We start from the raw sequence: 72,089 nt of genomic DNA, 5'->3' as shown, positions 1-72,089 counted from the left end.
TAGTGGTTGTCAACCTGGGGGTCGGGACCCCTTTGGTGGTTGAATGACTGTTTCACAGAAGTCGCCTAAGACCATGGGAAAAGACCAATTTCCCATGGTGTTAGGAACTAAAGTTTCTATTCTGGCGCCTTGCAATGTATTCTTATAATCTGACTAATCAGGCATTTACAGTGGGGGTGTGCCTCTGACCTCCTTGCCAATCAGTTTAAACCTCTGTTGTGAGAATTGGCGCTAGACTTATGGTTGGGGGTCACCACAACATGAGGAACTGTATTAAGAGGTCACGGCATTAGAAAGGTTGAGAACTACTGATTCTATGGCATCTATCCTTCCGAGGTGGGTAAAATGAGGACCTGGATTGTGGGGTCAATATGCTGGCTCTCTTTTTAAAAAGTCTCTTTTTGCTAACATGTTGTAAGACATCCTGAGTCTAAGGAGAAGGGCGGCATTAAAAAAAAAATCTAATAAATAAATAGTTCTCAAACATTTTTCTTTCAAGTCCTTTTTACAGTCTTAAAAAAATGATCAAGGAGCCCCAAAGGTGTTTGTTTTACATAGGTTATGTGCCAATAGGTCGCTGTCTGTGTAGGTCATTATCAATATCAGAAATTTTAACTCAGCAATTAAAAAAAAATTTTTTTTACCTTCATGGATCCCCTGAAGCGTTCTCAAGGATCCCTAGACCAGTGATTTTCAACCTTTTTTGAGCCTTGGCACATTTTTACATTTACAAAACCATGGGGTACATTGAGGGGGGGGGGGGGGCGCTAAAAAAAGTTTGGACAAAAAAATTCTCTCTCTTCCTCCCTTTCGCTCTATTTCTCTCTCCCTCTTTTTTTCTCTCTCTCTCCATCCCTCTTTCTTTCTCTCTTCCTTCTTTCCTCTTTTTTGCTCTTTCTCTCTCCTTCCCTACTTCCCTCTATGTCTTTCTCTCTCTCTCTTGCTTTCTTTTTCTCTCTTGCTCTCTTTCTTTCTTTCTCTCTTGTTCTCTTTCTCTCTCTCTTGCTTTCTTTCTCTCTCGCTTGCTTTCTCTCATTTTCTTTCTCTCTCTCTTGCTCTTTCTTTCTCTTTCTTTCTCTTGTTTTCTTTCTCTCTCTGAGCTTCGCGGCACACCTGACCATGTCTCGCGGCACACTAGTGTGCCATGGCACACTGGTTGAAAAACACTGCCCTAGACCATATTTTGAAATTAGCTGATCTAGGAAAACATTGTCTATGGGAGTTAATCTTGCAAACAAACAAAAACACACAGCCATTACTTATGCATGCCTGACCTCCTTTTTGCAAAGCCATCCTGTCCCTCCCTTTCTCCCTCTGGGGAAGGTCAATGGAAGGTTTGAGTGGGCAAGGCAGATGTTCTGGCAGCAATTCCTCATCTAATTTGTTTTTTGTTATAGACAGGCAGCAGATAGTGGCAATTAGCTCAAGCTTTGTTTATTGGCGATTTTCAGTCACTACAGTTTTGCTTCTTGATGAGAGAGGGGCAGAATTTTTTGTTTTGTTTCCATAGCCTGAACAAGTTTAAAACTCCTGTTCTATTCACTTCAGTTTGCTAACATGCAACACCAAACCAAAATGTGATTTACCTAGAAAACACTAAATTGAGCAAATAGCTTTTAGTAACAAACTCTTTGAGCTTTTGGTAAATGGCAGTTGTGAATAGCCTTCAAAAGGGCTAGTTAGTGTTAATTGTCTGTTGCCCTGAAAAAGTGCAGTGCTCAACATTCAGGCTTTTGTCTGTAATCTTCTGGCAGCAAACTGGTTTTTAAATAAATGTGTTTGCCAAAAAGACTGATAACAAATGTCGGAAGACTTTGAAGGAAAAGGAGGCAACTCTTGGAAAGGAGTATGGTGCAAAAACTGAAAGGAGCAGTTCAATCACCAAACAGAAATACGGCAGCTAATATTAATCTGTTAAATTTTGAAATTTGAGAGAATATTAATCCCAGTGAGATGGAATAGGCTGCTTTGAAGAAAATACACGGACTCTGCAGTAATGATTATTATGGGCTTATATTTAGCAAGCAAGTAATGTAGCTTCTGCCATCCATTTCTTTTTAAAAATGCATGTTTATATTGCAAGTGTTGGCTTGAATGGTTTAACAATTCTACAGAAGGGTACATTTTCCCTTTGGTCATGTGTATTGGTGATTTCCCAAGCACATATGTGGTTTTGCGGGAGTGGCTTGAGCATCTTAGCCATCCCCAGTAGCCATTAGGATTCTTTGGTTATTGATTGATTGATTGGATTTATATGCCACCTCGGGGTGACTTATAACATATAAAAAGCAGTAACAATATCCTAAAGCCAATATTAATATAAATTAACTAGTCTAAAACTGAAATTCATTAAAAAAAAAATCAATTTCTCTCATTCATACGAGCAAGTATGCATTTCATTCATTGGCTAGGGGCTAATTGTCTAGTGGCCCCAAGCCTGTCGGCACAAATGGGTCTTCAAGTTCTTGCAGAAGGTGAGGAGGGTGGAGACAGTATGAATCTTTGGGGGGAGCTGGTTCCAGAGGCCCCCCCCCCCCAGAGAAGGCTCTTCCCCTAGGCTCCACCAAGCAACATTGTTTAGTTGACAGGACCTAGAGAAGGCCGACTCTGTGGGACCTGACCGGTCGCTGAGGGTCATATGGCAGAAGGCGATCCCATAAGTAATCTGGTCTGATGCCATGTAGGGATTTATAGCTCATAGCCAACACTTTGAATTGCATTTGGAAACCAATTGGCAAGCCAATGCAGCCCGCAGAGTGCTGGAGAAACATGGTCGTAACTAGGGAGGCCCATGACTGCTCATGCAGCTGCATTTTACATGATCTATAGTTTCCGAAAGCTCTTCAAAGCTTGCCCCATTTAGAGAGCTTTGCAGTAGTCGAACCTCTGAAGTGATGAGGACATGAGTGACTGTGAGTAGAGACTTTCTGTCTAAGTAGGGTGCTCTACTGGCACACCAGGGGAACCTAGATGAACGCCCCCCCCTTGCCACAGCCGACAGATGGTGTTCTAAGGTCAGCTGTGGATCAAGGAGGACGGCAAAGTTGCGGACCCTATCTGAGGGGCTCAAAGGCTTCCCTCCCCTCTCCCCGAGTAATGGACAGACAGATGGAATTGTCCTTGAGAGGCAAAACCCACAGCCACTCTGTCTTGTCGGGGTTGAGTCTGAGCCTGTTAATACCCATCCAAACCCTAACATCCTCCAGAAACCGGCACATTACTTCCACTGCTTCACTGAATGGTCATGGGGTGGAGATGTAAAGCTGAGTATCATCAGCATACTGATGGTAACTCAGCCATGTCCTCGGATGCTCTTACCCAGCGGCTCCATGTAGATATTAAAGAGCAGAGAGGAGAGGACCAACCCCTGAGGAACCCCACAAGGAAGGGACCTAGGAGTTGATCTCTGACCCCCTGCTAACACCGACTGCAACCGACTGGAGAGGTAGGAGGTGAACCACCGAAGGACAGTGTCTCCCACTTCCAACCCCTCCAGCTGGTGCAGAAGGATACCATGGTCGATGGTATCAAAAGCCGCTGAGAGGTCAAGAAGCACCAGGGTAGAGGAATGACCCCTATCCCGGGCCTGCCAGAGATTTTATATTACCTCCACACAGGCCCTTTCAAACTTAATATAATTACATTTATGACTTTGGAAACAAGGTAAAAGATATAGGTTCCTTCCAGTTGAGTTTAAATTCTGATGCCCACATGCAGGGCCGCCGATAGACGGGTATTACTGGGAGTGGTGTCATGGGCCCGGGCCAAGGGGGGGGGCCAGCGCCCGCCAAAAACTCCCCAACCCCGATTGAGACAAACTCTGCCACTGCGGAGCTTCTCCGACCGCAGCCCGCACCAAGACAACAAAAGAGCCAGGGCTTGCACGACCGGTGAGGGGGGGGACTCCCTTCTGAAGCTCCCAGGGGATCCCCTTCCCTCCCACGGCCGGGAGGGGAATGAAGAAGGGGGAAGCGAAGAGAGAAGGCTGGCAGGCGCCAGTTTTTGTATGGCCCGAACGAGTCGCCTCTCTCTCTCTCTCTCCATCTCTCCCCGCCCGGCTGCAGACAAAGGAGCTGCTCAGCGCCATCCTGCAAGGTGCAGGGAAGGTGGAAAGGGTGGGAGGTGGTCAGATCTCTCCCCCCGGGGCAGGGGAGGGAAAGTGGGGGTGAGGCAAGAGAGAGGGGGGAGGCCGGAAGGAGGGGAGAAAGCGGGGAGGCTTGGCCGCCGGGTAGCTGAAAAGGAAGAAGCCGGTTTTGGAGCTGCCCCCTTAAAACGCGAAGCGCGGAGCCAGTGCGGGCACCATGGCTCCGTCTTGCAGGAGGTGGCTCGCCAACGAGGGAAGAAAGCATCTGCTCGCGACGGCCAGCAATGCTGCTGAATCGCTGATAGCAACCACCCGATTGCTGGGAAGGCGTCTGAAAAGCCTCCTCAGGGGGTTTAAAGCAGGGGCTGGAAGATTGCCCCCCCCCCCGCGCATTTTGAAAGGGAGAATCCAGCAGTCAAAAGAGATGAGAGCTGATCATTGTGAGTGCTGAGACAGAGTTGTAAAACTTCGGAGAGATGGGTGGGGGTTTGGTAGAGGGAGGACGAAGCTTCGGAGAGGGAGGATGAAAAGGCAGGAGGGGCTGGAGTCGACCGGGTCCCCCCCCCGGTTTTGGAGCCATTGGGATCTGTTCCGGGACGATCCTTCCTTTATTGCTGTTCTGTTCGGGTCGTATGTGACCCGAAGCCAAGTTTGAGTCCCTGTAAAAAATTTTCCCTGCATATCTGAAACTTGAAATTTCATGACTGCTCATCATTTCAGGGGTTCTCTCTATGAGAATTTTTTTTTGGGGGGTGGGGGGCTTAGTTTTTGCTGGGCAAAAAAAGTTACAAATCTTCTATTCCCGGGTCACCCTGACCCGGACCGAAAACTCTTCATTTGCAGTGCTTATGTTTGGTCTTTTTGAAAGCTTTTTTCACTTGGAAAGTAGTCTGAACATTTCTGCACACAATGATATCAAAATTGAAATGAAAAAAGTAATTCTTATTGGTTTATTTTGCTGATATAATGCACGCCCCCCCGTTTTTGTGAAAGTTTTTTCAATTTATGGATAGTTTTGCTTGCAAAATGCATTCTATTTTACTGGAGTTGGTGTGGGATTGGTAGCTTGAACATTTCTGAATATAAGAAAAATATAAAGGAACTGAAAAAAATGATTCTTACTGGTTTTTTAACATCAGAAATAAGCCCCCCCCCTCAGCTGCTTGCAACCATTTTCACTTTTTATTTTTTTATGCTCCAAATCCGAAATATTCTTTAAAATCTTAGGCATTCATTTACTCAATTTAACAATGCTGATCATCAAAAAATATTTTTGGGGTGGTGGCTAATTGTTTTCTGGGCAAAAAAAAAATCATCACTTCGAGTCTGTTTCTGTTCGTATGTGACTGGACCAAAAATAATTTTTTTAGGTACTTGAATTTGATCTTTTTGAAAACTTTTTCAACTGGAAAACTAGTTTGAACATTTATGAACATAATGATATGAAAATTGAACTGGAAAAATTGAGACTTATATTTTTATTTTGATCAAGAAGCCCCTCCCCCCATCCTTTCTGAATTTCGTGTCAATTTCTATTTTTTAAGGCTACAAATCCCTAAGGAATTTCCCCCCAAAAGATTTGATATACTAAATTGAACATTTCTGAATATAAGAAAAATATAAATGAACTGGAAAAAATTGTTCTTATTGGTTTATTTTTGCCACAAAAGGGCCACCCCCCTCAGCCTTTCTGTGTGCCATTATTGTCACTTTTTATACATATTTGGCTAGAAATATTTGGAATATCCTTTTGAAAATCAACCACATTGTAGCCAGATAACTAATTTTATGAAAGAAATCAATTTTACTAAAAAAAAGTATGTAAGTTTGAAATTAACAGCATAATTTTTATATAAATTGAAATAATTGAGGCATACTTTATGTGCAAAATAAACCAATATGCATCAATTTTTCCAGTTCAATTTTCATATCATTATGTTCAGAAATGTTCAAGCTACCAATCCCACACCAACTTTAGTAAAATAGAATGTATTTTGCTAGCAAAACTATCCATAAAGTGAAGACTATTTTAAAAAAACGGGGGGGGGGCGTGCGTTTCATCAACAAAATAAACCAATATGCATAAATTTTTCCAGTTCAATTTTCATATCATTATGTTCAGAAATGTTCAAGCTACCAATCCCACACCAACTTTAGTAAAATAGAATGCATTTTGCAGGCATAATTATCAATAAACCTAAAACAATTTCACAAAAACGGGGGGGGGAGGCATATTTATGTGCAAAATAAACCAATAAGGATTAATTTCTTCAGTTCAATTTTCATATCATTGTGTGCAGAAATGTTCAGACTACTTTCCAAGTGAAAAAAGTATTCAAATTGACCAAACATAAGCACTGCAAATGAAGAGTTTTCGGTCCGGGTCAGGGTGACTCGCGAACAGAAGATTTTTAACTTTTTTTAAACAGAACAGCAGGGTTATTTCTTTATTGGCCAAGTATGATTGGATACACAAGGGAGGAGAGATAAACATATGAGAGAGTGAAGGGGAGACAGAGGGAGAGGATGCAGGAATGAAGAGACCTGGAAGGAGAGAATGAGAGAGAAAGAAAAGAGAGAAATGGAGGGAGGAAGAAGGAAGAATGAAATGAATGGAGGAAAAGAGGGTGGAAGGACCTTTGGGGGGTAATTTCTTTCTCTCTCAACATTCAAATAATACAATGCACCATCTAATTTTCCACGAATAAAATGCTGTATTTTCTTAGTAACTAATATCAATCATCCCAAAAGTTGCAAAAGGTTTTTTTCTAATTTTGTCATCCAGTTACATACATTTTCTTTTAGTTAAATTCCCTCCTTAATGTTCCTTCAAAAAATATTTCTAACTTATTAACCAGTATGCCAAAGTGCTAAATTCAATTCCATTTATGCATTAATCCAAATCAGTATCACCTACTGCATATCGTATTATAATCAATACTTCTAACTTTATTAAAACAGATCAGCAATTCCTAAATTCATATACAGTATCTAAATAGAAAAATAGAAGTTTAAAAAGAGCAAACAAAACAATACTCTAAGCTTAATCAACCCTTCTCAAACTCCAATTTCTTCAATCTGAGCAGAACTTTGAACCAAACCCTTTTTTTTATTTTTTGTATCCCCTTTTAATCCCCTTTTCCATTTTATTCTTTCTATTCTTCCTTCTAGGAAGAAAGGATTTTGTTAGAAAAATAAAGGGGTTATTGGATCAAACTTTGGACACTTGACAAGTTAGTTATGATGGTGGCCATGTCCCAGGGTTATGTGAACATCTTTTGGGATGTTCAAGCAGCTGCAAGGATTAACTTAATGACTGTGGCAAGAAAGGTGGTAAAGTGAGGCAGAACTCACTTAATAACCGTCTTACCCAGGAGATAGAAACATTGGCCTCATTGGTTCATTTACTGATGGTTCAAAGTCGCAACGGCCCTGAATAAAGTGACATGGCCCTTTTTAACACTTAGCACCTTCGCAGCAGCCCGATGATGGGAGGATCAAAACTTTGCTGCCATTTCATTTTTATGACCGTTGCTGTGTGTCCTGAGGTCACGTGACCCCCTTTTGTTTCTAACTGATCCACGCCCAGGCATGGAAATGTGCCGCTCAGACATTATACTTTTCTGCTCACACCGAAAAAAAATTAGAGGGAACACTGCTTGAAGATATCTGGCTGGGGAATTCTGGGAGTTGAAGTCCAGATATCTTCAGGTTGCCAAGGTTGGGAAACACTGGCCTATGGGACCACCTCGCTTGGTGTAAAGCGGGAAATGATCCCCGGGGGATGGAGTGGCTCGGTGACTTAAAGTAGTTTTAAAATGGCGGGGGGCCCAGACACTTAGGCTGTATGGGGCCCCAAAATTCCTGATGGCGGCCCTGCCCACATGGTATCAGTATCATTTTGTTTAGCAACAACGTGGAAGCATTTTGCTGTTGCCTATTTCCAGATGTGTTTGCTCCTTCACTGTCTAGGCTGAACTTTCCTAGGGTCCGCCATCTGCATAGTTACTAGTTTTGACATAGCTTAATTTTTAAAAGATCAGCCAAAGATATCTAGATACTAATGGCAGCATTTAATAATTGAAAACATTTGTACATTTTTTCATTTAAACAATATAAAATATATACAATATAAAGTGTATAAGATCCAGCTACGATAAGTGAAGAAAAAGAGAATAGATGTATAAATTGTTTATAGAAGGAGGTTCTGTACCAGAACTAACCATTTAGGATGCAACTTCTGCCAGTCTGGAACAGGAAATCCTCTGCCAAAGATAGTTTACATATGAGATTTGTGTAGCCAACTATGTGTCAGAGTTTTACTGCTAGCTATTTAAGTGTGGAAAATAAGGAAAAGAGGGGAGGGAAGAGATTTTAAAAAATTGCAATGCACATTTCTACAATCATTTCTCATTTCTTAGCCATTTACTATGGACTGTCAATTTGAGGGATGTAGTTTCCATTTTCTGCTTTCCTGTTACATTTAATTATTTGTCCCCTGTCTATGTCACATCCTAATGTCCCAATCTTTACCATGCTATTACCTGAGTCACCCCATTTGCTTACAAACATTTGAAATGGCTTACCCCGAGCTATCTGAGTCATGCATTTATTACAGTTTTGAAGAGCTATTTAAAAAAGCATGCCTCTTAGGAAAGATATTTTGGGGGTGAGTATACTCATGCTACATAGATTGTGATGTATAAGACTAATTGGTTATGGGTGTATTAATAGAAGCTTTTAATTTTTTTGTTTTTAAAAAATATTTTTATTGAGTTAATTTGAAACAAAACAACATAAAATATACAAAAATATACATATGTACAAAATCTAAAAACAAAAATTATACACTAACATGAATAACCTAACCTAACCTAACAACATAAAAAAGGAAGAAAAAAATTATATGTGTGTGTTACAGCTTTATGTATAGCTATCGTGAATCTATTATATTCTTTATTCTTATTAGCTTTCCATCACCCATAATATCCTGAGTGTTGTTATTTATTGTCCTCAGAGAGGGGTGGCATAGAAATCCAATAAATAAATAATAAATAAATAAATTGTTTTGATTCTTTTTGTGTTCCAACCATTCTCCCAAATTCTGTAAAATCCCATGCCCTCTTTATCCTGTAATTGCATTGCCATTTTACACATCTCTGTACATTCCTGATGTTTTTAATTTTTTTTATATTAATACTATTTTATTCTGAATCTGCAGAAATGGAGAAGCTATAACAATATACAGCCCTAAAGAAAATCCAACTGAAATATGTTCATAAAAAGGAAAATCATTGGATTATAATGAAGTATGAATTGGTTATATTAAATTCTGACATGGGCCAGTGCACCCCCCCACCGCTTAGGGTAACCTTCTTCTGGCCCTCAGCCTTTTTCTGGCTGGCAATTCTCCCCGGAGCATTGCAGCCTCGAACCCGTGAGCTCAAGCTATCCATGCCAGTCTCAGCCTCTGCACGTTGGATTACAGGCTGGCGCTACTCAAGACCGGCTATTGAGTTAGATGGGTAATATTTGCCCTGTCCTCAACATAAAGTCATGACCAACACTTTGAATTGTGACCGGAAACTGATCGACAGCTAATGCAAGCCACAGAGTGTTGAAGAAACGTGTGCGAATCTTGGAAGTCCCACGATGGCTCTCGCGGCTGCGTTCTGCACGATCTGAAGTTTCCGAACACTTTTCAGAGGTAGCCCCATGTAGAGAGCGTTGCAGTAATCAAACCTCGCGGTGATGAGGGCATGAGTGACTGAGAGCAATGACTCCCTGTCCAAATAGGGCCACAACTGGTGCACCAGGCAGTTGCTTGAGTGCAAAGCAGAATCCATCGTCCATGAAAACACCTGAAGTAGCACAGCCAGCATTCTTTTTAGCACTGCAGATAAGAAGAAAACATTAATTTGTTGATAACTTGTACAATCACTGGAATTCAAAAATGCTTTCCTATGATCCTATATCTACCTCATTTAAAACAGTCAGAAGTCTTCTATCATAAAATGATAAATCTGTAAAATTTAGCTGTTTTCTATCTATTGTAGATACAAAAAGAAGAGTTAAGCATTAAAAAAAGCTGTAAGTTCTGACAACACATTACCTGTGACTTCAAGATGGAATAATTGTAACTCATCCTTTAAAGTCAAACCAGATGTGTACTGGATATTTTCACAGCTTGAGTTGTACTGATGACAGCTTTGAATTTTGGCATCCAGAAGTCAAATGCCCTCTCTAACAGACATACACATACAGGGTAAAATCTTTATTTGGCTTTTGCTCTTTGGCCTGGACCTGGATGATCTAGATAAATTTTGTATTTTTTAATTCAATCACCTTTTCCTTTGCCTATCCTATTATCATTTTACTTGGATTATTTTGTTGTATGAAATACAGGGTAGTAATATTTTTAAAAATGAAGTTTGGGGAAAAAAGATTTCTATTTGGTAACTAATTACGCATTGCTAATCTCAATTAACAATGAAGATTTTGTTCTTGAAGCTGAATAACTTTGGAAGAAGTCAAAGTTGTAACCAATACAAGTTTCTGAACGTTTGCATTTGCTCCAGATAATTGGGTCTTTCAAGATAAGTCTAAACTGTAGTGCATATAGATGAGGTTTGCATATCAGACTACATCACATTTTGGTTTAACTAAAGTTTGTTAAATAAATCACAGTGACTGGGTTCTGGCAAAAACCCTAAAGTAAACAAATTGCATCAGGGATAAACATGCTGCACAAATCCAGTCAAGATGTTTTTCTAATTTCTCTTATTTTTGCCCCATTTGAACCCCTGTTCTAAAATACACCAAGCCATTTTCTGAAGTTAAATTATATTTCAGTGAAATACTTCTTGATTCATCCCACATTTTATCCGTAGGTTTTCCCCCCATGAATTCTATCACTTAGTGGGTGGTCAAAAAAAATACAAGCAGGACCTAAACAATTTCCTTTGTCAAACAGAAACACAACACCCACTTTATATGGTTTCCTTTTCTATTTACAGAATGATTACAATTGTTTTTCTCTTTAAAACTAAACTTTTGAGCATGGCCCTGCTGCCCATATTTACCAAAGAGAAATACACACACAACTACAAGCACATTTAAGCCCCTTATTTTAATACTTCCTAATTATTAAAACCGTTTATTTTCTTTTTTTAAATGCAAGCTAGGAAGTTACAACAGGTTGTGTTTATTGGGTTAGAGCCAACTACCAGACCTGGAATGTAGGAGATGCCTGGATTTATAGATGCTCTGAGACTCTTAAATGCTGTTATTTTTCTCGTTCATCTTTGACCTAATTCAAATATTATGTATGTTTAATCATTTCAGTGTGTCCAAACGTAGAAATACTTTTACATACAATCCAAGTGTGTATTTGCAGGTGCCAATTTCATTTAATAATGTTATGTATGTAGGATTTCCTGACCTTCCATTACAGACTACTTTTTGGTGTCAGAGTTATATTCCAGGACTTCTAGCTTGTGGGAGGGAAACATATGCTTCCATTTCTAAAAGAGAACAATCTTGTATTGTCAGCTAACCAGCATCCTTTTCCAGAAACTGCTGGTTTTCTACACTTTAATATTTAACATAGTAAATGTTTGCAAACAGTAGTTCAAAATTGCAGGATCCAATTTTGGGAAGCGCTGGGTTGGCGCAGTGCTTAGAATGCAGCATTGCTGGTTAATTCTGCTGACTGCTAGCAGTTCGGTTCTCACTAGATCAAAGTTACCGCATCCTTCCACCCTTCCAAGGTTTAATATGAGGGCCCAGATTGTTGGGGACAATATGCTGACACTGTAAAGCATTTAGAGAGGGATGCAAAGCACTGTGAAGTGGTATATAATTCTAAGTCCTTTTGGATTTGCCATCCTTTACCACACATTCTGGTAGAGACATTCCCTGAGGATGGGTTCCAGCATGAGTCCAAAAGCTCAGAAGATTAAACTTCTGATCCCGATGACCCACCAAGATTGGATCCTGCAACATTAGCCCTATTTGGACAGGGAGTCATTGCTCACGGTCACTCATGCCCTCGTCACCTCGAGGTTCGATTACTGCAACACTCTTTACATGGGGCTACCTTTGAAAAGTGTTTGGAAACTTCAGATCGTGCAGAACGCAGCCACGAGAGCCATCGTGGGGCTTCCAAGATTTGCCCACGTTTCTTCAACACTCTGTGGCTTGCATTGTGTGCTGATCTGTTTCTGGTCACAATTCAAAGTGTTGGTCATGACCTTTAAAGCCCTACATGGCACTGGACCAGATTACCTCCGCAACCGTCTGCTACCGCACGAATCCCAGTGACCGATAAGGTCCCACAGAGTTGGCCTTCTCCGAGTCCCGTCAACTAAACAATGTCGTTTGGCGGGCCCCAGGGGAAGAGCCTTCTCTGTGGCGGCCCCGGCCCTCTGGAACCAACTCCTCCCAGAGATTAGAACTGCCCCCACCCTCCCTGTCTTTCGTAAACTACTCAAGACTCACTTATAACGCCAGGCATGGGGGAGTTGAGATATTCCTTCCCCCTAGTCCATTACAAGTTATGCATGGTATGTTTGTGTGTATGTTTGGTTTTATAATAAGGGTTTTTAGTTGTTTTATTATTGGATTGTTACATGTTGTTTTTATCATTGTTGTTAGCTGCCCCGAGTCTACGGAGAGGGGCGGCATACAAATCCAATAAATTATTATTAATAATAATAATTATTATTATCCTGGGGCACATATATTTGCCTTCATTTGTGTGTTCAAAATTTCCTGCAAATCAGTATTGGTTCTCCCTTGGAAAAAGTGATGGACCAGCTGAACCAACTTTCTCTGTGTTTGTTTTCTGGATGACCCTGCCTGTTGCTAAACAGAAAACAGTAGGTGATAAGCAGATGTGATACATATTTAAGAGACCAGCAAAACCTTAACTGCAAGTGCTTTAGAGCAGTGATTTTCAACCTTTTTTGAGCCACGGCACATTTTTTACATTTACAAAATCCTGGGGCACACCACCAACCAAAATGACACAAAATGACACTCTAAGACACTCTCCTCTCTTTTTCCATCCCTGTCTCCCCCCCCTTGTGTGTGTGTGTGTGTGTATACACACTCTTGAACCATTTCCAAAATTAAGATTTCTCTCTTATTCTTTGGGTGCTTTTTTATCATATGCTTTAAATCAAGAGTCACTTCTCTATCTCTTTTGTTTCTCTCTCTTTCCTCTCACTTTCTGTCTCAATCATTTTCTCATTTCTCTTTTTTTCCTTCCTATTTTGCTCATTTCTCTCGCTCTTTCCCCCTTCCTCTCATTTTTTTCTCTCTCTCTCTCGCTCTTGCTTTCTTTCTCTCACTCATGCTTTCTTTCTTTCTCTCTCTCTCTCTCTCTTGCTCTCAGCAAAAAGTTGCGAGATTGGAACCTGAGCTTCCTTCTTCGCGGCACGCCTGACCATGTCTCGCGGCACACTAGTGTGCCTCGGCACACTGGTTGAAAAACACTGCTTTAGAGTGTAACAAAGGAGCATTTCAAAAGCTAATAAGACTGTCTTAGATGTACAAGCAGGGTTGTTATCTTACAAATCTCTGTACCTCCAGATGCTGAAATAACATAAAAGCATTATGGAAATATAATAGTTGGCTCGTGATTTCAGAATTTGTGGCTTTGTTTTACTGTTGAAGTATATCTAGTTAATTGCACAAGTGTTCCTACTTCCTGAATATTCCAGGGTAGCATGACATTTAGCTGGGCTGTGATTAAATATTTAGAAACTTGTGGTTTTGTTTGCCTAGTATAGTGGGGTATTAAAAAAAATAGCTCATCGAAGGATGGCGTGTGATACTTTGATTAGTCCCTGCACTCTTCTTTGCATGTAAATAAAGCTTTAAAAATATTTCCACCTCTGATAAGTTTTGATTGGGCCCTCCAGTGCTCCTGGCATAACAAAAGGGGAGAGATAATTTTCTTGGCACTAACCTGCATAGTACTTCATCAATTTCTTGGGGGGGGGCACAAAAATCGCATTTGATATCAACTTGATGTTGCACTCCTCATCTCCCTAAAATTCTGAACATGGTTGCTATGACCAAGGAAGCAAATTTAACTTCCTGGTTGCTCTTTTTTGTTTCTTTTCCAATTCTGCAGTGTATTCTTCAAGAAGCAGTAGTCACAGCTGTAAACAGTACTGCAAATTAGTTGTTTAGGAAATCTGTATAGTAGTAGTGTGTATTTATTTACTAATTATGTCTATATCTGTTGTCAAATATCTAGCTTGTTTACAATGATAAAACATTGTATGTCAAACCACAATTAAACTCTCAGGACTGCATTCCACCTAACTAGGGTTTTGTTTATCTAAAGCCCTGCAGAAGAAGGCTGTTTTACAACCTTTTAAAATGTTGCTATTATAAAGACATTCTGACTTAAGAAAGCTAGCTGGCTACTAGTCTATCTCCCTCCAGCCCTGTTACTAGGCTGATTGGTACCTATAGTGTTCTAACCCAGATGGCATGTACTGGCTAGGTACATTTCGCAACTAGTGATGACCCAAGCTGTAAGGGGCGTTATAGGTTATTGTAGAGAGTAAAGAAGGTGACATGGATGGAGATATGCAGGACCCTAAACCAAGTAGCTTAGGAGCTTTACATTTAAAAATGATTTATTTAAGCTACTGATGTTTAATAAGGATAGAATGAAAGAGCTTTGAATCCATGATGCCCATGTCGGCCTGATGGATTTCATTAGAACAGTTGATGTTTACAGTGGGACTGAAATTAACGCAAACAAATGAGGCAAAAGTATAGAGTACATTTCCTCAGAATCTCAGTTCAGCTTGCTCTTTGTTGTCAGAACTTGAGGTTTAAGACTTTTATAATCACACAAATTAACAAAATGAATGTTTAAAATAAGTATGTTCTCAATCTAAATCCAAATGTTACCTTTAAATTATGTTCATAAAACAGATGATTAGGACATGGTAAATTTTACAATTTATGCACATCTTGTTAAAAATCCTTACTGTGCACATTCTAAAGCTTAATTTTTTTAGTTCAATCATATTATTTACAAGGAATGTTCGATAAACACAACTGACTAATAGTGCAAATGAATTTTTTCTCAAAAAAAAGTCTGATCCCCTTTTGCTGAGTGCAGATGGTTGCTTAGTTCTAATTTACTCAATTCATTTTACTCTATTTTGCCTTAGGTCAGAAATAATGCCTTCTTTTCCAAACATAGGTTTGGAAACAGTATTTCTGATACTCTTATTGTTAGTCAAACCTTAAATCTTATTTAGAAGTGTTTTGCGTACAAGTAACTGGTGGAATTAATCCCCGTTCTTAAAAAATTGAAGCTACTGTTTATTTCCCCTCATCTTTATGTATTAGTAAGATAAGATTTCAACTCCCATATAATGCTGCCACTGACAAAGTTAGGTTCCTTATGTCACTGATAGATAAAGATAAAGATTTCTTCTGTGTCGTCTGTAAGATTCTAGGCAGCAGTGCTCATCTCAGTTTCTTAGTTGATGGACCCAGCATTGTCCAAAGACATTTCCATAATGATGTGGGCAGCATGACTATGCATCCAAAGGCACATTAAACTCTCTTACCTTCTCATAGAAGTGGTACCTATTTATCTATTTGTATTTGCATGCTTTCAAACTGCTAGGTAGGCAGGAGCTGTGGCAAGGACTGGAGCTCACCCCGTTGCACTCAAACCACTTGATACCACACCATAAACTGAGATTTTTACTGAGATTTTGGATTGATGTGTTGACTTTAGTTTTGGATCTCTCCTAATTTCTTTAAAACATCCAAGTTGGAATGTGAAGATTCCTTCCAAAACATGAAAGGAATCTCAATATTATCTGGATTTCATATAATGTTTAATGTACATAATGTACAGCTAAAACATAATATTAGGCATTGTTGTTATAGTTTCCAAATCCTTCAACAAAGATTCCTGACCCAATCAGAGGTTTCATGGACTACAAGTGGGAACAAATTGGAATTAGAGAATAGGAATGATTTCCAATGAAAAGATGTTAGAATGAAGTCCTCAGGATTTATGTTGGGACCAATATTATTTAAATTATAATATTAGGGGTAGTAAAGATGGGTGAAGTGAGAGTTCGAATATAATCTCTCCACGTTTGTTGAATTAATTTTAAAATGGGGAATGCAGTTCAATATAAGCAAATAAAAATGTTGCATATTAAACCGGCACGAAAAGAAATTCAAACTACATATGCATGTAGATGATCCTGAATATCCCAGTGTAGCATGGCAAGGACTGTTTGGGAAAGGATTTCAGAAGTGTGATGGATATTGCTGCTGCTGTTACAAATGAAGTTGAATAATCTGGAATAGAATAATTCTATAATGAATGGCATATAGTGTACAGTCACAGTCATTTACACTGTATCAATAAAAGTCAGCTTTGGAGAATTAAAACACTTTGAACCATCACCCTTCCACATAAATCTATGACCTTCCTGATACATATGAATGGCCTGTGCAATGTTAAATGCTGGACTAGACTATCCTTTAGCTTGGAAGGGCAGGGCCCTTTAATCTTAAGCAATTGGGAATGACTAAGGTTAGATGTTCTGCCAGAAAATGGCTCTGGAATGCAGACAATAGAGTAGTTGCCAGTTTGACAAACAGCCATTCTTTGGAGTGAAGCACAAAATATTTGGACATTAATATATTTTTAACTCTCTTTCTACCAAAAAAATATATCATCAGACAGGATACTTGCTGGATCTTATGGTAAAAGCCAAAATGGATTATATTTGAGCACAATATCCAATTGGATGAAATAAAATAAAATAAATATGGAGGGGGATTTGATCCCCTGGGAAACTATGAGATACTTTAGAGTTCTGAAGGTTTAATTATAAATCTTTAAGATATGGAATGTATAAACAGTACAATGTAGGTGGAGCATGGGTGGCATAATGAAGTAAAACAAGGACACTGCTCTGGAGAAAGTTTGAAAAAAGGAAGACCTAAGTAATGTTTATTTGCTTTTCAGGAACATAATTTTCTCACCAAGGTTCAGAAGCCCTGCCTGCTACATAATATACAAATAGTAACCCATCAGGCATTCAATTGGAGAAAGCTATTATAGAGATCATTGTTCTCATGTTTTTTGTCATATCACATCTTCAATTTCGTTAGCAGTTATGAAGCATTTTTTGAAAATACTTCACCTCTTCATGATAAACTTTATTTACCCAAAGTTCTTCAATCTTTTTATTTTTTACTGCTGTTACCCCCATAAAGCAGTACCTTCTCAAATGTTCTGGTTAAAGTTTGGTAGAAGCTGTCTTATATAAATTGTTTCAACTCCTACCCACAAAACGTTACTATAGAGCACTGCACACCAAAACAACTAGACACAAGAACAGTTGTTTCCCCAAATACCATCACTCTTTTAAAAAAAAAATTCCCTCACCACTCTTAAATTATTCACTGAGGCTGCATTACTATTAGTTTTTCTCATTGTTCCTATCACCCATCTCCTCCCACTAATGACTGTAACTTGTTGCTTGTATCCTTACGATTAATATTAATATTTATTGTTTCCTCATTGCTTATTTGACTCTTAGGACAATCATTAAGTGTTGTATCTAATGATTCTTGAGAAATGTATCTTTTCTTTTATGTACACTGAGAACATATGCACCAAAGACAAATTCCTTGTGTGTCCAATCACACTTGGCCAATAAAGAATTCTGTTCTGTTCCGTTCCATTCTGTTTTCTACTCTACACTCTACTGTACTCTACTGTACTGTACTGTACTGTACTGTACTGTACTCTACTCTACTCTACTCTACCTACTCTATATGTCGAAGAGCTAGTTTAGATCTTCATGGACCAAAACTTCTCCGGCATCCCTTTCCCTGAAGGATCCAGCTGACAAGTAAGTCAAGTTAAGTACATTCTCTATTCATACCGACCCACTTCACCCTTCGGTTCAGAGCGCCTGCCGCTGTTCTTCCAAAGGGAAGAGATTGGATGGGGTGGGATAGGATAGGATAGGATGGAGGATGAGAAGCCTCCCCCACCGCTGCTGGGTCACAGGCCGAGGAAAGCAACCCCAAGAGTTCCTCGGTCTTCCGGAGAAATAGGATAGACGGTGGTGGGGTGTCAGTACTACAGATAGGTTAGAATGGGACTCTGGGTGTGGCAGGACTCGCGCCGTTGAGCGCTTAACCGAGAGCGCCCTACTTGGAGAGGATCTCGATCTTGAAGCGGGACGCTGGCCATTTCGGGAGTCCAGTTTTGCCTTAAACTGGCCCGAAGCGAATACTTTCTTGGCCAAGCGGGACTGCCGATATTTTGGGTCCTGAGTTACTAAAGAGGCCCCGAAGTGGCCTCCGCCCCCTCCTTGTCGTCTCTTTCGCGAACGAGGCGCCCCCCTCCCTCCCCCTCCGCGTCTTCAGGCGCAGCTCTTCGTCCCCCCTTTCCTCCCTTCCCTTCCCCAGCGGAGAGGCAGCCGGGCATCGCCATGAGCGCCAAAGCGCGCTCGGGCTTCTACCTGGGCAAGAAATCCGCGCTGCTGCTGGCGCTGCTCTCGGCCGCCTTGCTGCTGGCGCTCTTGGTGCTGGCGATCCTCTACGGGCGTTGCGCGCGGGGACCCCAAGAATCCGGCCAGCCGAGCCCAGGCGTGGCGACGACGCCCCCGGCCAACGCCAGCGCGGAGCCCCCGACTCGGCCCCCGGGACCCTGGGACCGGCAGCGCTTGCCCCGGCACGTCGCGCCCACCCACTACTCGCTCCTGCTCTGGCCTCACCTGGCGCCCGGCCTCCCCGAGCCCAGCACGCACTCGGGACAGGTGAACATCACGGTGCGGTGTCGCGAATCCACCGCCGCGGTGCTCCTGCACAGCGCCGAGCTGACTTACCGGGCCGCTTCGGTGTGGGGCCCGCTGGAGGAGGCGCCCGGCAACTCCCCCCGGAGCGTCCCTCTGTCGGAGTTGTGGACGGCCGCGGGGAACCAGTACCTGGTTCTCGAACTGCTGGAGAACCTGACAGCGGGCAGCCTCTACGAGCTGCGGTTCGCCTTTCAGGGGAGGATTCAGCCGGGGTCGGACAACTACGGGCTCTTCCTGAACCGCTACGAGGACGAAGGCGAGACCAGGTAAGTTTTGTTGTCAAGCATGCTGCCCGGAGGCTTGGAATGGAATGGAATGGAATAGAATTTTTTTATTGGCTAAGTATGATTGGACACACAAGGAATTTGTCTTGGCACATATGCTCTCAGTGTACATAAAAGAAAAGATCCATTCATCAACAATCAAAAATACAACACTTAATGATCCTCAGGGTACAAAGTACCAGTGTCGTCCAGAAGGTAATGCATCAAAAACAAATTTCTCAGGCTATGGTAATGGTACCAATGTGAAACTTTAGATATACATTATTTGAATTGTCAGGAGTACATGTGTCAATTTTGCTCAGGCAGATAGCGTACCTGCAGCTGTGTTTCGAAATGGCGTCTCTAAGTGATGTACATTACAAAGAGCGTGTCATCATTGAATTTCTCACTGTGGAGAATGAAACTGTTGGGAACATTCACAAACGTTTTTTGTACAGTTTATGGAGAATCTGCATGGATCTGAACGGATGCTATTCGCGGAACATATTTTGAAGATGCCAAAGATTGATTCACACAGTGCAGAAATGGCTTCATGACCAGAACAAGGAGTGGTACCAACAGGGCATACACACCCTTGTGTCTCGCTGGAAGAAGACCATAGAACGGAATGGAGATTACATGGAAAAATAGGGAGTGTAGAAGAAACATTCCTTCTTGTGTGTACGTTTCATTGTGTTCAATAAATAATTGTTGAAGAAAAAAATATTTGGTGCATTACTTTCTGGGTGACCCTCATACCATTGCATTACTGTTTTTAAAGAAAAGAATGGGAAATTAATAAAGTCTATTAAAAAAACAAATAAGCAATCAAATCGTATTAGGAACCCGTCAATATAATTCATAAGGATTCAAGTAACAAAGTTACAGTCATACAGTCATTAATGGGAGGAAATGGGTGATGGAAACAATGAGAAGATTAATAATAGTGTAGACTTAGTAAATAGTTTGACAGTGTTGAGGGAATTATTTCTTTAGCACAGCAATGACGTTTGGGAAAAACCTGTTCTGGTATCTAGTTGTTATGTGCAGTGCTCTATAGCTATAGTTTTGAGGGTAGGAGTTGAAAGGATTTATGTCCAGGGTGCAAGGGGCCTGTAAATATTTTCACAGCCCTCTTTTTGTCATTTGCAGTATACAGGTCCGCAATGGAACAAAGGTAGCAATTGTTTTTTCTGCAATTCTAATTATTGTCTGAAGTCTGTTTCTGTCTTTGCCAAGCCAAACCAGACAGTTATAGAGGTGCAGGTGACAAACTCTTATAATTCCTCTGTAGAAGCTCAAAGGAGCTTCCTGAGTTGACGCAGAAAGAACACTCTTTGTTGTGCTTTTTGATGATGTTTTTGATGTTAGGTGTCTATTTTAGATCTTGCGATATGGTAGAACCTAGATATTTAAAGGTCTCTACTGTTGATACTGTGTTGTCCAACATTGTAAGAGTTGGAAGTATGGGAGGGTTTCTGGAATCCTGTCCGGGAAAGAAAAGTAGAATGCCAATCTAGGGAGTTACTCTAACCAAGGCTACCATACCATAATCATCATGAAGATAAATATCAATTTCTTTAAGAAAATTGATACTTTGTTTCCAAAATAGAATGAAATGAATGTCAGTCAATGCATCCAGCTGGTTGACCCAGATGTTTTTAAATTATAAAGGGTATTAACTTTAAGTAACACTTCTGTGATCAGCTGATACTCCTTGGAGTTGCCCAAGAAGTTTTATAACTGATGTACTGTTGGCTACTTCTTGTTCCTTCCTGAGAGAATAAGATACCGGATGGGACAATGGTACATCTTGATCATGCCGGCCCTGAATTTAAGATATGCGTGGTCCAGCCAGCTGTATTGATTCTGCGATGAAGCACTCAATTTAGAACATAGATAATATAGAATACAGTACTGTACTAAAATTGGAAGGGGACCTCAGAGGTCTTCTAGTCCAATTCCCTTGAGCAGGGACCCTATAACATTTCAGGCAAATAGTTGTGCCATCTCTTTTAATGATGGAGAACTTCTGAAGGCAAGCTATTCCATTGGTTGATTGCTCTCACGGTTAAGAATTTTCTCCTTAGTCCTAGGTTGCTTCTCTCTTAGGTTAGTTTACATCCATTGTTTCTTGTTGTGCCTTTTGGTGCTTTGGAAAATAGATTGACCCCCTCATTTTTGTAGGAGCCACTCAAATATTTTATTGTGAGTTCTGATTGTGAATTGGGGAGATGTTTGACAAAATTGATTAAATGGAAAAATGTGTATTCTTGAATTTGCTTTTCAAAATCCTGTCAGCACTTCTCTAAATAAAAAGTGAAAGATCATCCAAAAGTCACCAGTATTGTAGAGCTGGGGCAATTTTTGCACGGTCAGCTTGAAGCAATTTCAAAATTTCCAATGGAAAGAGCACATCAGAGAGGCATGGATGACTTTCCTACCTTTCTGTGGTTGACTAGGTTGAGCCAGTAGGGTGAAAGGTGAATGTCTCAGCTTTCTTCTCCAGATATCCTCTGCTTTTTGCACCTTGGTGCCCCCAAATTTCTGTCCTAAAGTAGCTGCTTAGTGATTTCTGCTGCCACTGCCTGTCAGTCACATGGATGGATTTACCTGATATTTTCCCACATGACCCTGGCATGTGAGACAGGTAAGAATTTCATAGGCTATGCCATTATTGAAGAATAACCCAAAAAGTAGAGAAAAATAAAGTGGTCAAAAATGAAATAAATTCAGTAGTGTAAGGCAGTGTTTCCCAACCTTGGCAACTTGAAGATATTTGGACTTCGACTCCCAGAATTCCCCAGCCAGCACTTGCTGGCTGGGGAATTCTGGGAGTTGAAGTCCAAATATCTTCAAGTTGCCAAGGTTGGGAAACACTGGTGTAAGACATGTGACAAGGCAGTCAGCACTCCTTCTCCTTTAGAAGGATATCATTCTCACAAATGATTTATGTATTTGTTAGATTTTTATCCTCTCTTCATTACTTTTTAAGGAACTTAAAAACTTAGAGGTGGTTTGGGCTGGGAGAGAGTGATTGGTCACTCTGCCACTTTTTCGAACATAAAACGGGACTAGAACTCAGAGTCTCTTGCTTTCTAGGCCTGCACCTTAACCATTATTTCATTGGAAAAGGAGGAAGGAATGTCAAAATCACTGGTAAGAATTGTATGCAGAAACAGGGCTGGAGGAAACAACTTCTAAAGCTGCAAACATCGCAGTAGAGTCCTCGGAGGGGGCCGGCATACAAATCCAATAAATAAATAAAATAAATTTCAGAATAATCTCCCATAGAATGTTGCAAAAGAAAAGAGAGATTGTGTTGTGGTTAGCTCTGGACCAGCTCCTGTCCCAAGGACTGTGGATGTGGGGGAGACATTCACATGCTGCAGGCCTGTTTTGGCCCCGGTGGAATCTGATGATGAAGGCTCCTCTGACCAAAAAGACATTAGTGACAGGGAGGAGGAGAGTGTGGCAGACAGCTGAGAAGGAGATCAATTATCTAGCTCCTCCTTGGATTCAGAACAAGAGTTAATGATACAGCCACGCATGCGGAGAGCGATGCATAGGCAGCAACAACTGAGAGATTATTATCAAAGAAAATGAGGCCACCTGTGGTTGGGTGGGACTGTGGTAATTAGTGAGGCTGCTATAAATAGCAGCCTGTGGTTTGGCCATTGTGGAGGATTATCTGATTGTTGTGTTTCATGACTGCTTTGCTGACTTTGATCTTTGTGTGCTGATTTTCCCCCACTTTGAAACTAAAACAGAACAAAGTGTGTTTCACTTTGTGAAAGAATAAGGACTGTGAATTGCCTCACAGCTGCAAGCTAAGTATCACTGAACTGATAAGGGACTTGTACAAATTACCAATTTGTTTGGAGACAAGTGCTCTTTGCTATACAAAAAGAGGGCTTTGTTTATTTGCATTTTTCGGTATAAAGAACATTGTTTTGAATTTTCAAACGTGTGTATGTCTGAAATTGTATCTGGGCATTTTTGGGAGGATTCTACCAGAGAGCTCGACAGAACAGATTGTAGCAAATTAGTAGGAGAGGAGGCAAGAATGAGCAGTGACACATTGCAAGATACACTAAGCCTGAAGTCAAGATGTTTGTTATTTATATGCACAAGGCGAGCATTGTTTTTATTTGAAAACTTGTTGAAATTGGCTTTCTTTTCCTGTAATGCTCTTGACAATCCATGTTGTTTTATCTCCTGAGCAAGTGAGACATAAGGTCAACTCCTCTCTTCCTTTGGCAGTGTGTTTGCTGTCCAAATAGCAGCATGTTTTGAAGCATGCTAATAGCTAATCCACTCTGTCCTATCCTGGCACTCTTTCTGACATGTGTGGTTATTCTTTCCTGGAATTGTCATCTGGCACATCTGGAAAACACTAGGTTGGACCAGGTTCATCCTTTACTTCCTTGAACAAATAAAAATTGTGAATTATATATTAGAGGTGGGGCTCATATATTCTGCTAAGTACTGATGCATTGAGCATGGTGTGTTGACTACTCTGCAGTTGACTGGATTCCTATGTAGTGCTAATACATAACATAGAATTGGGTAACTTTTTTGCAATCAAAAGTAATACAGGTATTCCAGCGGTGAAATCTACTTATCTTTCCTACTGGTTCAGAAGCATGCATTTTGTGTGCTACCATCACATGTAGGACTTTGCGCATGTGCAGAGGGCTTTGCACATCCTCAGGGGGTTAACAACCGAACCACTGGCAACCGCCACTACCAGTACACCTGAATATACCAGTAGGATTTCACCACTGAGGTACTCCCTATTTAACAACTATTCCGTTTGACAACTGTTTGTGATTGTGCTAAAAAACTTACAATTGTTGCAGCATTCCTACAGTCATGTGATTGAGCTTTGAATGCGTCACAACTGGCAGGCATTTAGCACCATTGCAGTATCTTGCCCTCATATGATTGTCGTTTGCAACATTCACAGCGTCTCAGAAGCTAAATCAATGAAGAAACTGGCAGTAAAATTGTAAGTTTTGTTCCTGCAATGTTTTGTTGGTCCCAAATGTGGCAGCTAAAGGAGGACTACCTGCACTAATATTTTACCCCTGAAACTGAGGACCACAATGTAGATCAAATCATACTGCATACAGTATGTGGAAGGGGAGCTGGTGTTTTGAAGGAACTTTTGGGAATTCCTAAGAGAGAGAGAATGAAGAAGAGGGAGGGAGGGAGAGGGAGAGAGAGAGAAAGAGAGAGAATGAACCTGTCTACACCACAGTTTGATTGCCAGGCTGAAGCCATCATTGACTTGGAGATTTTGTCTTGCCACATACCGAGTCTTTGGAGAAGGGCAGCATACAGGTCTAAATAATAATAATAATAATAATAATAATAATAATAATAATAATAATATAAATAATAATAATAATAATAATAATAAAATAATAATAATAATAGTAAGAATAATAAGAATAATAAGAATAATAAGAATAATAAGAATAATAAGAATAATAAGAATAATAAGAATAATAAGAATAATAAGAATAATAAGAATAATAAGAATAATAAGAATAATAAGAATAATAAGAATAATAAGAATAATAAGAATAATAGTATAAGGCTTTAGACTGTATTTGTGCATATTATTTGTGCATATTATGCTTTAGACTGTATTTTGGAGGGGCTGGTGCATGAGGGATGTAAAAATGCACATAACAAATTCCTTCTAGATGCTCAAGGTCGTCCTTTGTTTGGTACCTGCCCAGAAGCTGATGGGAGTAAATGTTGGCAGAAGGAGACTGGTCAATGTGATGAACTTGTGGGTGTGAAAGCAAGGGAATGAATTTGAAACTGGGTGGCGAAACCCCCACAGTTTTAGATTCAGATTGCTCCCAGATGTGTCAACATGGCTCACCTAATAAATTGGAACTTTGAGGAATGCTTTGTCTCGGACCCTGATTTAGATTTGGATGCTGTTTGGAACCCTGACATTGATGATGTTTCCCACATCAAGATGGTGGGAAATTGTACCTTTACTTTTCAACAGTTAGGGTGAAGTGAACAGTTAGGATGGGTGATGGTGATTTCCAGGGCTGCAACTTACCCTCTTATAAATCATGATTAACAAACTACATTTTCTGGGTTTATACAATTTTACATCAAAATCAAACACAGCATGGAAGTTTTCTGCCTGGGAACATTAAGCACAATATTAATAGTACAATACTTATATACTTAAAGCTGCTTTAAAAAGACCTTATGTAAAATATAAATTGCCATGATGTGTAAAATATGATCTATAGTTCACTGACCTGTCTTTCCTACCGTAATTTAATCACTGAAATAGCCATGCGTTACTATGCAAAGCTTTAGAACTCCAGATGAATACAATTTTGTTTGTTTGTTTGTTTGTTTGTTTGTTTGTTTATTTATTTATTAATTAGAGTTGAAAGGGACCTTGCAGGTCATCAAGTCCAACCTCCTGCTTAGGCAGGAAATTCTACAGCACCCCAGCCAAATGACAGTCCAATCTCCTCTTGAAAATGTCCAAAGTTGGGGAGTTCACAACCTCCGCTGGGAGACCGTTCCACTGGTTGACTGCTCTGACCTTCAGGAAGTTCTTCCTTATTTGTAGGTTGAATCTCTCCTTGGTCAGCTTCCAACCATCGTTCCTCGTCTGGCCCTCTACTGCTCTGGAAAACAGCATGACCCTCTTCTCTCTGTGGCAACCCCTCAAGTACCTGTAGACTGCTATCATGTCCCCCCTGGCTCTTCTTTTCTCTAGGCTATCCATGCCTAGTTCCAGCAATCTCTCTTCATAAGTTTTAGTTTCTACTCCCCTAATCATTTTGGTTGCTCTTTTCTGCATCTTCTTGTTAACTTCCTATATATGAAATTGTCAGGCAGCCCATTAAGGTACATTTAAAACTGGGTGAGTTTCAACTATAACACGAACTATGAGGCATATGGAATTGAATTTTTTTTCTCCCTTCCCCCTAGGCTTATAGAATTTATACATGGTATGTTTGTTGGTATGATTGGTCTCTTAAATTGGGTTTTTTTAGATTACTTTTTAATATTAGATTTGTTACATTGTTTTTTATTGTTGTTAGGCGCCCCGAGTCTTCGGAGAGGGGCGGCATACAAATCTAAATAAACTAAACTAAACTAAACTAATATTGTAATGGAAAAAATAATGAATTGAAGCTACAAATTCTCTCCTCCTCCCCCCCAGACTCCCCCATGTGCACAGATAAAATAAGATCAGCTTGTGTGCTGCAAGAATTGTGAAGTTTCTGCTGCCCCCAAAGCGCTTTTAATGCTGTTCCAGCAAAAACCACAAGGAAACCCTAATTTCTTCACATACGGATTGGTGTGGGTGTGAGTGAGGGGTGGACAGCCTCAATGAGGAAACTTTGCTAATAAATTGAGAAACTTCAGGCATTCCACGCTAATCCAGCACAGGAATTGCCTGCTTATCTTCATGTTCCATCCTCCTCTTTAACAATAGAATCCTCAGCTGGTTTGTTTTATTGTGAGGGTGTGGCTTTGGTTTTACAATAGCAAAATAACTTTTTAAAAAAACTTTGTTTAACATTTAATGACATTTCTTAGACTCAACCTCCAAAATCTTTTTTTATTGGCCAGGTGTGTGTGTACCTGGATCCTTGAAAGAATAAAGAATTGCAATTGGCGTACTCCAATGGCTCTCTCAGAGGCTTACAGAGTGGAAAATTTAAAACAGCCATGATAAACTAAACAAAACTTTATAACAGTGAAATAAAAAAAATAAAATAAAGCAGAACATGGTCTTAAAATGAAAAATTTGTCTAATGCTTTCTATTAAAAAGGCATAAGCTTTCGTGACCTGCTGTTTAATTCATCAGATGCAAAGAGCAGCAAGAACCTCATTTGAGGTCAAGTGTGGAATTGGGGGAAGAGAAGGGAAAATAGATTGGTTATGCAGATGCAGGGCACATGCAAAGTAGATTAGAAACATAGAAACATAGAAGATTGACGGCAGAAAAAGACCTTATGGTCTATCTCAGTGTTTCCCAACCTTGGCAACTTGAAGATATCTGGACTTCAACTCCCAGAATTCCCCAGCCAGAAAATGCTGGCTGGGGAATTCTGGGAGCTGAAGTCCAGATATCTTCAAGTTGTCAAGGTTGGGAAACACTGGGACTCTATCTAGTCTTCCCTTATACTATTTCCTGTATTTGATCTTAGGATGGATATACCTTTATCCCAGGCATGTTTAAATTCAGTTACTGTGGATTTACCAACCACATCTGCTGGAAGTTTGTTCCAATCATCTACTACTCTTTCAGTAAAATAATATTTTCTCACGTTACTTCTAATCTTTCCCCCAACTAACCTCAGATTGTGCCCCCTTGTTCTTATCTTTACTACACAAATTACAATTACAAATACCCTATCAATAAGTAATTGTATAGAAAAAGATTCATTGTGTTCCATACCTTTTCAGTTTCTTGCTGAACAATTTTGTTAAAGCAACACTTTTCTAGACTTGAAGATCTGCTATGGAGTATCCTGGAAAATTAAAATACTCCAGTTTTGCTTTATGCTTGTGTTGAGTTCTGATGTCAAGCTTGTGTTCATTTGATCTTTAGTGCAAAATCTGATCTGTCTTATGTTGAATCCAAAGGAGCATTGCTGGCAGATGATAGCATGTATCACATTGGAGGAAGAACATGTGAAGGCACCTCTAACCTTGCATATATGGTTGCTGGGGCTGTAATTATGCTGTTGGTGTAGATGTAGGTGCAAAGTACCCTAGATATCTGTGTTTCTTGCTCTTTGGTTCCCACCATGGCATCATTCTCCTGGTGTTCCTTGTTGTTTAGGAGTATCTGCCTCAAGCATGGTCCTGCTACCCATTACCTAAGAAATCTAATTTTGGGGGAGGGGCATTTTAGACGGAGGCTTGACCCTGTAGCTTAATCATGCATTAGAATGCGTTGATTTGTGATAGGTGAAAAACAGTAGTGTTTTGCTGTTCAGTTTCTGTGATCTGTCTTTTAATATCAAAGTTGATTCAGCCTTCCATCCTTTCAAGGTCAGTAAAATGAGGACCCAGATTGTTGAGGAAATATGCTGACTCTGTAAAAACCACTTAGAGAAGGATGTAAAGTCTATATAAGTCTAAGTGCCATTGCTATCTCCTCCCTGCAAATGGATCTGGCTTGATTATTTTGTTTATTGGACTTGATGGTGGATGATTCAGTCTACTGAATACCAGGTTTAATTTCATCAGGTTAAGTGAGTCAGAACAAATGTAGTTGTATTGTAAAGGCTGATTATAGATGCTAGATTAGGTGATTTGTGCTGAAAGGAAGGTGAAAGCAGTGAAGGGCTGCAAAAAATTTTATTACCAAACTGTGGGTGTGGCTTATTTTGTGGTTGTTGTTTGCTGGCCATGTGACTAGGTGGGCGTGGCTTGATGATCATATGACCAGGGTGACTTTAAGGTCATGTGACTGGCATAAAGGTGGCCAACTTGACATCAGTCACATCAAGGTTTGGGTTAGTGTTAGGGTGCCTGGCCTCTCCTCACCTCAAACAGATATAATTTCCCTATCTATTTAATATTAGTGAACATCCAAAATATACTATTTAATTCTATGTTCATATGCCATATGTATACACACATATTACACACAAGCACACAAAAATATACATTATCTACTATATAAACTATGTGCATGTACACACACACATACGCATAGAGCTCTTCTAAAATTATACACATTCAACCTCATTTACTGTGATAGGAAAAACATGCCTGGAGTCCAGAAGGGAGAAAAAGGGAAAAAAAAAAATCAAAATTTTTCTACTAGTTCTGCGTGTCTGTTCATACCCGTAGGAGCCCTTGAAAGCAAGTATTTGCATATTGTGATATTAATGTCCCATGTATCATTTAATAATGACGCCAAGGATTTAAGGCTATGTGTGCATAACTTCATTGGCTATTGGGTTGGATTAGAGGAGCACCATCTTGAAAGTATCTATACAAATATTTGGTTTTGATTGCACGACGGTTTTAAATCATTCAACTGATTTCTATTTGTATTCTGATTAGGTGGTTGATTGCTTCACAGCTACAACCAACAGCTGCAAGAAATGTTTACCCGTGTTTTGATGAACCTGCAATGAAAGCTACCTTTAGTATCAGCATTGTTCACCATCCCAGCTATGTTGCACTTTCCAATATGCCAGCTATAGGTAAGAAAATATTTAATATAAATACAGTCTTATTTGAAACTGAGCACAGCTCCTGCTGGTTTCATGAACATTTTGTAGCTTTCTCGGTAGCAATAGGGAAGTGTTAACATTGTACAGTAATTCTTCTCTAATGTTTTTTCCACTTCCAAGTTTGGACCATAGTTATGGAAAATCCCGATCATCTCTCATCCAAGTACTAATTAAGCCCATCCCTTTTTAGCTTCTGAAGCCGAAACAAATGGCAATATTATGTTAGCAACAATAGTACCATGGCTGAACAGTAGGGTGCTCCAGAAATGTAAAATCAGAATACCATCACATTGAAAGCTCAACTATTTGCTCAGCTCTGATATTTTTTGTTTATTTTCATTTGTTTTGCATGCCCAGCGATGACATCTAGAACAAATTCTATCTCAATGAGTTCAGCTACAAATACCAAAAAACCTGTGTGCTTGATAATCAAGTGGCCCCAGATTGGAAAATTAAATACCCTTCAAACTTGATGTTGCTTTATAATAAGTGTTTCCTGCTGCTGTGTTGGAAATATTAATTGTACAAGTGCAATAATATTTATTCTCTTTTGGGGAAAATAGAAGCTAGATTCACCCACTATCTACAACATAGGAAGCACTTTCATATATGCTTCTGAATTGACCTGTATCTTTCGCAGATGCTTCAAATTGGCTGTGTATTCCAGAAAACTTTGTTTTCCCCACCTAAGAAGATGAAGGTTGTTTTCATGAGAGATGGAGATAGGGGAATCTGCTTTCATATTCTGACTACATCAGGGTTAGGCATGGTCAGATCCAGAAACACCTAGTGAAGTTCCATGGCTGATGGCGGATTGGAATATTTAACCTTTATAACACAGTTTTAAATCTTCTCTACTCTGAAAAAAAAAGTATTGGTGTATTATTGGTAGAAGCAAATATATTGTGCCTATCTTTCCCATCAGCATGTAGTATGATAGAAATAAGGCACCTTTTTGTAGTTGCATTACTGGACTTTTGAAATTTTAAAGGTATTTTGGTGATTAGCCATTCATTTTTGACGACTTTATTTTAAAAAGATGATGTTTTATCTCCCCCTCCTATCATAACTGCTGCAAATTTCTGTTATTGAAGGCTGATAACTATGATTTTGGGATTGTTGCAAGACATGACAAGGGCTATAGATTCCTCAAGTCTGCCATGTAATATGATGTGGAAAGTAATAATCTACACTATTTATTTGTGAAGTATGGTATTTTATTTATATAACTAACATAAGAACCACTTTCACATAGAGATTAAGGCATCAGGTTTGAAACTAAAAGGCAAATTCTAGATGTACAACCAGCTGGGTGACTTTGGGCAAGTTACTTTTTCTCAGCTCTGAGAAGAAGGCAATGTAAACCACGTCTCAAAAATCTTGCAAAGTAGTTGGGGACTTATGCAGGCAGTCACCAGAAGCCAAAAAGTGACTGAAAGAAAAAAAAAGCTAACATATATATTTGGTTTGCTTCTTTATTTTTAAATAGGTGTATCTGAGTATAAAGATGTGAATGACAGTGCACTGAGTGTTTTGAGGAATGAAACTACACCAATTAACTGGACTATCACAACATTTGAAACAACCCTGAAAATGTCTACGTATATCACTGCTTTTGTGGTCTGTAATTTTGAATATGTCGCCATAAAAGACAGAGGCCATCTGGTAAATAAAGTTCTTAAGATTTTATTATGCTATCAGTATGTATTTGCATTTGTGATATACATATCCAGTTTCTGCAACCATTCTTCATATGTTTTAGCCTCCAATCTCCTAATCATCTTTGTGGCTCTTCTCTGGACTCTTTCTGAAGTCTCAACATCCTTTTTACAGATCAGTGAAAAGACGCAGTGCAACTGTGTGTATGAAAGTATTCTTCAGATTTCTCCTTTATAGAAAACATTGTAATAATGAATAGCAAACAGGTGTATACAAAGTGCAAGCCTCTAAACAGGGGTTGGCTACTATGTACAGGTCAGACTTTCCTTTGTCCTGGCGTCTTTTGATCTCTGAGCAGAGTTCACAGACATGGGAACTCTGTAGTACAGTGGTACCTCGAGATACGAGTTTAATTCGTTCCGGACCTGGGCTCTTAAGTCGAGCAGCTCTTATCTCGAACGACTTTTCCCATAGGAATTAATGTAAATAATTTTAATTGGTTCCAGCCCTCAAAAAACTCACAAAGTTAGTCTAAATTATGCAGAAAGACATGTTTTTAATGAAGAAATGTACATGTACATATAAATGAATAATGAAGTTTCTTTCACTTAACTTGTAAACTTTCTTAAACTTTTAAATTTACATATGTTCAACTTCTCTGCCACCCAATCCTGTAGGACAGAGGTCCCCAACCCTTTTTGCACCAGGGACCGGCTTTAAGCGATCAAGAGAGGAATGGGTGAATGAATGGACGGAGGGTGGGAAGGAAGGAAGGAAAGAGGGGAAGGGACAGGAACAGAGGAAGGAAGCAAGGAAACTTATGAAAGGGGAGAGTAAGAGAGGAATGAGTGAAGGGAGGGAGGGAGGGAAGAAGGTGGGAAGGAGAAAGAAAAGAAGAAATAGAGGAAGGGAAGGTAAAAGAGAGAAAGAAAAAGAGCAAGCAAGCAAGCAAGCAAGCAAGCAAGCAAGAAAGAAAGAAAGAAAGAAAGAAAGAAAGGAGGAAGGGACAGGAACAGAGGAAGGAAGCAAGGAAACTTATGAAAGGGGAGAGTAAGAGAGGAATGAGTGAAGGGAGGGAGGGAGGGAGGGAAGAAGGTGGGAAGGAGAAAGAAAAGAAGAAATAGAGGAATGGAAGGTAAAAGAGAGAAAGAAAAAGAGCAAGAAAGAAAGCTGCAAGCACCCCCCCGAGCCCCCCAGGGCCGGCTGCAACCTTTTAAAACACGTGCGCCGCTTCGCAGCTGTCTCCTGAAGCCGAACGCGGAAGTTAGCGTTTGGCTTCAGGAGACAGCTCCTTGGCGCTTGTATCTCGAATTTGGGCTTGTAAGTAGAACAAAAATATCTCTCCCCTCCAGCTCTTATCTCGAGTTGCTCTTAAGTAGAGCAGCTCTTATGTCGGGGTTCCACTGTATAGGTAAGTCGGGTCATGAACAAAGTTTCTTATGGTTTGTGCACAGGGGTGGGCAGCAGGCACGGCAGGGTGGAACACAGTTCCACCGGCGGAAATGAAGATGCGTGTGCAGCTCCAGCTGTCACTTCCTGGATTACTGGTCTCGGCTCAGCTCTCCTTTTTTCCCCTGCTACTGCTGCGTCTGCATTCCTTGCTTTTTTCCTCTTTCCTCCTTGCTGGCCTCGGACAAGCTTCCCTCTCTCCTGCCCAACTTTCCTCCAGCCTCACATGGCCACTTCCCACCTGAGGTGTAAGCAGAAGTTCGCCTAGCTATCCAGCCTGAGGCAGTGGGGGGCAACCCAGGAAGGAGAGCATGGGAAACATGAAGCAAATTGTCACCCCAGCGAGCAATACTGGTAAGGTTGTAAGTCGAGGACTTAACAGTTCACTTGAACGATTATGATCGTTCAAGCCACTCCCACCTGGTCACATGGCTGGCAAGCCACTCCTACCCATTCACATGACCATTAAGCCACACCCACAAAATAAGCCACACCCACAGTGTGGCAGTAAAATTTTTGGCTGCCCATTACTCTTTGTGCAGCTTGGTGAGTGTGTTTTTTGTGGAGATGCATTTGCGCTTGTTGATTTCACTCCTGTAAATGAATTTGTAGAAGTGTGGGGCCATTGAGCCATCTCTGTTCTTGATCTTGGGGCCAGGGTGGGAAACGTCGATGATTTCATTGGGAGAGATGGTTGATGACTGGAATTCATAGATGATGTTGTGAACCTTTCTGATGCTGTCAGATTCATTGGTATCCTCAAGTCCAAATAAGATAGCGTTTGGTCACTTCTGTTCGCGTGGCAACTTCATGACCTGTGGACTTCAACTCCCAGAACTCCTGAGCCAGCCAGAAGTTCACATATCATAAAATTGACATAGTTCGGAGCTAGTAGAGCAATGAAAAAATGCCTGTAAAAACTTAGGGCTGGAAAAGCGTTATTTGGAGAGAGTAACAATGAAAGATCTTGCAAGCTGGTAAGAGCTGGGAACATTGTTAGCACCTTATTAGGACTGGAAAAAATGCTTTGAAAAACAGCTAAAATTAGAGTATAAGGGGTACCCAAATTTTCAGCCTCTTTTAGGAAGGAAAAAGGTGTGTCTTATACTCCGAAAAATACAGTATATACTTGCAGGACTGCTGTCTCCTATGGGTATCTTTCTATCAATAAAGTCTAGTGGAAAGAGCACTTTCTGAACCCCATCCACATGGCTTTTCCATCACTAAGGACCATGACCTTTTCTGTTTCTGTCATCTTCTTTGGAACAGTGAAGGTACGCTCCAACCTAATTGGCATTCATGAAAACCACTATGGCCTGATTGTTCCAGAAAGCTTTGGGGTTTGACAGTGTAGTAAATCTTCTGTCTGTAGAAGGCAGTAATAGTTGTTACTGATTTGGGGATATTAAAAAAACCTTGTTATTCTTTTTGTATTTTTTGTGAGCCACTCAGAACTTTTTTTGCAATTGAGCAACATAAAATCACAGTAGACATAACCAGTCATGTGTTGTTCTAAGTTTAAATGTGAGTCTCCTAATTTTAAATTACATACTGCATAATGTCAGCCATTGTGGTTTCCAAATCTTAATATGTAACTTTCTGTGTTATGTGAAACCAATCAATGGTTGTCTTTATTCATTTACATTTATATATTTATCAAATTTACATGCTTTCTGATTCCCAACAAATCTGGGTACCTCACAATCGTTAAGGCAACTGCAATGCTAATCAAATAATAATAATAATAGGTGAATAAAAATGCCAAATCCAGTCTAAACAGATGGCTGCCTTTATGACAAAACTAAAAGGTATTAGAAAATATGTGTACACTATAAAACAGACAGGTGCCTTAAAGGAAAAGATGAGCTAATTATGAGCTTGATTTTCACTATCTGAAATAATACTTCTGTTCTTTCAAATAGATACGTATTTGGGCTCGGAAGGATGCAGTTCAAAAAGGATTTGCTAGTTATGCTTTAAATATCACAGGGCCAATATTTTCATATATGGAAGATTTACTAAATATCAGTTATCCTCTTTCAAAAACAGGTATGTTAGCTTGTTAACTTTTTAAAAGACTATTGTGACTTGCAAATGTAGCAGCTTCAAAAATACTGTATCTTATTTCTGGCCTTAATTTAGTAATTTGTAATGTACTGTAACTATTAAAAGCCTACATTACTATTGTTCAGAAAGTAATTGGTTCTTTAACAATTAACATTTTGATGCATACAATGTTTTATTATATTGTACTTGGAATATTTATTACCCTGCTTCTCTGTTTTAAAAATGACTGGAATGACTTACAATAGATCATACAAAAGTTTTTCAAACAGACAGTATACACAATTGCCTATGGCAGAGGTCCCCAATCCCTGGTCTGTGGCTCAGTTCCAGATCACAGCCTCTTGGGAAATGTCTTCAGAGAGGGGCGGCATACAAATCTAATAAATTGAATTGAATTGAAAAATGGTGGGCTAGTGTGTACACATTAAGCGGCATTTGTGAAAGCGATGCATGCACAAAACCATCTCCTCTCCCTACCCTGCCTCTACCAACCCACTGAAACAGAAAGATTATAGACCACTGGCCTAGAGGGCAGTGATGGCAAACCTTTTTTTGCTTGGGTGCCAAAAGGGTGCGCGCACGCCCACACCCATAGTGCAATGCTCTCGCGCTGTGAATGCATGCATTACTCACCCTACTGCCCCTCCCATGCTTATTTGCAGGCCCTACTGGAACCTCTGGATTTCCAGTAGGCTCATTGGGCCATTTTATGTCTTCCTCAGGCTTTGGAAACTTTCCTGAAGCCTGGAGAGGGTGAAAAATGGCCAAACGGGCCTACTGGAACATCCGGTAGGTCTGTTGTGTCTGTTTTTTACCATTCACAGGCTCCAGAGGTTTTTCTGAAGCCTGGGGAGGGTGAAAATAGCCTTTCCCGCCCTCTAGAAGGCTGAAAATCAGCACGCCCATGCATGCTGGAGCTGACATAGGGCAAAGCCTTGCATGCCTGCAAATATGGTGTGCCATAGGTTTGCCATCACAGCTATAGGGTATTACCAAATGTGTATGAGTTTGATATTTCTGGATTACCAGAATGTCTAAAAGGTTGGCAATTACAGTTCTACGCATCAAGAAAGGCCTTGCTGAAAGACAGGGCTGAAATGCCAAGCCTTCCTGTACTAGCTTCCATTTCATGGAGTATCTTATCCAGGGGTTCCCAATCCTGGCAATTTTAAGATGCATGGACCTTTAACTCCCAGAATTTCCTAGCCAGTCTCCATGCAGCTCCCATCTTGCTACAATTACTATTACATTTCAATGCGTTTTAGTTCCATCCGACTGAATGTGAATGCCTTTCTTAGACTTTATTTGAGGATTTTAAAAAACACTGCTCCGAATTTAGCTGTTTATTATTAAGGGGATATTTTGTTTTGTTTTGCTTTGATGTTGTAAGCTGCCCAGAACCCTTTGGGGTTGTGTTATAAGTACTATAAAACAAACAAACAAACAAACAAACAGCCCAGTTTTCTGGGATCCATGTTGTTAATGTCTTTAGGGAACTGGAAACTCATCATAATACATATTAAATTATTACATGAAGCTTCTTGTAGATACTATATACCTGTGGTGGCGAATTTATGGCATGCGTGCAACAGGTGGCACCCAGAGCTATATTTGCCAGCATGTGATATGTTGCCCAAACTCAGTTCCCAGGCACATGTGCACAATGGCCAGCTGATTTTTGGTTTGCGTGGAGGCTCTGGGAGGATGTTTTTGGCCTCTGGAGGGCTTCCAGGGGAGCAGGGGAAAGCCTCTGGAGCCTGGGGAAGGCAAAAAATGAGCCTATGGGGCCCACCAGAAGTCAGGAAATGGGGGAGCAGGTGGGTCATGTGCACATGTGGGGGGATGGCAGCGCAGGGGGGTCATGTGCACATGTGAAGTAGGATGGGGAACATGGGGAGCATTGAATTATGGGTGTAAGCACGCAGATCACCCGAGGAAAACAAGGTTTGCCATCACTGCTATAATGTCAGCCCTTTGAGATAGGCTAATTTTATTTAAAATTCTATCATGCGCAGAGATGGATAAACTGACACTAAAGGACAAATCAGATACAGACTATTTTGAAACTTGGGAAAAATTGTATAACAGGTTGGAAAAAAGGAAAACCAAGATTAGATGTTAGCAGATACATTGGGAAGGTTTAAAAATTAATTAAAATTTGGATTGATATTAGAAAAAATGAATAGAAAAAACTAATGATTAATGCAAATAGAAATCCAATAAACAAACAAACAAACAAACAAACAAAGAAATAAATAAATAAATAAATAAATAGGTAAACTGGATAGTCTGTCAAGCATTTTTTTTTTAAAAAAAATTCTATTTGTTTGTATCATGTTGTATTATTGTACGTGTGTCTTGTTTTTAACTGTATTATAAATAAAAAACTTTAAAAAAACAGGTTTCATTTTAGATTGTTATGAATGAATAATGTCCTATTATCAGATGCAGAGTACATATTTTAAGTATGTTTATAAGTTTCAATCCCAGATTGAATCATTGGCATCCCTGAAAAGGCCTGGGGAGGTTTTGGGTTGAAAAACTGTTGAGAGAATCAGCAATTTCAGGCTCTTGTGTAAATTCATGTAAGTTCCTGTGTAATTCTTAATGTGACTATGTGTAGACCTAGAATTCTGCTTTAGAAATCTTGCTTCATGGTTTATCACTAAATGTGATGAGCCCTCTAGACATTGTTGAACAACTCATTCATAGCATACCGTAATATGAAAATCTTGCCAAAGATAATAAAATAAAAGTATTTGAAATAGAAATTGGTTAAATTACATGAAATTTGTATATGTAAGTGAATGATATTATTAATCTTGAGTATCTTGTGGTATGTTACAAGGATTTACAGTATGTGATATGTTAAGAATTAAATTGTTAAAGTGATTCTTTTTATTCAAATTCATTAGATTTGGTTGCATTACCTCTTGTGGGTCACAGTGGAATGGAAAACTGGGGACTAATAATTTTCCATGAATCATCCTTATTGGCTGATCCAAAGGATACATATTTACGAAATAAAATGCATATTTGCCAAGTTGTTGCTCATGAGGTAGCACACCAGGTATGCAGTAAAATATCCTGTACAGTATTTTCATTGATCATTACAATACAAATGTTACTTCCTAATTATAGGCGGACCATGTATGTATGTATGTATGTATGTATGTATGTATGTATGTATGTATGTATGTTTGTTTGTTTGTTTATTTATTTATTTTGTCAAACAATTATAAAGTGGTAATTTGTAGAAATAAAACATTAGATAAGCAATGATAAAAAGTAACAAAAGAAGACAATAGGACAGGGACGGTAAGCACAGTGGTACACTTATGCACCCCCCCCCCCCTTACAGACCTCTTAGAAAAGGGGAGAGGTCAATGGTAGATAGTCTAAGGCTAAAGGTTTTGGGATTAGGAGTAGAAACCCCAGAATCAAGTATGCATTCCAGGCATTGATTACTCTGTTGCTGAAGTCGTATTTTTTGCAGTCAAGTTTGGAGCGATTGACGTTTAGTTTAAATTGATTTCGTGCTTGTGTGTTGTTGTGGTTGAAGGTGAAGTAGTCGTTAACAGGTAGGACATTTTGATATATGATTTTATGAACTATAATTAAGTCGGAATGGAGACAACGGAGTTGTAAATTGTCTAAACCAAGAATTTAGAGGTTTCTGACAAGCAAAGTCAATGGGAGAAGCTTAACAACCACCTAATTCACTTAACTGTTAAATTATTTGCTTAACAACTGTGGGAAACAAATGTAAAAGGAAGCACAACTCACTTAACTGCTCTGTTCCTTTGTTGTTGTTAGTTGTAAAGTTGTGTCTGACCCATCACAACCTCATGGACAACATTCCCAAGGCCTTCCTGTTCTCTACCATCCTCGGGAGTCCATTTAAGCTCACGCCTACTGTTTCAGTGTCTCCTTTTAAAGTTCCATTCCATCTTTGCAGCCCAAATTATATAGTTCTTCTGCCCCAAACTGTCAGAAATAAGTTTATTTCTGAAGGTAATATTACAATGCAAGTAAATGGTTTGTAACCATAGGGAAGACTCTTGATGCAGGTGAAGAAGGAGAGTGCAAAAGGTGGCTAGAAATTCAACATTAAGAAGACTAAAATCATGGCATCCAGCCCTCTCAATTCCTGGTAAATAGATGGAGAAGAAATGGAGGTAGTGACAGATTTCATTTTCCAGATGGGAACTGCAGCCAAGAAATTAAAAGATGCTTGCTCCTGGGGAGAAAAAAATTGACAAATTGAGACAGCATCATCATCATCATCATCATCATCATCATTATTATAATACAACACAGCAAACAAGATCACTATGCTGGATTTCGTATTTCATCACCAGTCAGGCACTTCCCAAGCACCTAGGACTGCGTGATGTAGCGGCAAATTATATTTGCCGATCCCAGTAAAGTGGCCTTTTGCAATTGACAGATGGAGATTTTGTCAATTCCGATGGTTTTCAAATGTTCTCTGAGATCCTTTGGCACTGCGCCCAGCGTGCCAAGTACCACTGGGACCACTTTCACTGGCTTATGCCAGAGTCGTTGCAGCTCGATTTTTAGATCTTCGTATTTCACTAATTTCTCTAGCTGCTTCTCCTCAATTCTGCTGTCTCCTGGGATTGCGATGTCGATGATCCATACTTTCTTTTTCCCCACAATGGATCATCGACATCGCAATCCCAGGAGACAGCAGAATTGAGGTGAAGCAGCTAGAGAAATTAGTGAAATAATAATAATAATAATAATAATAATATAATATATTATTATTATATTATATTTATTATATTATTATTATATTATATTATTATTATTATATTATTATTATATTATTATTATTATTATTATTATTATTTATTTATTTATTTATTTATTTATTAGATTTGTATGCTGCCCTTCTCCGAAAACTCGGGGCGGCTTACAGAATAAATATAGAAACAAAGCGTACAAGACAAATCTAACACAGTAAAAAAAACTACAGCTAAAAAAACCCTTATGTATTACTCAATCAGACAATCCAATCACACCATGCATCACATTTATGGGTCAGGGGGCAGGATCTAAGTGCCCCAGGCCTGGTGACATAAGTGAATCTTAAAACTCTTGTGGAAGGGGAGGCATACTAAAAAGCAGAGACATCACCTTTCCAATAAAAGTACATATGGTCAAGGTTATGGTTTCTCCAGTTGCAATGTATGGCTGTGAAATTGAACCATAAGAAAGGCTGAGCGCCAAAGAATTGAGGCCTTTGAAACTATGGTACTGGAGAAGAATCTTCTGAGTCCCTTGGTCTGCAATGTGATCAAACAGGTCAGTCTTAGAGAACATCAATCCTGACTGTCCTTTAGAAGGCCAGATCCTGAACATGAAACTCAAAAACCTTGGCTACCTTATGAGAAGGAAGGACAAAAGAAGGACAGAGAATGAGGGGGCTGGATGGAGTCACTGAAGCAGTAGGTGTGAACCGCCTTCGGAAACGCCTTCTACTGCACGAATCCCAGCGGCCGATAAGGTCCCACAGAATTGGCCTTCTCCGGGTCCCATCGACCAAACAATGTCGTTTGGCAGGCCCCAGGGGAAGAGCCTTCTCTGTGGCGGCCCCGGCCCTCTGGAATCAACTCCCCTCGGAGATTAGAACGGCTCCCACCCTCCTTGTCTTTCGTAAATTACTCAAGACCCACCTATATCGCCAGGCATGGGGGAACTGAGACACCTCCCCCAGGCTTTTATATTTCATGTTTGGTATCTTTATGCTGTATGGTTTTAATTGTTGGAGTTTTATATATCTTTTCCTTTTAATATTAGATTTGTATCACTGTTATATTGTTTTTATTATTGTTGTGAGCCACCCCGAGTCTTCGGAAAGGGGTGGCATACAAATCTAATAAATTATTATTATTATTATTATTATTATTATTATTATTATTATTGAAGAGTCTTGAGGCAGCGAGTAAACAAGACGGTTCTTTATTTTCAGCTCTCTAGGAAGTGGCTATCAGCTGGAACGCGTCTCAGCTGGGCAAGGAGAAAACTGCTCCTTTTATACATTTTTGGTTCCCGCTCAAAACGAGCTGTCAGCGCCTCAACCAATCAGGCGCAACCTTATTTACATATTTTCCCTGGTTACAGCTATATACAGAGTATTCAACAATTATTATTGAATGGACTCCAGAGGATGATAGAGAACAGGAAAGCCTAGAGAAATGTTGTCCATGAAGTCTCGATGGGTTGGACATAACTTCACAACAACAATAATTACATTAGAGAAAATGAGTATATTCATTGGCAGCCTAATTTTACATTTATGGGACCCTTTAAAATAGTTACATTGGGTTATGAATAAAAACCTAGATTTCTTTTTCTATTTTAATCCTTGTGGCATCTTTAATGTATTTTCCAAGACTCCTATCAACCTATAGATATTGCACCACTCCTTTTGTGACAAGTGGTGCCCATTAAGTAAAATTGTGAACTGCTCTCTTGCCAGACGAATAAGAACAGCAGTTGAAAGAATGCATTTAAAGACTCTTCTCCCTCCCTTCCTATTTTAAGTGGTTTGGAAACCTAGTTACCATGGATTGGTGGAACGACCTATGGCTTAATGAGGGATTCGCAACTTACTTTGGACAGCTAGGTCTAGCTTACATTGAACATGTCCTGCCACTGGTAGGTGTGAATTAAACCAACCTTTCCTGTGTTTCTTTCATTCAAACTCTGCCTTTACTTTTAAGCACTTTTAAGTTAATGAAAACTATGTAATAGAGGCTCTAAACTCAGAGAGAACTCTGTGTTCAGGCTACTTTATTTACTATGAATGAAATGGTGAATTTTTCCTCATGAGAGGTTTTCAAACAGCAGGTGAATGGTCGCCTCTTCTGATAGCAATATTGTATTTGAATCTATATTGAGCAGGGAATTGGTTTAGCTTCCTTCCAAGTTTATAATTCTATAAGTATGAGCTTTGTCACAATTTTCTCCCTGCTTCTGTCATTGCTGAGGTGCTAGTGTTATGTGAGTCCTTATCTGCGGCCTGTACAATGCAAATACAGTATAAGCTTATTATGCTTAACCTAGTTTTGTAAACTTTACCAATTTGCACATGCATTTTTGCATCAATATAACTGATTGCTTATCAAGTAATTTATAGTCATGTTGTACCCCTCCTCCTTGTCTTAAATCACACACATTCTGTCTATACAGTAGTCCCTCGCTACTTCACGATTCCTCTTTCGCAGATTTGCTATTTTACGAGTTTTTTCAATGGGAAAAGAACGCCAGGGCAGGGACATGGGAACATCGGGGTGGGGGTGGGAGGAAACTGTAGCGGTGGCTTCCTTCAGCCCATGCAGTAGTTGAGAGAAGCTGGTCTCTCTCAGCGGTCACCAGTGGTGGGTTGTTAACAATACAGGGAGGGTTTAAAGTCCAAATACTCGTTAAATACATAAAAAATATCTTTCCTCTACTTTGCAGAAATTCGTTTTTCATGGGTGGTCTTAGAACACATCCCCCCCCCGTGCAAAACGAGGGATCACTGTATACACTGCTTTTTGGTAAGTGCTGTAAAGCAGCACTTAATAGATTAGACCTAATTTATGCTTCTTGTCTACTAGAGGTGAACTGAAGGCTTTACTAGATGGTATATTAGATTCAGTGAATGTGGATTGATTGAGATGGATAGAATTAACACTTATGCTTCCTTTCTGTATAGATTTTCAGTTTCAGCAAGTTTTTTTGAGTTTGATATGAACAAGATTAATGATGTTAGAAAGGAATAAACTAAATACATTTATGAATGTTTCCATAGAATTCTAAATTTGGGTTTGCATGAGTAAAATTAACACTTTATGGTTATTTGCAGGATAAACTCTTTAGCGAGCGGCTTACACTACCTATGTTGGCTTCAGATGGTCAAGAATTAAATCAGTCTCTATCAGATACAAGAACCCATGAAACAGATTCCATATTAAAACAGTTCAATGCAGTCACTTACCATAAGGTAAATATATTATTGTACATTTTATATACGATATAAATAGATGTAATGGAAGAATATTTTTACAATGCATGAGAAAAGTAAATTTCTTTCTTTCTTCCTTCCTTCCTTCCTTCCTTCCTTCCTTCCTTCCTTCCTTCCTTACTTCCTTACTTATTTATTTATTTATTAGATTTCTATACCACCCTTCTCGGTAGACTCACAGCAGAGTAAATACAAAAATACAATGAATAAGAAATCTAAATTTAAAAATATATCATTAAAAACTATCATCTACATTCATCCCATATACATTCTAATCATCGGCCAGAGCTAGGTATAACACTCAATGGCTCCAAGCCTGCCGGCAGACATAAGTTTTTAGAGCCTTGCAGAAGGCCAGGAGGATGGGGGCAGTATGAATCTCTGGAGGGAGTTGGTTCCAAGAGTTGATTCCAAGAGAAATTATTCTCTCAATGTTATAATCTACATGGGGCTACCTCTGAAAAGTGTTCGGAAACTTCAGATCGTGCAGAATGCAGCTGGGAGAGCAATCATGGGCTTTCCCAAGTATGCCCATGTTTCACCAACACTTCACAGTCTCCATTGGTTGCCAATCAGTTTCCGGTCACAATTCAAAGTGTTGGTTATGACCTATAAAGCCCTTCATGGCATCGGTCCAGAATATCTCCGGGACCGCCTTCTGCTGCACAAATCCCAGCGACCGGTTAGGTCCCACAGAGTTGGCCTTCTCCGGGTCCTGTCGACTAAACAATGTCATTTGGCGGGACCCAGGGGAAGAGCCTTCTCTGTGGCTGCCCCGGCCCTCTGGAATCAACTCCCCTCGGAGATCAGAATTTTTTAATTATGGGTTTTTAACTTCGTATTATTAGATTTGTATTGTACATTGTTTCTATCACTGCTGTGAGCCACCCCGAGTCTACGGAGAGGGGCGGCATACAAATTTAATAAATAAATAAATAATAATAAATAAATATAAGACCGATTTCTGCAACCCTTCTTGGTTGTGGCTCAGATTTGGGAAGGAAGGAGATGATTTTGTGGGAGGTGCAAAGGCACATGTACGAGAAAGTATTCATGGTGTTTGTGGTGACGTGAGCGTGAGTGGGGCTGCGAGCGTTCATGATGAGACTTGCACAAGTGGGTCCATGAGTGCCCACAATGAAACTCCTGAAAATGGGGCCAGGGGCACCCATGATAAGGCTCACATGAATGGGGCTGTAGGTGCCCATGATGATAACCGCATGACTGGGGCTGTGCATACACACAATGGATATTAGGGTTAAATAAGGTCCAGGAGAGAAGTGTTTTTAATAGGAAAGTGAACACAAGAACAAGGGGACACAATCTGAAGTTAGTTGGGGGAAAGATCAGAAGCAACGTGAGAAAATATTATTTTACTGAAAGAGTAGTAGATCCTTGGAACAAACTTCCAGCAGACGTGGTTGGTAAATCCACAGTAAATGAATCCACAGTAAATGAATGCCTGGGATAAACATATATCCATTGTAAGATAAAATACAGGAAATAGAATAAGGGCAAACTAGATGGACCATGAGGTCTTTTTCTGCCGTCAGTCTTCTATGTTTCTATGTTTCTATATGCACCGGCCAGATGCTCACATAGCCCAGTGGCAATTAGCCCATTTCCTACTAATGGGCTGTGGCTGTGGCCCACAGGTTGGGGACCTCTCTTATCAATTTTGAATTTAGTACGCACCAGTTTCATTCAGTGTATGTATTTAAAATACTTTAAATGTAATGTAAGTAAATACCTTCCTAAATTTATTAATCTTTTCTCTCTGTGCATCTATTTTAGGGGGCTGTTATCATCCGGATGCTTTCCAACTTTATGACTGAAGGATTATTTATCAAAGCACTGAATGTAAGTTTAGAACACATTACAAATATCTTACAATACCTTACATTATATTGAAACTTTACAAGCTAACCAATAATCATATTCTTGTTTTATTACAGTCATATCTGAATGAATATTCCTTTTCCAATGCTGTCCAAGATGATCTGTGGACTCACATTCAAAAGGTGGTTAAATTTACAATGCATATACTAGACTTTTGATTTTAATAAATTGTGAATTATTGGCTGTAAGTAAAAAGGATTTAAATTTCACTCATTACCATAGGATGCTCTATTCTCTGAAGTCAGCAACACCAATTGTTGCTGACAATTCTCCTTGAATCCTTTGGTTTTCAGATCTGGAATATGTCTGGACAGTTTTTGTTTGTGTTCTTTTTAATGGGACAATTAATGTGTAGTTTTTAAAGAATGTATGAAGTATATATCAATCCTGTGGCAGATTTCTGCTATAACTGAAGATAAAATACCTGTATGCTCATTTGCCCCAGATATTAGTTGCTATGCCCATGTGACTGAAAATAGGGAGATAACTTTTTCTACCTAACAGGAAAAAAATGGTATTAGAGAAAATTACAACTACCTTCATAATATCTGGGGAAGTAACTTCTGTCAGGATGTAATGAGGATGTCAGCATCCCAATAGCAATCCGAGAAATAAATCAAAGTCCAAACCTTGGCCTTCTTCCAAGTTCCAATTTATTAACATAGCCATGTGGGAAAAGAACTATAGCCAAACCGATACTAAACTTTCCTACAGTTTTCCATCCAGGTTAAGGTTCATCCCACATCCCCATGCTCATAAGTTCATCACATTGACCACTCAGGTCTTTTCAGCATCCATGGTCCAACCCTGTATTTCCGGCTGATGCAGAACAAAGGATGACCTTGAGTCTTCTGGAAGGAATGCGCTGTGGCTAGTAACTTTCCCCTCTCATGCAACCACCCTTCCCCAGTTCTCACAGAACTCTCTAATTGTGGCAGGCCAAAGTCTCTACTCAAACAATGGCTTGGGCCTGAGAGAGGAGTTTAGTCCCACAGAGGAAACCTATGAATCTAAGAGCCAACTTTGGCTCATTATTGACAATCCATTATCTAGACTAAAAAACAACAACAACAGGGGAGGGGGAGATTATGTCTGATTTTAGTAGGGCTTTGTAGAAATAATTTTCTTCTTAGCCATTTCTTCATCTTCTAAGTCCCAGCTGAATTTTGGAAAAATGTTCCTTCAATTTTAATTTTCTCTGGCTTTTATATATTGTTGAATTGTCCCCTTTGTAAGAATAAGGAACACATGTCTGTTGTGTAGCAGTAAGATTTATGTTCCTCTGATAATCTCTCCTTATGATGGGCAGTGTCATGTATTCATTGTGGTGTTAGTGTAGGGACTGGAGAAAACAATACTGACTTTACCCATGTTTTGCTCTTACAACCTTAATATTGCACACATATTATTACTTGGAGTCAGGGGTGGGTTCAACTTACCTTCGCCACCAGTTTGTATCATGATGTTTCATATACAAAAGAATAAAAGTAAGTATAAACCTAGGGGTGGGTGGAAGGGCCCTTTTCCAAGCAGCAGCAGAGGAAAAAACTTCAAAATTGTAAAAAATTGAGAAAAAAAGGTGGTGGCCAGCCATGGAGCAGCACCAAGCAAATCAGATCCGTGACACCATAATGATGTCACCAGAGGATCACTACTGATTCGGGCAATTCAGTCTGAACTGGCAGGAACCCATCCCTGCTTGGATTGTTTCTATTGTATTTGATGTGAACAATAACATGGGAGTCTGTTTTTAAGCTTTGAGACTCACAGAGATACTCAATTATTTTTCAAAGCCCATCGAGTCCAGCATTCTGTGTCACACAGTGGCCCACCAATTGTACATGGGGATCTTGAGCAGAAAGAGAAGGCAAAGCCCTCCCTTTCCCTTGACCCCCAACAAATGGTACACAAGGGAATCCGGCCTGCCTCAACCAACATAGAGGCGGCACATGGACATCCATTTCAATAACCAATAAATCTATTTCAATAAATAATCAATTTATTCTGTGGGCGTACCAGTAAAGGGGAATATTTGTAGCTCAGGGGTTAAAATGAGGGATTGTTTGGTACTCTCTGAACTTGGTTGTTTTCTTTCAGGCATTTCATTACTCAAACTAGGTAATATCAATGCATAATCACAAGAAAACAATCAAGCTCAGTGAGCATCAAGGATGTCTCATTTTATGGGTGTAGCAGATAGGGAAATGCACACTGTTTTGATAAGATGTGCAATGTTATGTATGGAAGGGTTAATAGGGCATAAATATATCTTTCAATGGCTGAAAATTTAGAGAGTTTGGATACTGTCTGAGTGGTTTGTCATTAAATTAATCTTTGTTTCTGATAAATGGTTAGTAACTATAATAGTCTTTTTGTATAGTGACCACAAGGTGGAACAACTTTAATCTGAAACACAGTTTAAACATAGTAACTTTAAACTGACTTACAGAAATATTACGTTAGTTTATTCATGTTTAGCTGATTTGTATCCTGTCCTAACAACATCGAACTTATTTTGTAGCCTGAGTAAAGACAGGGTGCTTCATCACCCAATGAATTTCTGCAACTAAGTATAGAACTTAACCTCACACTGAAGCAATACAGTCATTTGCCTGCATCACATTGGCCCTTAAATATACCTTTTTGTGCCACTAATAAATTGGTACCAGTTCATTTGATTGGTACCATATGAAGAATATGCCCTTGTAACTATGCATTACAATTAACACAGAATGTGGCTCTTTATTAAGCAAGATAAAAGTTTGAGTCATACTGGAATTTCAGAACCTTGGATAGTTCCAATAATTGACTATCTAGTTGATTTAGATTGCAGTATTAAGATTATGTTCCTTTTTTGAAGATCAAAGTGTGTTTTTTAATTAATATTTTTATTGATTTTTATAATATAAAACACACACACAACATATAACATGTGCACAGTGATTGTGCTCACCACCAGACAATCAATAATACCCCACCACCAGTTGGGGGTATTTCTTGTATAAATCATTTAAACCCAAGAGTGAAATATTTCTTTACATATTATAGAGTGATTCCAACTTGTTTCATATAGCTTGGTCTCGGATCCTACTCACCATATATCGTCTTACCTTGTCCCATCACAGCAACAGCTGAAGATCAAGGTGTTGATCTTCTAATTTGGAGATTAGCCTTTTCTCAATTTTGCATCAGTATTTTGTATGATGTTGCAGTTCTGTAGAAAGTCTAAATCTCTGCCAGTACCTAAGGAAATTCTTGCTTAAGGGTGCCTTCTTTGACCAAAATCCAGCTCACAGTCATTGATTCAGCATCTAATTCAGCACTTCCGCTGATTTCATATTGCAAGAGTCGTGGTTGATGAAAATGAATCTGCAACGTGGACTTGATCTCAAATCTGCTTGGATCTGAATGATTCATGTTTCTTGAAAGTTTCTATATATGTATTTAACATAAATCCTGTATTTTCAATCCTGAACATTTTTTGGAAGGTAATAGATGAGCAAAATCACCTCCAGTTGCCAACATCAGTAAAAAAAATAATGGATTCTTGGACCTGCCAGAAGGGTTATCCACTCCTGACAGTAGATTTCTCAACCGGCACGATTAGCCAGGAACCATTTTTTGATAAAAAAGGAGAACACAGCTCAGAGTACGTGTCTTTTTAAATAATAATAAGAACAATGTAAAGACTTTAAATAGACATTGAATGAATGTTTAAAAATAGGGCGTAAATGCTAGTTGATGTGTTTGGTGCCATTCCAAAGAATTTGGAAAAGTATTTTAACACAATAGGAATGAATAGAATCTCAGTTCTCATCAATTATAAAGGTTGCATTACTTGTAATACTGTGCACAGGTTTATATGTGTGTCTGTAGACAGACAGAGAGACAGACATACAGACAGGCAGACATATATTACCTTTCCTAGATCCTTAGGAAAGATATAATAGTCTAAATTAGTAAACTAGTCAGAACTGTGTGATAAACCATATATAAATACAGATTATGGTAATAGGTTTTATGTGGATTTTTAAAAATATATGATCTGCAGGTTTTCAACATAGAAATAAGTTCACTAGGCACTTTCCCAATATAGTGGTATCTATACCTAAGAACTTGCTACCTAAGAAATTATGAATTTTTCTAGATAAGAAGGTGTTCAAGATTTTTTGCCTCTTCTCAAGAACCATTTTCCATTTACAAACCCGAGCCTCTGAAACTGGAACTGGAAAAGACAGGGAGAAGGCTCCGTGGGCTCTCTTTAGGAATCTCCTGGGAGGAAACAGGGCCGGAAAAGATGGGGAGAAGCCTCTTTGGGGCCTCTCTAGGAATGATTTGTGATTTGTGCTTACCCTCTGAAACAAAGTTGGCTATTTGTTTCTCAGACATTACTTATAAATGCCAAAAGCATTTGAGCAGGAAAATGGGATACTTAACTACTTAGCTGATTTTTTAAATTGTACATACCATAAATCAAACTGAGTTGATTCATTATGCTTCAATCTGTATTAAGTTATTAGAGGGAATGTGAATTAGAAATAAAGTAAACAATGAAGTTTAGAGTCAGGACTTAATCTGAAGCTAATAATGTCTATAATACCATTAATTCTTTTCAAAAATATATACAAACGTAAATATTCTTCAGCTGTCAGGCCATGTTCTGGAATGTTTATTACTATTGCGGCCCTTATTTTCAGCAGCTTACATTGAATGTGTAAATACTTATATAAGAATGAAATCAAATATCAGCAACTGATTGTGCTAGATGGCATTAAGAAAGTTACAAAACAAGTTTTCTAATATTCTAGATGGAAATATAGCATTTTTAAACAAACACACTATAGAAATATAAAGCAGCTTACGTTGTTGATTTGAAACCTGGAAAAAGCTGGCATTAAAAGATTGTCTGAACTCTGTCATTGGAATGCAGCATATGCTCTGCTGACCAAGAGTTAAAATTACATAGTAAAATTTCCTTTGCAAGGTGCCTGTTTCATGAAAATAGGTTCTGTTGAATCAGTACCATTTATTTACATATAAAAGGAGTATGGCTTAGAAAAAAAATGTTTGAAAAGAGAAATCCATGAGCATAACTGTGTATTCAACTGTCAGGTATAGAAAGTGAAGGTTTGTTGTACACTTATAGGTAGTATCCTAATTTTTTTCTTAATTTATGTAATAGCATTTGAATGGTATTTTACTTTGTTTTATGGATTAATTATCAATTGTTATTTTTATTAAGGAGCACATGGATTATTCCTATTTCTTGGATAAAAAATGGAATATTACAACCTTTAGTATGGCTTGATAAACGTACTAGTAAGTATGTTTTCCTAAATTTAAGAAAGTCTTTACTATCTGGAATACAGTGGTACCTCTAACTAAGAACGCATCTACTTAAGAACTTTTCTAGAGAAGAGCCGGGTGTTCAAGATTTTTTTGCCTCTTCTCAAGAACCATTTTCTACTTAAGAACCTGGCGCTTAAGGAGGCTTTGGCAGTCCAGAGCGAATGAATCATTTTCCTTTCTCTGGGCCCTTAGAGAGGGAATAAACCACTTCGTTGTGGAGACTCCTTTCTGCTGCCTCCCATACACCCAATTGAGGTTGCCTCCAGGAGTGTCTGGGTGTGGAAAGGCAAAAGGGGGTGCGTCGCTTCAGCTGGATCAATTCAGCTTCAGCCAAATCAAGGAGTCACCACAGTGAAGGAAAGGTGCCGGCTACAAAGCGAACGAGTGAGAGGAGAGGGGAACCCTTCAGCATGGGAAGGAAGAGGAAGCAGGAAGCAGCAGCCGCCTTTTGGTCAAAGGAGCAGGAGGTTTTCACCTCTCGCCTGCCTGGGTTTCTCTCTCTGGTGCAGTGTGTGGGAGGCAGCCTCGTGCTGGGTGTATGGGAGATGCGTGCTTCTCCTCGCTGCCTCAGTCCCTCTTTTTTTTTTTAAGCTTTAAAGTTTTGGATTTTTTTGATTCCCCTCACCTCACCTTCTTTCTTCGACAGTAACTGTCCTCCTCCTCTTCTTCCTCCTCCTCCTCCCACCAAAATTTTATTTGTTTCCTAATGGGTTTGCATTATTTGCTTTTACATTGATTCCTATGGGAAAAATTGCTTGGTTATGGAATGAATTAAGAACCTGGTCATGGAATGAATTAAGAACCTGGTCATGGAATGAATTAAGTTCTTAAGTAGAGGTACCACTGTATATGATTCTGAATTTTTGAAAGAACCAAAATGCAGCCAAAAAAACGATGATGAGTTATTGAAATTTTCTCTGCTTTCCAACAGAAGAATTGGGGAGGTGAGATGGAGAGGAGCAGGAATAATGAACAATATGGGCATGTTAGAGAATGGCAACAAGAGTTTGATTAAAAACCATTTGATACTCCTGGTAGAAAAGAAACTGAAAAGCAGCTGAGAAGAGAATTAAAATTATTTATTTATTTTTATTTATTTATTTAATTGGATTTATATTCTAATTGGTGATTAGAAACACACTTTAAGAGAGTAAAGCTTAATTTAGGTCAGATATGGTATATCTCTGTTCTATGGTGTTGGTACAACCAAGGAACTGGGGCAGTGCTGCCCTTTTCTTACCAAAAGCCAATTCTACCATCTTTAGCTAGGAAAAGGGAAAATAGATGCTGCAATCAGCATCATTTATTACACTTTTACATCTTTCAAAAGATGGACAGCGAATTTCAGTATTCTAAACAGATACAAATATTTTAGCGTGTTATGTATGATTATGAAAGAATTGTATCAATGACTTTCATCAATGTTATGGTTTTGAGAACTATACATTATATGTGTGGGTAATGTGATAAGCTGCATTTCGTCTATTTGTTTCTTTTTCTTACACTAGAAATGATGCAACATGTTATCATGAGCATATATAGGTTTTCAGAAGAGCAGTATTTAAAAAATGTGCTAAGTTTTTTTCCTTTCATGTGCTTACAGAAATATTTTCTGAAATGAAAATATCAGATTCAGTACAAGATTGGATTGTTTTAAATGTGAATATGAGTGCTTACTATAGAATCAACTATGATCAAAACTATTGGAGAAGATTGGCCAAAGTGCTTCAAGATGATCCAAAGGTATGATCGTTTTTAATCATGAGTATGTAGATGATTATTATAAAAATGGTTATGTTATTCTGCAGTACAGCATTTTCTCAAAGCACATTGGATCACAATTTTCCTTCATGGTGTTCCTTCACTGGAGGTTTTAAAGAGATTGGGCAACCACTTGTCTGAAATAGAATAGGGCCTCCTGCTTAAGCAAGGATTTGGGCTATAAGACACGCAATGTCCTTTCCAATTCTGGGGTTTTTTTTCTTACTTTATTCATTTATTTTGTCAAGCATATATAAGATTATAGAAAAAGTATAAACATGATTGTGACTACATAAAATGTATAAACATGGTTATGAATACATGGGGACATTAGAACAGGGGTGTTAGGCATATTGATGCGAATATGCACACCCTTTACATACCTGTTAGGAATGGAATGAGATCAACTATAGACAGTCTAAGGTTAATGTTTTGTGGGTTTGGGGAGGAAACCACAGAGTCCAGTAGTGCATTGACTGGTTGGTTAACCAGTTGACTGTTGGTTAATTTTGGTCATAGTCATATTCATAAATTCTGATAAAAAAGAGAGTCATAGTCTTAAAGTAGATGATGACCCTAGGGATAATTCTTGGAATATCAGGGAATTTTAGGAGTAAAAGAGCACAAGCATTTGCAAGGTTTAATAGAATAGAATAGAATAGAATAGAATTTTTATTGACCAAGTGTGATTGGACACACAAGGAATTTGTCTTGATGCATATGCTCTGCATATACATTTGTCAAGAATCATGTGGTACAACACTTAATGATTGTCATAGGGGTCAAATAAGCAATGAAGAAGCAATATTAATAAAAATCTTAGGATATAAGCAACAAGTTACAGTCATACAGTCAACATGGGAGGAAATGGGTGATAGGAATGATGAGAAAAACTAGTAGAATAAAAGTGCAGATTTAGTAGAAAGTCTGACAGTGTTGAGGGAATTATTTGTTTAGTAGAGTGATGGCGTTAGGAAAAAAAACTGTTCTTGTGTCTAGTTTAAGGTATTCATTTTACTCTTTGTCTCTATTCCTACACAAAAATGACAACATTTGGTATGTATTCAATCCATATTCAAAAAAGCAATAAAGAATATAATCTCTTTCAAAATGTCTTAAGTGAAAGGAAAGTTCAGAAGGAAGTAGTCTTAGTAAAGATCACTGAATATAATTTTGGTATTGAGGACCTGAATGAAACTAGTATATTGTTTTATATAACCATGGATTTGGCTTCCTACATGTCTATGAGAGGAAGGAAACAGAAATGAATCAGGAAAAAATGTACAAATTTACTGATGTGTTTAATACACACATTTTAATTATATTGTTCCAGCAGGCATGTCAAGGTCTCAGCAGTTGGCACCTTTATCTTACAGGAATTAGGAAATGGGTAGCCTATATTCTTTGTGCATGTATGTAATTTAGAGATTCCATCACTTGGTAAAGTTTAGCATATATTTGTAAATCACTAGCAATATTACAATTTTAAATTGGAACCTGTCATATATTCACATTGTCACATTGGAACCTATGGTAAATTCACATTGCATTGCAGATCAATATAATAAATGTTTTAGGAACCTGAAGAAATATTGCAGATACTTTGAACTACTACTTTATAAAGACTTAAAGATAAGTTTTAAATTGAGTTTTAAATAAACTGTAATACTGTATATGCATATCTTTGCAGCCTATTCCTTCTGTCAGCAGATTACAGTTAATGGCAGATGCCCGTCATTTGTCTGGGTAAGTTATACACTGTAGTTGTTTCTTCCCTACATTTATAGTTGAGTTTTGCATTCATTCTGCATCTGATCTCCTTTTTAAAAAATATGATAAATTTTTCTCTACACTTTCATCTTGCACCATCTTTGAGTTTCAAGTGCATTGAAGAAAGAAATAGGCATGGATTTTAAATTAATGGATCTCTAAGACATATTGCAGTGTCCATAACACTTTTGAAATGCCTTTCCTAGCCTTGGTGACTACAGAACTCAGCACTATGAAAGGATATCTGGGGTTCTTTTAAAGCTTGTATAAATTTTAAAGTTTTCTGATTATTTATGATTTGTTCTATTCTGTTGTGAGCCGCCCCGAGTCTTCGGAGAGGGGCGGCATACAAATCTAAATAATAAATAAATAAATAAATACATAAATATCTTAATCCTCTCCAACCTTGGCAACTTTAAGACTTGTGGATTTCAACTCCCAACTTTGCTGGCTGAGGAATTCTGGGAGTTGAAATCCACAAGTCTTAAAGTTGCCAAGGCTGGAGACCCCTGTCTTATTCCAAGCCCTTTCCCTTAACTTAGTTCCTGAACCAGTGTGAATCCACAAACAGAAGGGGTGCCTGATAATGTGAACCGACTTTTGTAGCCATATGCAATTTCTTCCTTACCAATTTACTTAGGAGATTTCTTTTCATTAATTAGATTTGTATGCTGCCCCTCTCATGATTGCATTTGTGCACACAACTCCTACAGAACCTTTTGAAAACAACACAAGTGTGACATGATGTCTAGGGCTACTTATACAGCACTTATGCAAAAAAAAATTTTTTGTACAAATATTATGAAGGCATAGAAGAAAGGAAAAAGAAATGTCTAATAAGGTTGCTGGGAACAAGGAAAGTTTATTATTATCTCTTTACCCACTTTTCTGCTACATAGTACATTTTTTCACTATAAAAGCCTGTAGTTGAAAATAGATTACAAGCACTCGGGGAAAGGAGAGGATTGTTAAGAGCAATGGGTTATCCAGTTATCTTCACATTTACATTGATTGGCCTCTTTCCTGATCACATCCAATATACATGTTTACAATACATTCCAGGTTATTTATTGTAGGAACAGATCCCTCATAATTCAGTCACTTTACTCTTAATCCTGTGTGGAGTCGATGCTGTGTAATGCAGTCCTAAGTATTTATACTTCACAATTCAAAGTGTTGGTAATGACCTTTAAAGCCCTACATGACATTGGACCAGAATACCTCTGGAACTGCCTTCTGCCGCACGAATCCCAGCGGCCAATAAGGTCCCACAGAGTTGGCCTTCTCCGGGTCCCGTCGACCAAACAATATCGTTTGGCGGGCCCCAGGGGAAGAGCCTTCTCTGTGGCGGCCCCGGCCCTCTGGAATCAACTCCCTCCAGAGATTAGAACGGCCCCTACCCTCCTTGTCTTTCGCAAGTTACTCAAGACCCACCTATATCACAAGGCATGGGGGAACTAAGACATCTCCCCCAGGCTTTTTATATTTCATGTTTGGTGTGTATGTGCTGTATGGTTTTTAATTATTGGGGTTTTTATATAATTTTATTATTAGATTTGTCCCATTGTTATACTGTTTTTATTACTGTTGTGAGCCGCCCCGAGTCTTTGGGGGCGGCATACAAATCTAATTAATAATAATAATAATAATAATAATAATAATAATAATAATAATAATAATAAATAAATAAATAAATAAATCTCATTTTGGACTCCCTACTAAAAGCATTTTAAATTGCAGCCTTGGCCATGCACATGCCTCGCCTGCCAATCATTCTTACTGGCATTTTTGAATCTGCATTCCAAATGTGTACTTTCTATCCTTCCTCTATCCTGTTTCTTGCTCCTGCCCTTCTTCTGCTCCAGCTCTGACCCCAGGCCACCTGCCTTTTCTGCCCCAGTCTGCTTCCTGATCCAACTCAAGTCCTCGCCAATCATAAGCTTTTGAACTGTGAGTATATCTTGAACTCTACCAGTCTTTTCTTCTATCTGGCTACTGACTCAGAAGCAAATAAAAGACGAAGTTAAGAGATTATTTCCAGAAGGACAACTCCAGAACTAATAAACTATATTGTGTTCTTTTCCTATCTTTTCCTCTCTAATGGCTTTTATGCTGATTGTCTCAACTTCAGAAAGGCTGTAATAGAGATAATGATACCTGGACACCTCTAAATTCTGTGAATGGGACAGGGAAACTGCCTAATACATGTTTCCTCTGCAAAGACCTTTAGTGTCACTACGGTTCTGAAGGCAATGCATACATGAAATAGTGCTCTGTATTCTGATGTTGGCTACAATCAAGTACATTGGGAAGGTGCTTTGTAAAATTTCTTACATGATTTTATTCACAAAAGGTTATTGTATCAGTAGCAAGGTTATAAATTACAAGCAATTGTTTGTTTCTGTAATCCCAGCTACTCTACCCCCATGTCTTCATCAAAATATCAGATTATTGATCTGCAAACATTAAGATATATACGAGGGTCACCCAGAAATATATATATCTTCCATGTGGATCGCTGCATTCCTGTCTGGCACAGTTACACACTTTGGGATATTCTTCTGATTTCCTGAAAAATATATGTTACCCCTACCAAACAGCTTTTTAAAAATGTCACTGCTTTTATATGTTCTTGTGTATATGTGTATGGATTCTGTTTTACAAACTTTATAAGTCCATGTAATACTTGTTCATGATTAATATATATAGAAGGGTTGTCTATAGCAGTGTTTTTCAACTGGTGTGCCGTGAGGCGGCTCCTGCAAGTGGGAACTCCAGGGCTGAGGCTTCAGCCCTGGAGCTCCCACTTGCAGAAGCCGCCCCCCCCCCCGGCTATTGCGTGCCGCCGCTATTGGCACCCTCCCGCGGGAGGCCGGCAAAGGTTGCTTTGAAGTCGGCCCCCTCGTGCCCATGGCTTCTCGTCGCTAATAGCGGCTGTGGGCAATAGCCGGGGGAGGGGCGGTTTTTGCAAGTGGAAGCTCCAGGGCTGAGGCTTCCACTTGTGGCTGTACCCGCCCGCCCGATCCGTCCTTCTCTCCGGCTCCTCCCACAGCGGTGGCTGCAGCGGTGCTGGTGATCCCAGGCTGTCAGTAAAGGGGCTGCTTCCCATCCCCCTGCCAGCTTGCTCAGAACATTCAAACTAAGGAAAACTTTCGCTGGCCTCCACAGAGAAGAAAGGAAGAGGGAGAACGAGAGAGAGAGAGCAACAGAGAGAGAGAGAGAGAAAGAACGAGAGAAAGCATGAGAGAGAGAGAGAAAGAACAAGAGAGAGAAAGCATGAGAGAGAGAAAGAACAAGAGAGAGAGAGAAAGAAAATAAGAGTGAGAACGAGAGAGAGAGAGAGAAGGAAAGCAAGAGAGAAAAAGAGATAGCAAGAGAGAGAGAAGGCAAGAGAGACAGATAGGGAGAGGAAAGGAGAGAGAGAAATGAGAACAAAAAGGGGAGAAAAAAGGAGAAATGAGAAAATGATTGAGGCAGAGAATGAGAGGAGAGAGAGAAACAAAAGAGAGAGAGAGAGGTGATTCTTGAAGCATATGGTAAAAAGCACCCAAATAATAAGAAACCCCCCCCCCCAGCCCACACCTGTTTTTGAAAAGAATAAAAGAGAAAAAAACACCAGCCCTCAACTGGTTTTGGAAATGGTTCGAGTGTGTATACACACACACACATAAGGGGGGGGGGGAGAGAGACAGGGATGGAAAAAGAGAAGTGAGAGGGAGAAGGAATGAGAGAGAAAAGGGGGAAAGACAGGAGAAGTACCCAGAAATGAGACAGTGGTATAAATTTGAGGATGGATGATTGATGATTGACTGTATTTATAAGGGGATGTTACATGGGATTGTATATATGAGGGGGTTATGTATGTATGTATGTATGTATGTATGTATTTATTGATTTATTGATTTATTGATTTATTGATTTGATTTGATTTGATTTGATTTGATTTGTGCCATTTTGGTTGGTGGTGTGCCCCAGGATTTTGTAAATGTAAAAAATGTGCCGTGGCTCAAAAATGGTTGAAAATCACTGGTCTATAGGATTCTAACTATGCTATTCATCTAAAAGAATATTAATGAGATTTATTAAAAAGTATTTCAGAACCACACAATTAAATATGACTTGTTTTAAATAGGTCCAATTACACTGGATATGAAACTCCCCTGTATTTAACTAAATACCTTGAAAAAGAAGATGATTCATCAGTGTGGGCAATGGCATTACATGCAATTGGCTTTTACAAAAGGGATTTTCTTCTGAGAGATCTTGAATTATTACCAGTTTTAAAGGTAACTGAAATGGATGCTGAAATGCATTCTAAATATTCTCAACATCCTAAGGGTAGAAAGAAGCTAAATAGCGATCTGTTCTGTTCTGGGGCCTTTTGCAAAATGTAACAAAGTAACATTCAGATTTTGATAAAAATTATACAAACAGAAGGTGTGTGTGTGTGTGTGTGTGTGTGTGTGTGTGTGTCTGTCTGTCTGTCTGTCTGTGTGTGTTTCTTTTTTTAAAATGACTGAATGGAGCTGAGAATTTACTGGTTGGATGCCCTTCCTGATGCCTATGTGGAGATCGCAGCAGATGTTTTTTCTTTGTGCCCTAAGAAACATCTGCCACTCCCTAGAATTGAACTCTTAACCTTCTGAGTGGGAGATGAGCATCTTCACCACTAGGCCACTCCCCCCAACACTTATATATTCTCCTAAATTCAAGTACAGGGAAATGAAGGCACATTTGGAGAATATATTGGAGGTGGAGACCCTTTGAGAGCTGTATACAACAAAATTTCATTTTAATGTAGTGTATTCCATTTAGTGTACATTCAAAGTGACAATAAAGATATTCTATTCTATTCTATTCTATTTTATTCAATAGAATTATTTTTCTTTGATACAAATAGAAGAGGAAGGTATGTTTATTATAAGAAATATCAAAGCTATATTTAAGCAATAAGTTTAAAAGGACTGACCATAATTGCTCAAAAATGTGTTTTTTCAATATTTTGGGCATTTTGATTTATTATTTATTATGTCTTTTTCTTTTCTTTAAAGCAATATTTATTACCACGAATAACACCAATATATCATAACTATGCAGATATTCTCCGTGAGAGCCCTGAAACATTGGATATGAACCCGTTCACCAAGTAAGATCTTAAATATGATTAAAATATCCAAGAACCTGTTGCTAAATATAAATAATAACGAGTTTCACTGCTATCAGTGAAATTCCTTTCCAATTAATATAGTCAAATAAATATCTAGTTCATACTGCCAGTAAGCATTTTCTCTGTAATATATACAATCCATCTTTTTATTTTTTTTAGAAAATAGCCACATAGTGTTGTCATCAAATTGTCTTCAAACATGTTTTTAGTTCATGGAAAATATTGCTTTGATAAGGGATTAACATTTATTTTATTTCCTTATATTTTTATGCTTTTAAAATAACAATTGAAAAGAGAAAATGAATAAAACACAAAAATAATTATAATGTAGATACATACATTCTCAAAATATTGCATTGCATAAAAATATTTTTTAATAATAAAAGAAAAATACAAAAAAAACCTAAAATAAAATATGTCATTATAACAGTTACAATACTATATATCCTTATGTAATATAAGCATTATTTAAGTACATTTATATTTATTTCTAAAACATTAGTATAAACTATCGTTTGTGTTTAAACTATTGCGCTTGTGTAAAAGAGTTGCAGATTTCATTATACAAATAAAGTTCTCACTACAAAATCTGCATCTATAGGCAATCCACTCAGAGATGGCAAATGTAATCAGGTCTTCAATTCACTGTGTAAATGGGATCGTACATTTATCATTCAAATGCTGCAATATCAGTCTTTTAATAAGGCACAGAGAATCCATTTACATTATACAGTTGTCTAATTCCACACAATATGTATATAACTGAAGAGAACATTGTCTTCTGAAAAATAATATTTTTGCCACAGTCACATTTATATAATCCACTACTTTCTCCCCAAATTTAATAAGTGTAGAACAATGTAAAAATGTGTATTTTAAAAAAGCATTGTCCATATATTTCCAACAAACACTGTCTATCCAGGTATAATGGGGTTGATAGTTTTTTGATGGACAGAGGGTCTGACACTTAAAAAAAAAAAGAATTGTACACATTGGTAGAACCAGTAATTTATAGATTCCCCATCCCCCCTCTTCCTGTTTTTTTAAAAAATTTGTAGGGTTAGAGATATCCTTGTTTTTTTAACCGAACATATCTTTTCCTTGTGTCAAAATTGCAGGAAACTGTATTTGCCAGTAATAGTTGCAGAGTGGTTCAGGCAGAGCAAAGGGCATTTAGTGAAATGTTTTATTTATTTTGTATCACTATTAAAATGACAAAAAAACAGAAGATAATTATGATAAAACACTTCTTATTTAAAAAAACCTTTCTCTGTATTTTTCCTTTCCTTCGACAATGTCTCTATTTTTGTCATAACAACAATTCATTAAAGTTAACACAGGAAGAGAAAAATCTATAAAGTTCATCTTCATAATGAAAGGCAGAAATATTAACTCAGCAAATTTTCCAAATTATTTATTCAGTCAAGACCAAAGGAGATGGACTACAAATATGACCTTGCAAACAAGTCCAAGTGCTAGAAATATGCATTAAAATAGTATTGATTCTTTGATGTAATGCACTGTATTTAATATATTTCTCTTTGTTTTTCACTTTTGTTTTTCTTTGGAGAACTGGTATTGAGAAAATTCTTAGAACAGCATGCTGGCTTGGGCTTCGCGACTGTTTAGACCTAGCTTCTGAATTCTTCAACAAGTGGATGAACAATTCCAAACATAAGTAAAGACAATTTATTCCCTCATCCTTATTATAAAATGTGCTCCTTTTCCATAAAATTAATTAATTAATTAATTAATTAATTAATTAATTAATTATTGGATTTATATGTTGCTCTTCTCTGTTCTGCCTGATTGGGCTCAGGTGATTAGTAACAGTCCAGGGAAAAGAAATCAAACACACACATGCTTTTCTAATCAGCAAACTTGTATTAAACAAACAAAAAGGGTTAACGAAAACAGTCCTTATTGTCAGGAATAAACTATAGTTCAAGGCGTACAGGCAGCCACATACAAAGTGCAGGAAAAAGCAAACAAAGACAACCTGCACGGAGCAGAAACGTTTCAGGAGTCCTTTGAATCGTGGAGACTCGAGAGCAACCAGCTAGTCCCAGAGGTTTCACCTCCCACTTGCCTGAAAAGGCTGGGTTGAAATTCAAAGGCACGGAACAGAAACTTCAGAGCAGGAACCACAAAGTCACACAGATAAACAGCCACAGTTTGCCTTTTGCCTCTGTTTCCTTTTATACCTTTAGCCCTCATTAGGGGAACCTCACCCAGCCCTCAGTAGGAGAACCACACCCAGCCCAGGTGCTACTCTGATCATATAGTCCTTTTATTGAGCCCTCTTTTGCATGGCTCTCCAGCTATGCATGTCTATGAGCTGTTCTGCATGGGAATCCAACGAGGAGAGACTGTCCGAGTGGCTGCATGCCAAATCCCCTGGGCTGTCTGCTGGGTCATGTGTGCTGTCTGCCAACTCCTCTGAACCAGTGGCCTCATCCTCGGGGCTGTCTGCCACGTCTTCCTGGCTGTCAGCCAGGCTTTCGCACTCACTTTGTGCCGCATCTCTCCCATCTTTGGGAGCAACGGCTGGCCCAAGCCCAAACACAACACTCTCCGAGAACTCGGGGCGGCTTACAATATAAAAAAAGAAGCAATAGTATACACTAAAACCAAATCCAATTAAACTAATGAAACTACTCTAAAATCCCCAGTTATAATAAAAAATCACCCATTCAGACAGCAATCATACATACCATTTGTTCACCAGGGGGCTAAGATCTAATCACCCAAGCCTGGTGGCATAAATGAGTCTTAAGACTACTGTATTGCTGAAGGCGAGGAGGGTGGGGGCAATGCGAATTTCTGGGGGGAGCTAATTCAGAGGGCCAGGGTCCCCACAGAGAAGGCCCCACCAAGCGACATTGTCTAGTTGATGGGACTCATATGGCAGAAGGCAATCCCACAAGTAATCTGGCCCGATGCATATCCACGTAAATTTATTTTGTGCAAGAAAGTTCTAATTGGGTATGGTACACAGAGGTGACTTCTTGCTGGTGCAGTCTGATGTGGTAGTCTGGCAGTGGCCCATTGATTATGCAATTTGCATGCAACAGCTCCGGGGCTGTCTTTGCCATTTTTTAAACTAATTTTTGGGGGATTTTTTGCTTCTGCACATACGCAGAAGCAAAATTGTGTGAAGAGATACTCACACAAGGACGATTTTCATTCATTTTTTTGCTTCTGCCAAAATAATGCATGCTCAGCGCACTGTCGCAATATGCGTGCAACCCAACAGTATGGAGGCAAAAGGAACCCACCCCTGGTATGGCAGATAACTACTATTGGAATAACTGAAAATATACGTATTTGAAAACGTAAAATTCTCTACTTTGCACTGTATTACCGTAATCACAATTATTAGTTTCATTTCTTTATATTAACAGGTTGTTTTATTCATAATTACAGGGTTCCTGTTTGTTTTAGCTCAACTATTTGCTGCTATGGCGTTTGGATGGGGAATGAAGAAGAATGGGAATTTTTATTTTCAATTTTTAAAAGGAATGAGATCAAAGATGCATATAACACCAATATATTCTATGCCTTGAGTTGCACTCGCATTCCAGGGTTACTTCAAAGGTGATTTAATTAATGTTTGTACTGACTGAAAAAATAATTCATGATTTCACAAGCATATTCTTGCTAGATATGGACTTAGTGATTCCTTAAGTTCAAGATTGTATAATAATTTATAATTTATTTATAATTGTAAACATGAATGTTTGCTTAATAGTTAATGGTGTCTGTATTAACATTCCTTTCTCTTGAAAAAATATAAAATCACAAAAAATGCTGCCTGTTAAGGCTGAAGTTCCATTTTTCAAATTTCATTTCTTTGATAGTAACATCATTTTTCTGAATAAAGTTACATTATACATACCTAGAAATTATCACTTTGCCACATTCTTCAAGAATGTATTTTCAGATGATCAAATTGGCAAAACCGAAACATTTTTAAAATCATGTTGCCATGATAAATGTAACAAATATAACATGAATAAATTCATGTAACAAATTTCACAGTTGGTTTTATCTGCATTCTCCTGTGCATTTATTTGATTGCCTTTTTTTTTTACAGAAAACTTAATCTTACTCTTTGTCTGAAAATAGAAATCTGACTGTAGCAGTATTTTTCAACCTTGGGAGCTTTAAGGATTCTGACTGGAGGATTCTGGGAATTGAAGTCCATATGTCTTAAAATTGCCAAGATTGAGAAACACTACAACACTAGAAGTTCTAAAATAAGGATCCTTGTCTATTGCCTTAGTTGTCTGTTGTTGTTTTTTAGAAGAAACTATCTAAAGCATTGTTCCATAATTGGAGGTGGCAATAGTGGTTCATATGCTTTTAAAAATGACTTTGTGAATGTATCAAAGTTTTGGAAGGTTTTGCACTCAGTTGTTCAAGACATAATACAAGCTTTCTCTGAAGTTTCCAAATGTAATATTACGAAATGCATCTATAATTCCTGTAACAATGATAATTTTTAGATTCCCCCCTTTCATTCCATTATTTTAAACTGATCCCAATTGTATGTTTAGTAGCATTTTAGAAACAAAATTTCTTCTTATAAATGTTTATTGTGAACAAACTTCTGTGCAGATACTTGCATTATATCTACAATGATGAGACAAATCCACCAGAAATTACAGGCAAAGCAATTCAAAATGTGGTCAAGAATGAGATTGGATATTGGGCAGCATGGACATTTATATCAGAAAAGTGGTCAGATCTATCCATGAGGTAATGACAATCAAATTCTATGTCTTTGGGGTTGGGGGAGAACATTTGTCCTGAAATATTTTATTCCATTATTCACGATCAACAAAATTAGACATCAGCAGTTAGAAACAAAAAAAACTGTCCCCGGATTTGTTTATCTATTTGTTTATTTCTCTGTCTGTCTGTCTGTCTGTCTGTCTGTCTGTCTGTCTGTCTGTCTGTCTGTCTGTCTGTCTGTCTGTCTATCTATCTATCTATCTATCTATCTATCTATCTATCATCTGCCTATTTATTTATTTATGAAAATCTAAAGAGCTGCACTATAGTAAGGCAGCAACACTCTGGTATGAATCAGTGGTGAGTTCTTCTGGTTTAGCCTGGTTCTGTGAACTGGTAGTGCCAGCGGCGGAGGCCTCACCCACCCAGGACACTTCTACTCATGCGCAGAAGCATCGCACACATGCAAACTGGCAGCAAGGGATTTTAGAACCCACTACTGGTATGAATCCAGAAAAATGATTCTATACAGGGCGCATTCCAAAAGTAATGCAATTATTGTTTTTTTAAAAGTAATTTATTGAACAGATTTGCACAAACACTTACTGTCCTTGGGCCTCTACACATTTTTTCCAGTGACTCTGCCATGACCGGTACGTACCCTGGAAGGTGTCTTTGGGGACCTCTCACCATGGCTGATTGGATATCTTCTATGGATGAAAAACGGGTTCCTTTCAGGGTTGACTTAATCCGAGGGAACAAAAGGAAGTTTGCTGGGGCAACGTCAGGACTATAAGGGGGGTGGGGCAGCATTGGCACCTGGTGTTTGGCCAGGAACTCGCGGACTCATAGTGCATTGTGGCAAGGCGCGTTGTCGTGATGGAGTTGCCAGGTAGCGGAGATGTCTTTTCTCATCCTGATGACCCTTTTTGGGAGTCTTTCCAGCACATCCACGTAGTAGTCAGCATTAACTGTCTGTCCCTGAGGAACAAACTCTTTATGGACCACTCCTTTACTGTCGAAAAAGACAATGAACATTTTTTTCACTTTTGATTTGACTTGCCTTTTTGGGCTTGGGGGACTGGTCGGTGTGCCACTCAGAGCTTTGATGTTTTGTTTGTGGGTCATATTAAAAAACCCAGGTTTCATCACCAGTGATTACGTTGTCCAAATAATCAGGTTCAATTTCTATACGTTGCAAAAGTTCACTTGAAATTTCTGCTTGGTTGGTCTTTTGGTCATCTGACAACACCTTGAGCACGAGCTTGGCGTACACTTCCTCATCGCTAAATCTTCAGTAACAATGTGAAACACAACAGTAGATGACAAGTTCAGTTCTTTGGAAACCATCTTCTTACTCAATCGAGGGTCAGAGTCCAACAGTTGTTGAACACAAGCCACATTGTTGTCAGTTTTGCTAGTTGACGGCCGCCCAGAGCGTTGTTCATCGTGAACCTCTTCCCGACTCTCCTTAAAGGCCTTTAACCACCTCAAAACTTGTGAATAGAACAGAGCAGAGTCCCCGTAAGCCTTACAAATCATTTTGTCAGTCTCCTTAAGATATTTTTTTAGTTTAGCACAAAACTTAATTGCGTAACGTTGCTGGATCGTTGATTCCATTTTTTTGTGATACGGTTGGTGCGCAAAGGTTTACAATAATTGATGTCTTGCTACTTCCACAGCTTGGAGAGCACTGAGACTGGTTTCACAGTAAAGCTTAGTACCCCCCCACACTCCAAGTGCTTCGGTTCCACTCCGACCAATAGGAGCAGCGCGAGAAATTCAATTGCATTATTTTTGGAATGCACCCTGTATATCCATTTATACTGGGATTGTAAACTCACAGAAAGCTGGGAAGTAATTTTTATTAATCTCTTTTCTATGCAACTTGAAGCAGTTCCAAACTGAGAATGTTATTGTTTTCTTCTATTAGCATTCCATGAACTGAAATCTAGATATGATTAGACTCACTAGATTTACTCAAAGCTATAAGGGCTGAGAAAGAATAAGGTCAAGTGCAGCGTGAACTTTCCTTACAGATGTTTGTTTATTTAGAAAATTTATATAGCTGCACATCTTCAGTATACATAACCCTAACGTTTCAGTTTCATTCTTTCAGAGTAAGTTTGAATAAAAATTGAAAGGTGAAAATATTACAGTATAAATGTAGCATCTTTTCAAAATACTTTTCCTTTATAAAAAGTAACAATGCTCTTGGTTATAGGATCACCCTGGAAAAATTCATGACCACTGTCACTACTGATGCCCAAATGCAAATGGTAAGTAGAATGAGAAAATATAGTGTAATGAGGTAACAAAAAGCATTTGCCCTGAAGTGGAAGAGTTCAATTATTTTATGCCAAAGGCTATAATAGCATAAGGGCCAAATTACCCTAAAATACAAGACAGTTTGGTATTGTGGTCTAGATACCAGGAAATAGTGAATTCTAAATTTCCCTTAGCCATGAAAGCCAATTGGGTGACTTTAGATCACACACTGTCTCTTACTGGGGGGAAATAGGAAGGACCATTACTATATGTTTTCTGGCACAAAATAAAGTAGGATAAAGATCTAATGATCAATAAATAAAATACAACAACAGCTTAGAGATTGAAGGCTTGTTAGAAGTTGGTTATGCAATACCATGCTCAATTCAGGATTTGCTAAAGCATTTAAAATAGAAATAGAATAACATTGTTGGACGAGACCGTGGAGTTCTTCTAATCTAATCCCTTGCAGGAAACCCTATACTATTTCAAACAAATGATTACACTGGAAATATAAACAGAACCTGGGGACATATTACCATTCAGGGTAGATGTGCCCAGAATTAAGGAAATTTTGGAAAAAAGTCCACAAATGGATAATTTAAATCACACAAGAAGCTATAGACTTTCAACCAGAACTGCTGTTGTTTGGAATTGTAAAAAAGAAAACAAATAAATATACTTAATACCTCATTTTGAATATAATAACCGCAACTAAAATTCTCTACACTCAGTACTGGAAAAATGAAAAGGTCCTTCAGAACACAGCAATAATTACAAAAATACTTGAATGTACAGAAATGAGTAAATTGACTTTTGAACTGCAAGAGAAGGAAGAAACAGAATTCTATAAGTTTTGGGGGAAATGGTACAATTAGTTAGACTACAAGAACCAAATTAAACAGTAAATGTATATTAAATGTAATATTAGTAGATAGATAGATACTAACAGATAAATAAGATTATGAAACTCTTGAAGGAAATAAAACGAAGGTAATATACTGAAATAGATAAGTTAAAGAACCAATAGTACTACCCACACAATGGTGTGTTACACTACAAAAATACAAATATTGATAGTTTATGTGTTTTGTTTATATGTTATACAGCATGTTGATGTCGATGTCATGTAGAGTTAGGTGTATGGTATGTTTGTATATGTGGATATACGTACATATTTTATGTTATTTTTAAAATCATTTAATAAAGAGTATTTTAAAAAAAAATAAACAATGCTATTATGTCACCACTAGTCCTTCTTTTAATCAAACTAGATATACCCAATCCCAGCAATCGTTCCCTATATGATTTAACCTCCTGTTCTCTAATCATCTTTGTTGCTCTTTTCTGCACTCTTTCTAGAGTCTCAACATGTTTTTTGTATTGTGGTGACCAAAACTGGATGCAGTATTCCAAGTGTGGCCTTACCTAGGCATTATAAAGTGATATTAATACTTCACATGGCCTTGATTCTATCCCTCTGGGTTGGTTATTTTGACAGCTGCAGTACACTGCTGTCTCATAATTAAATGATTATCAGTTAGGACACCAAGATCCCATTGATACTGTAGTTACTACTATTTATTGGATAGCTGGCTACTACGCTTGGGTTCAGAGAAATGACTGTCCCAAGGTCATCCAGATGGTTTTTCATGACTAAAGAAGCATTTCTAGCCTGGTGCCTTAACCACTAGTCCAACACTTGGTGTATAAATCTGGGATGTTTGAACTTCTACCTAATACTTAAAGGAGATACTTTCTGTGGTCAACTTTTATTTTTATAAGATATCCCTATTTGAATTTCTCTCTAGCTTACTTTGTGAAATCCCACTCCCTTATACTTTGTGTGGTGTTCAGAAGAAGTTTTGGTCTGGTAGGAAAGGAAACATGGAAAGCAAGCCTGTTAAATTTTTCCCCAGTGAAAAGTTTTACCTCTACTTTTGTTCCCAAAATTACTAAGAACAAGAGTTAAGCCATTTCCACTTATATATTTATTTGATTGTATAATCACTTGTCTTACAAGAAATGGTTTGGGTGGGATGATGATGATATTATCCAATGAGTCACGTCAGACTCTTATTTATTTGTTTGTTTGTTTGTTTGTTTGTTTGTTTATTTATTTATTTATTTATTTATTGTTTGTTTGTTTGTTTGTTTGTTTGTTTGTTTGTTTATTTATTTATTTATTTATTTATTTATTTATTTATTTATTTATTTATTTATTTATTTATTTATTTATTTATTTATTTATTTATTTATTTATTTATTTATTTATTTATTTATTTATTTATTTATTTATTTATTTATTTATTTATTTATTTATTTATTTATTTATTTATTTATTTATTTATTTATTTATTTATTTATTTATTTATTTATTTATTTATTTATTTATTTATTTATTTATTTATTTATTTATTTATTTATTAGATTTGTATGCCGCCCCTCTCCGAAGGCTCTTGGTGACCCTAGGGGCCAGGGCTCTCCATATCTTCCAATCTTTCACTGCTTCTTTGAATTTTTGCAGCCAAAGCATAGAAAAACAATATAATAATAAAATAAAAGCAATTATGTAAAACAATGATTATAAATATAAATCATTATTAAAAATTACAGGATATGGAAAAGATATACAAACCAGAGGCATGGAGAGGATGAATAGTGGACCTATCTTAAGATATTTCTGGTTTCCTGGGACCCATGCTTGGTGATATAACCAGGTCTAGAAGGACTGTTGCAACATTGACTAGGGTGCAGGGGTGGGCTGCTGCCCGGATGGGGGGAATGCAGTGGGGTAGCAAAAATGGAGCTCCCCTCCAAAGCACCCAATTTGCACTGAAAGAAGTTGAAAGAAATGCAAGGCATCCTGTATAAGCTTATATGGTAGTAAAAATTTTGGTAGCCCTTCACTGCTAGGATGGCAGTAACTTGACTTTCCATTTGTCTGTGCACAATGCCTTCTACACCGTTAAGGATTACGTGTATCTGATATACATTATATTATGTTAAATGATGCCATAAAATACACTGTTTAGATTAACACTTGCCTTATTATTCTTTGTCTGCTTTATTTTAGGTACAAGCTTTTCTTAATAATACCCTTGTTGACCCCGAAGAAAAGATAGAAGCAACAGATATAATAGTGAAAGAAAAATATGAAAATGAAAAAATAAAAAAATCAGTGACTAAAACAATCACGTGGTTAAAGGAAAATATGGACAATTGACAGCTGAGACATTTCTTTTTTTAAAAGATACCTTCATAGCAATTAAAATTTCCCAAGTTAGAAAGAAGTTATTTTGGGTACACATAAAATTGTTTTTCTGTGCAAGCAATAAAATACCTTTCAGTGCAATGCAAACTACTGGTATTAAATGTTTACTTCCAGGACAATATCTACAAAGCCAATAGCATATTTGGTGAAATTCTTCCTCTGTAAAAATGCACTTCCAAATGCTATGTAAAAGTAACTTCAAAAAAATATTATATATTAAGGAAATTGAACACACGAAACTTATTTTTGAAATTAACTGGAAGCTAGAAACTCTGTTGTTCTCTGATGTGCCTTGGAAATGGGATTTAAATATTTTCAGAACTATAGCTTTTTATTTTTTAAATGAAACTGCTGACAATAAAATATAAGAATTTCATTAATTTCATTATAAGAATATATCACCTGAAAATGTCTTTCTCTGTAGTGAGCTATAAAAGGTATATGTTTTATATTAATATAATATAATGTAAAAAATATTTTTTTCAAAATAAACTATCTTGTTTTTGCACATTTTCTAAAAGTTTTAGTGTTGGAGCCTAACCTTTGTTTAATTTAGTAAAAGAGTCAAAGAAAAAAAGGACTCTAATGAAGGTAAGCAATAAGATGTTTAAATAAAGACAGTAATACTTTCCACGTTGCATAAGCTCCAGCATTTTGGCCATTTTGGTTGTCCATGGCAATTTTGAGTGTACTAAATTTAAAAATAAAATAACTGTCATAATGAAATGAAATTAAATGTAATGAAATGAAATGTTATGGAATAGAATGGCGTGGCATGGCATGATATGTAATTTAATAAAATGGCATGGAATATAATGAAATGAAATGAAATGAAATTTATTAAAGAAAAAAGAACAAATGAAAATGAAATGGAATGGAATGGAATGGAATGAGATAATGAAATGAAATGAATTGAAATGAATTGAAATATGATGGATGGTAACAAATAATTGTTCCTTTTCCACTTGGCAGTTCTATGGCAGACTACTATGCCTGAAGATGCTAACCATGGTAAGGCTGAGGCCAAGTCCAACAGACCCACAGTGGACATGCTTCAGACCACTCTGGCATCTATCAGTCTGTTTTTCGGTGACCGCTTGCCCTTTGGGTTGCAACCCACTGCAGCTTCGCAGCTTAAGCACCAAATGAATCAGCAACCTTAGCAGCTCGCTCCGGTCACAGGGGCGGAGAAACCCAAGTACAAACATAAGTCTGAACGGTCAATATTCTCACAGGTTAGTGTGTGATCTAGGAATGGGGCCTGTTGCATACTGCCAAGATTGTAGACAGTCCTTAGGACACTTCCATGATTCATTTTTGCTGGTCAATGGGACTCCTCCATTGCCCTAATTTGAAGTCTGCGGGCCTCCCTGTTTGGAACCATATCCCTTGTCCCAAGATGAGTTAAATGTCCTACCCCCTAACCTTGTATTAGCAAAGGAGGTCCATGTCAGAATAGATATGACCCTCAAGCAGGTCAGTCAGGCTGGCATTGGCCGCAACGTCTTCAGTGAATTCGCCTGCAGTTATTTTTCCACGACCCTCACCCCATCTCTACTGGTTGAGGATGATGCATAGGGTCATTCTTCTCCAAGATTCCGTTCTTCAGCTGAGGATCTGGAGAATGGCCAGTTTTCAGAGGATCAGGACTTGCCTCTTCCTCAGGTTGGTCTCAGCCTTGCCTGTTTCAGTTTTAGTTCACAAGGCCCGGGTCACTGCCAATACCCCCTCCTTCCAGCTCCCATCCTTGAGGCAGTGGGCTTGTTTGTGGTCACCATCCTCAAATGGTGGTTTGTTCCTGCATTCTGGTTCAACACTTCCCTTCGCTGGTCAGTCCAGTTCTGGCACTGTATTCCAACACTCATATCTGGCAATGATGAGGAAGATCGTCGGACGATGGCCCATCAGTCGGTGAACTGGGTGGTGAAGGCATCTGTCACGCTGAGTATTGACAGCCCCAGAGACATTCAGAGACATTCAAAGTTATTAAGTAATTAAATAGTTAACAGTGTGTGTTTTATTAACTCCTCCTATTATGATGTAAAATCCTGCCACATAATTAATGTATCACATCCGCCCTCTCCAGATTCTCCATTTTATATTGTTAATCCTTTGTTAGCTGCCATGATGTAAAGACGCATTTTATATGCCTCCTATGGCATACTTTATTTTTCTACATTTATAATAAAAAGAAACCTTGTTTGAAAGCAGATTTTTTCTTGTAATCCATCGACCTCCAGAAATGATTTATTATAGTCCAAGCGGGCTGTAATTTATCACCTATTTCTGACAGCATCAACCACGGCCACCTTCTTTGGCCACATTACAGTTGGCCATTTGCAGCGAGGACCATGGTGTCCATAGTGGTGGCATGCAGGATGACATGACTGGGCAACTGGTCAGCCTATGCCTGCTGTGAAGGGCGCTGGGGATTCGTGCCACTTACCGGTCTGGTTCTGTTTGAGTAGGTTCTGGATCCTATTCTTGTGGAGGCGAAGGATGAAGTTGCTTGAATGGAAAATTTATAATTTACTATACAGTGATCCCCCGCTCGTTGCGAGGGTTCCGTTCCAGGAGCCCCCGCAACGAGCGGGTTTTCGCGAAGTAGTGATGCGGAAGTAAAAACACCGTCTGCGCATGTGCAGACGGTGTTTTTACTCCCACAGCGCTAGCGAGGAGCCGAAGATTGGGGGCGGGGCGGCTGTTTGCCGCCGGCATGGAGGGCTTCCTAGCAGCCCCCCAAACCCGGGTTGGGGGTCCGGGGGGCGCTTGGTATCGCCGGTTTTGAGCTGAGTCCGGAAGCGAATTCGCTTCCGGACTCAGCTCAAAACCGGCGATACCAAGCGGCAAGGAACGGCTTGTCTCGGCGCTTTCGAGCTGACAGCTCGAAAGCGCTGAGACAAGCCGTTCCTTGCCGCTTGCTATCGGCGGTTTTGAGCTAAATCCGGGAGCGAATTCGCTTCCGGACTCAGCTCAAAACCGGCGATACCAAGCGGCAAGGAACGGCTTGTCTCGGCGCTTTCGAGCTGACAGCTCGAAAGCGCCGAGACAAGCCGTTCCTTGCCGCTTGCTATCGGCGGTTTTGAGCTAAATCCGGGAGCGAATTCGCTTCCGGACTCAGCTCAAAACCGGCGATACCAAGCGGCAAGGAACGGCTTGTCTCGGCGC

General features: G+C 38.7%; 1 protein-coding gene across 1 annotated transcript; it reads left to right on the top strand.

Moving 5' to 3' along the window:
• Nucleotides 1–18,207: 18,207 nt before the first annotated feature.
• On the top strand, nt 18,208–69,441 carry LOC139162482 (aminopeptidase Q-like). Its single transcript, XM_070742882.1, has 20 exons — nt 18,208–19,229; nt 29,314–29,456; nt 30,976–31,151; nt 34,517–34,643; nt 37,577–37,731; nt 41,232–41,345; nt 42,538–42,675; nt 44,491–44,556; nt 44,652–44,717; nt 48,084–48,244; nt 49,838–49,914; nt 51,548–51,687; nt 53,396–53,451; nt 57,608–57,761; nt 58,527–58,621; nt 60,213–60,320; nt 62,069–62,239; nt 63,263–63,403; nt 65,604–65,658; nt 68,724–69,441. Exons 1-20 carry the CDS (start codon nt 18,598–18,600, stop codon nt 68,871–68,873), a joined length of 2,925 nt encoding a protein of 974 aa, XP_070598983.1. The 5' UTR covers nt 18,208–18,597; the 3' UTR covers nt 68,874–69,441.
• The last annotated feature ends 2,648 nt before the right edge of the window (nt 69,442–72,089 follow it).

This window comes from Erythrolamprus reginae, chromosome 2 (genome assembly GCF_031021105.1).
Source record: "Erythrolamprus reginae isolate rEryReg1 chromosome 2, rEryReg1.hap1, whole genome shotgun sequence".
Lineage (NCBI taxonomy): Eukaryota > Metazoa > Chordata > Lepidosauria > Squamata > Dipsadidae > Erythrolamprus > Erythrolamprus reginae.
The sequence above is the reverse complement of the archived record's forward strand: the minus strand, read 5'-3'. Positions and strand labels throughout refer to the sequence as shown.

Coding starts and splice junctions, on each gene's coding strand:
- LOC139162482 (XM_070742882.1), top strand. CDS start 18,598: ATGAGCGCCAAAGCGCGCTCGGGCTTCTACCTGGGCAAGAAATCCGCG. Junction 42,676..44,490: donor ATGCAGTCACTTACCATAAG/GTAAATATATTA, acceptor CATCTATTTTAG/GGGGCTGTTATCATCCGGAT. Junction 62,240..63,262: donor ATTCCAGGGTTACTTCAAAG/GTGATTTAATTA, acceptor ACTTCTGTGCAG/ATACTTGCATTATATCTACA.